General features: G+C 29.0%; 2 protein-coding genes across 2 annotated transcripts; one reads left to right on the top strand and one right to left on the bottom strand.

The window, feature by feature from the left end:
* Positions 1–8,272: 8,272 nt before the first annotated feature.
* Positions 8,273–9,565, bottom strand: LOC113366789. The gene has a single exon (XM_026608444.1). The coding sequence runs from the start codon at positions 9,563–9,565 to the stop codon at positions 8,273–8,275; it is 1,293 nt and encodes a 430-aa protein (XP_026464229.1).
* A 34,448-nt stretch (positions 9,566–44,013) lies between these two features.
* On the top strand, positions 44,014–69,754 carry LOC113366788 (vesicular glutamate transporter 1-like). Its single transcript, XM_026608443.1, is given in 15 exon segments — positions 44,014–44,195; positions 52,653–52,681; positions 52,752–52,971; positions 57,782–57,857; positions 59,186–59,437; positions 64,122–64,200; positions 64,203–64,226; positions 64,229–64,368; positions 66,498–66,691; positions 67,996–68,162; positions 68,165–68,265; positions 68,328–68,513; positions 68,585–68,764; positions 68,937–69,186; positions 69,573–69,754. Coding segments are annotated over 15 exon segments (2,262 nt in total).
* The last annotated feature ends 2,335 nt before the right edge of the window (positions 69,755–72,089 follow it).

The raw sequence follows: 72,089 nt of genomic DNA, 5'->3' as shown, positions 1-72,089 counted from the left end.
TCACAGCGCCAAGTCGAACGATGAAAGCGCGCTCACGGCGCGCTCACAGCGCGTAAGCGTCCAAGTCGAATGCACCCTCAGTTAATCTAAAATGAGGTGTGAAGTTTGCTGCATTATATGTCAGAAGTGTTTCACTTTTGCTGCATGCTCAATGGGGTTTTAGCGTTATTATGTTTTATTCGTGGTTATTTGTTCCCTCTCCTCCAGTTCATCCATTTTTTTTGCGGCGTGTTTTTGGTTGTTTCTTCTTTTACTATTTTGTTTTTATTATTTTGTGAACTATTCATATTTTTTTAGTATAATTTTTAGTTAATCGTGTGTTCGCCGTAATTATCATATAAAATATTTATTTGTTTAGATTATGTTTTCATTACTTTTTACTTGCTTTATAGGTTAAGGTATTTTTCAATAGCAATGATTTTAATACGTTTTTAGTTACTTTGCTCCTCCTATAACTCGTTTGTTAATAATAGTTTTTTATTATTTTACACAAAGTTAGTGTTTATATCAATTTTCACATCATAATTAATGTTTTTTGTTTTTTCTGGTTTGGTATGTATAATTTCCTCCTTTTATATATTATATTTATCATCACTTGTGCATTTATGTTAAATGTTTTTTAGATTACTGTATGATGACACACATCAAGTGTCGAAACGTATAATGGAATAAATAATTTTGTTATTTAATCTTTTTTAATTCGACTGTTGGGCTGCTAAAAAATTTACAAATATATATATATATATATATATATATATATCAGGGTAGAAGGGTATCGTTATGCAGGGTATCGTAATATACAACTGTTTTATTCGAAAAATGTCTTGTCCTATCAAAATTTGAACAATTATATATATATATATATATATATATATATATATAAAACAGTTGTATATTACGATACCCTGCATAAATAAAACTTTTGATACTATATTTAAGCAGTTTCAGACTAAATATGATTATTACTATATACTGTGACAGCATTAATTCCTTTACGTAATATTATGATCCTAGAGAAAAATTAATTATAATATACATTACTTGATATATTGATGTGCATATGCATAAATATATTGATTCCACATGAATATGGTAACTTGTCAAAATAAAAATGTGAGCTAAAATATAATTGTAACTGTCATAATGAACTGTCATTATGTACCAGTGTTTTTTACATTTTTATGTTGGTATACATGAATTTTTTATGCATCTTTATGAGTTAACTCGAAATACCAACAAAATGGCCGACATGTCAAAAAAAATGGCCGCCATTACTACACGAAGCGACACGGCTCTAAACACCGGATTAACAAAGTGCTGAAACGAATAAATCACGGTACCAACATTCAACTCATAAATGTGTCATCCGCCATATTTGTTGGGCACCAATTTGCACTTAAAATCCGCTAGAGGAGAGCAAGCTTGCACTTTGGTTCTCGCGTAGTGTTGCCAACATGATGAGCCAAAGATAATGTTTAACTGTCAAATTGAGGTGCGATGTGGGTTGCCAGGTCGCTACAAGTTGAATTTGCTGTCAACTAATATTTGTTTTGATGTAAAACGTGCATTTTTAGGTTAGACATTTGCTGTAATTCATATTTCTTACATATTCTCATCATTTATCTTTTATGATTTTACAATAACAGAGGTAAGAATAATGAAATTCAAAATATGAATTTTGTTTGTTACTACCAATATGCATACTATTTACATTCAGGAAGGATATTCAATCAGAAAAATATGAAGAAAGTTCAAAGTTTGAAGAGGCTTTAGTAAATTAAATCAATATTTGCTTAAATGATCATATTTACATGCATAAAAACATTATTAAAAATCATTTATGAGTTTGATTCTTAGAAAATACTAATTATGAAAGTTAGAAATTAGTTATATTGCTTTAGGTTTTACTTTTCAGATTCATTCGTTGGTAGTTTCCAGGGTATTTGAAAGTAGGTTCTTATTTATTTGCACTCCAGATGGCTTTATTTCATTTGTTAATAATGTGGGCTTAGGCAGAATCACTCCAACCCAAATTAATGTACTCTCGGGCGTAATAAAAAAAAGTAAAATCAGGATGTGCTGTATTAACTGACAAAGGTAAATTCATGAGTAAAAAAGACAAAGTTTTTAATTGCACTTCATAGTCAGGATTTTCATCAATATGGACTGAGTTAGACAAATTAATAAATATAGCAGTACTTGTGCATACGCTATTTGTTTAAAATTAAATTTAAAATGGATTTACTTTCATCAGGAGATATTAATTAAACTCACTTTGAAGCTAGTGTGCGTATACATGTAGAATGAGTCATACACAGAATGAAAATTTTAAAACTTCTATGTAATATACCAAAGACTATGACTATCAATTTTCTGGTGAAAATATTGTTTTTTTATGTCCTATTTTGGTGAACCTTCAAACTTTCATTATTGGATAAGATGGGGATGGTAAATGAAAGAAATGTTAGTTTATATTAGATTAAATATATATGTATCGTGACTGTTAGCTTGTATAATAATATTAACTGTACATAAATGTTATATGTAATACATAAATTGAAAGCTTTTGGAAATCAATGATGAATACTTCTTATATGTACCTAAATTAATCTGAAAGAAAAAACATTGAGAGCATATAATTTAAAGTATAAAACTTTAACAGCTATGTAATATTAAATTCACACAAATAATTACCAATCTATGGCGGAAACCCTCTTCTATCAATATTAGCAAATACTGCTCATCGGTATAAAATTTTGGAGAAATTCTTCAACCTTGCATATACTGATACAATAGCTTCCTAAAATTTTTAAAAGTAATATCTTTTTATGCAATAAAACAAAACATACCTGCAGGTAACAAAACAATTAAATCAAATCAAATTGCAGTGTAGAAATCCTGTAAGTCTTGACATCCTATCAAATACGAGATTCATTCTGCAACAAACTGCTAATAGAAAGATCTAAACTTTGTTCAGCTGATAACACAACATGCAAATCATAAAATATCTTATGGCCTTGTCTGAAAATTTTATCATACCTTTAAGGAACACATGTTTGTTTTAATATGGTGGCCAATAGCAAATACATTTTAATTATGAGTACATACCTCAATGAATCTATCCAACAAAGCAATTTATTTCTTCTAACGTTAATTATAACAAAATTAACTTTCTTATTCATGCGCTTTCTTCACTTAATATACGCACATGATTGGTGACTCAGATATGCCGCATTATTATTAGAAATAGATAAAAACTGCGATTATAAGAAGCAATAACCATCTTTAACAAGCACATAAGTTTGAATAAAACCTGTCAAAATACGAAATAAAACCTGTCAAACGCCATCTTGTTTGGGCACCGTGTTTGCACTTTTTCGCCACCCAGAGAAGTCATGGCGTTTTCACTGACATTTTTATGAGCTTGCCCGTTCCCTACTGCTAGATAAAAACACACTTCTAATATAAAATTTCTTGTAATTCGCTTTAAAGGCTCGTATTATGCCTTGGTCAAGAAGCTGAATAATGGATGTTGTATTAGGAGAAAGAAAACATATTTTAATGTTGCTAAAGGTTTCCAAGTTTTTGTGTGCCGGACAATTGTCCATTATAATTAAAATTTTTCTCTTTTCTAAAAGTAACTTTTCATTTATAAGTCTTAGATATTCAGTTAATAGAGTTAACTATAAATAATATTTATGGAATTTAAGTTGAAATTTTTGAAACATCTGGGATTGGCTCTTTTGCCTAGAACCAAAGGCGGAAAGCTCTCACCTTGTTCATTGACACAAAAACAAACAGTTATTCTTTCTTTATTTTGTTTGAGTCCCTTTATTTTCTATCCTTTAGATTTAATGGTTTTATTTGGTAAGAGTTTGTAAAACAAGCTAGTTTCGTCTAGATTGAAAATGTCTTTCTTTAAAAATTCTTCTACAAGCTTAGGAAAAACACCATTTTTAAACTCCGCAGCTGCTTTAGTATCCGCAGATCCGCTTTCTCCTACTATGCAAACTGATGATAGATTCGCTTATTTTCTAAGGCTCTTAATCCACCCATTTGAAGCTGTAAAATCTTCAATTTTATTTTCTTTAGCAAAATCAAGCGCATCAGTTTTGACAAGATTATAATTTATAGTATGTATTCTTCATTGCATTCACGAACAAGCTTTTCAATAAAATTATTTATTTTTTCAAATTTGCTTTTACGAAGTCTTTTCGTCTCTTTGTTTTTAGGGTTGTTAAATTTTTTTAGTTTTGCTGCGTTCTTTTTAATCCTGAATGCTGTGCGTTTACATATCTGGAATTCTTTGCAGATGTCTGATACAGATTTTTTTTTTTTTTCAAACATTGAAACTATTTTATTTTTTGTTTCTAAAGTTATGCAATTTCTTTTAGGTGGCATATATAAAATCAAGGATATGACTTTATATAATTTAAAATTAAATTTTTTATTTTAGTGACTTATATATTTCAATTTTAACCTGAATTATTATTATTTTTTTTTAATTATTGACTTATATAAAAACTGATAAAAAAATTAGTGACTTATATAGAGGTCTTACTGACAGCAGATTGGCCGAGTGGATATCGTCGTGGAATTCTAATATAGAGGTCTTACTGTACTAACTCTTCCTATTTTAAATAAATGATATTTCTTTTTTTACCCTTATTTCAAAAATTTATGGAATGATAAAAGTGCATTAAAAGACACTATTAAAAATATAGAAAGCCACATAAAAATATTTTTACTAGAGTCAAAGTGTTAGTAAAAAATAAATCATAACAATTTTAAGAAATACTTTCTGAACCCTAAAGGAATTCGCATATTTAATTTTTAAAAAAGATATTTTCTAGACAAAAATGTATTATTACCTTTATAATAATGGATAATGCTCCAGCCCATCTACCTTGTATAAAAGAGCAAATTAGTCCCGAATTTAAATTTATTGAATTTAAGTTTCTTCCTCCAAACAAAACTCCATTGTTACAACCTATGGATCAGCAAATTATCAGCAATTTTAAAAAACTGTATACAAAATATTTATTTGAAAGTTGTTTTTTATCTACGTCTAATGATGGAATAACATTAAAAGAATTTTGGAAACATCATTTTAATATTCTTCTATCTGTTAAACTTATTGTTTTTTTTTTGTTGCTTAGAGATAGGAAATTTATACGAAGATCTTTTCGCTACACCTTCAGTTGGATACTACAAGTATCCTTTCTCTTTGATTGGCCATTTCCATATTAGGAAATGATCATCATTAAAAAGGGGAAAAATATTTATTGGTTTTATTTAAGGAGTAAAAATATATAAACCAATTTTTAAATAAATTATGCCTTTTCCTAAAAATACTTTTAATTATAAAAAGAAACAAGTTGGTAAGAACATATCCATCCATGAAGAAAAGTCTTCATATGATAAAAAACAAAAACATAATAAGCGAGAAGAAAGTATTGCAACAAAATTTGCAATCAAAAAAGCTTATACAAATACCAAGAATGTTTCAAACGAAATATTTAAAAGGAATATGAACGAGAGGCAAGTTAAACTGGAGTTATTTTTTTAGAAGGAAGCAGCGGGTTTGAAGATAAATCGATGCGAAGCAAGATGACCGACATGACAGTAAATAGTAGTCTGGAATTAAAAAATTATTTCTATGAAAAAAGAGTCGATGATGATTTGCCGAAAGACTGGCAAAGCTTTAAACACTTTATAATTGAATTTTGTACAGCACAGAACATCGAATCTGTCAAGAAATTCAAAGAAGAAAAGTGGTCGGAATTTTTAATTAGGTTAAAAGAGTGGGCAGAACATCGGGGATATTTTGAGGAAATCATTATAAATAAATTAAAAAAAGATTATGTGCCTAAGCACTTGCAGCTTTTATTATATGCTCAAGAAGTAAATTTTAACGTAGTAATACAACGAGTTAAAGAGTTTGAAAACTTCAGTGGAGAACTTGGTCGAAAAAAATCAGAAAAGAAGAAAGGTAAGTTTAATGCTAACTTAAAGAGCATGGAGAGAAATTCAAGTCAAGAGGTGACTTATTGTTTTAATTGTAAAATTAAAGGACATTATGCAAACAAGTGTCCAAGAAAGAAAAACGAAATAAATAACGTTGACAAAAATAAAAGTAGAAAAAATGAAATAGAAACCAAAATGATAAAAATTAATGGTGAAAAGTTTTTAGTGACTTTTAATAGTGATTCATGCGAAAACATAATTACCAACAGAATGGCAAAATACATCGGTAACTTAGAATTTTACCAAACCAAAGATATTCTGACTCTGATAAATGGTGATGAGATAAAGATTAAAAGAAAAGTGAGAATAACTTTGAATACAAGAGTAAGAAATATTCGGAAATGTTTTATGTCGTCGAAAAGAACATTGATGCTAATATTCTATTTAGCAATGCTTTGTGCAAAAAACTAGAAGGAGATAAAAGTTTTCCAATAGGTTGTACAATAAATACAAAGTGTGTAGCTCCGATTAGTTGGACACGCCCAATTAGAAACCAAAAAAACAAACAAGATTTTGAGAAATTAGTTACAGATCTTTAGAAAAGAGGGATAATAGAGGAAAGCCAATCTATCTGGCTGAATCCCGTTGTTTTGGTTAGAAAAAAAAGCGGAGACTTACGCTTTTGTGTCGACTTTAGAAAGTTAAATGAAGTTGTCGACTTAGATGGATTTGAGATGCCAAAGATATTTGAAATTATTAGTACATTAAAGGACAAAAAATATTTTTCTAAAATTGACTTGAAAGATGGTTTCTTTCAAGTACCGATCCGAGAGTGTGACCGAGAATAAACGACATTTTTTACAGGGAGCAGATTGATGCAATTCTGCAGAATGCCCCGAGGTTACAAGAATAGTCCTGCATTCTTCCAGCGGGCGATGACTTTGATCCTAAAAGACTTATTAGGTAAAATATGTCTGGTATACATAGATGATATTTTCATCTTTAGAGAAAACAAAGAAACACATAATAATATACTGAATTTAGTAGTGAATAGATTGTAAGAATATGGCTTAGAGGAAAACTCATCGAAGCGAGTCGAGTGTGTGGAAGAGGTAAAATTCCTTGGTTATCTGATAATTCTTACAACACCGTAAGACCATGTTTAGATCGTGCTAATGGAATCGTCAATTATGAAGAACCAAAGACAAAGAAGCAATTGCAGCGATTCTTGGGATTAATTAATTATGATAGAACTTTTATTGAGAATTTATCGGACAAGTTAAAAGATTTATATACATTGTTAAACAAAGACAAGAAATTTACATGGACGTCAAAAGAGAGGGAAATATTCAATTCTGTAAAAAAAATTTGGAAAGGAAAATTATAGATTACGATTCCTGATGATAATGTTCGTTACGTATTAGAAGCCGATGCTTCTAACACTGGGTTGGGTGCCGTTTTAAGTCAAAATAGCAAACCGGTCGCATTTATATCTAGGTTGTTGACAAAGGAAGAGAGGAACTACTCTATAACCGAAAGAAAAGTTCTAGCCTCACTTTGGGCTATGGAAAAATCCCAATATTATTTAGTTGGAAAGGAATTCACTCTTAAGAGTGATCATAAAGCAATGAAGGAACTGAAAACAAGAAAGAATTTGGATCTGCTCGAGTGATTAGATGGTTTGAGCGTTTAGAAAGATTTCAGTTTAAAGTAGAATACAAACCTGGAAAACAGATGATACAATCTGACGCATTAAGTCGAGCCGCAACAACATACATACATACATACAAATAAATATCATAGTGGTAATAAATAAAATAAATAATAACATTAACCAAAACACAATTTAAAATATAATAAGATTTATTTGCTGGATGTGGTCTCCTTGAAGTACAAAATGGAACAGGACGTATATAAACACAACAAGCCTAATCGCATAGTAACATAGCACATTTCACTCTGTATTACAAAGATAAGACCCGCGCGAAATTTGAATACACAAATACATTTGTCCATATTCCCGGGCGATGCAAAGCATCCAAAATTTTACATTAATAATATTAATTAGGAATATTACATTAACATTTATCAAAATGGTAACTTAACCTAAAATACATAAATGAATAACAATCATAATCTCAATTTGCTACACATATTTTCGAAAAGTGGACTGTATAAAAATAAAATAGTAATTAATAATAATTCATTTTAAATTATTATATTCTAATTGAGTAAAAATCTATTCTAACATTCTAAAACAATACATTATTTAAATTTAACTTATAAGATATGATATTTCATATATTTATTCTATCGGAAGAGGTACAATTTTAGTTATTGGTCTGGTATAAATTCCTTTATTAGTTTTAATATTAACGACTCTAACTTTACCATCTGCACCTGGTTTTATGTCAACAATTCTGGCAAGTTGCCAGTACAATGGTGGTGCATTGTCTTCCTTAATTAATACAACACTATCAATTTTTAAATTTGAACAACTGTCTGACCATTTATGTCGGGTCTGTAATTGGTTTAAATATTGATTTGACCATGTTTTCCAAAATTGATCACGCATGGTCGTAATCTGTTTATAAATTTTTAATTTATTTGCACTCAAATTTGGATTATATGGTTCTGGTACAGGAGTCATTATATCACCTATTAAAAAATGACTGGGGGATAAATATGACGCATCTGTGCTGTCATCCGACATACTTAATAAAGGACGTGAATTTAGTACTGCCTCGACCTGTGTAAGCAATGTAACATATTCCTCGTAAGTTAAACAATGCGACCCAATCACTCTACGCAAATGTGATTTCATTATTTTTATCGACCCTTCCCATAAATCGCCAAAGTGTGGAGCATACGTAGGTGTAAACTGCCAAGTAATACCTAATTGTGTAACGGCTGAAATTAAAGGTCGCTTATTTTCTTCTGCTTTAAAAAATTTAAATAAGTCAGATAATTCTTTATTAGCACCTACAAAGTTTTTGCCATTATCGCTATGAATGATCGAACACTTACCGCGCCGTGAAACAAATCTTTTCAAAGTAGCTATAAAGGCTTCTGTCGATAATTCCGTAACTAAATCTAAATGAACTGCCTTAGTGGACATGCACACAAATAAAACAATGTACGCTTTAATTTGAGGAGCCTTACGTTGCCGGCTCGCTCGCAGCATAACTGGACCTGCATAATCTACCCCTACAGCTAAAAACGGACGTTTCACATTAACACGATCGACTGGTAAACTGCCCATAAGTTGTTCTGCAGCCGCCGCCTTAAATCTAGCGCACTTAACGCACTTATGAATTAATTTTTTAATTGTATTGCGGCCATCAATTGGCCAATATTTTTGTCTCACAACCGAAAGTGTGGTTTGAGTGCCGGCGTGCAGAAGTCTTTCGTGTTCTCCGCGTAAAAATAATTCTGTAACATAATGAGACTTGGGAAGTATTATAGGATGCTTTTGTTCATACGATATGTTAGCATATTCGAGCCTTCCACCAACTCTCAGCAAGCCTTCGCCATCAATAAAAGGATTCAAAGGTTTTAATTTAGAATATAAGTTCTGATCAGTTCCGAAGCCATCCATAATACTTCCGAAGCTCTCTTGTTGTACGCGTAAAATAATATATTTTGAAGAATTATGAATTTCATTCGTAGTTAAATATTTTAAATATTCTCTATTAGACTTGGACTTTGGCAACCATCTTAAAATAAAGGCAGCTACTCTAACTAGCGTGGAAAATTTGGAAAAACGCGTGTAAAATAAACTAAAATCATTTTCGTTAGTAATGGTAAAAACTTTAATATCTGGTATATTTTCAGTATTTTCTATGAATTTATTTGGCCAACAATTGGAATTTAGCGATAACCAACTTGGTCCGTTCCACCACAAACTACAATTTTGCAACTCACTTGCTGATATACCTCGTGAGACAATATCAGCCGGGTTGTCTTCGCTAGATACGTGTCTCCAAATACATTTTGGAGAGTTTTCAATAATTTCGGCTACACGGTTACTTACAAACATTTTTAATTGACTTGGGTCAGTTTTGATCCAAGCCAACACGATAGTAGAATCGCTCCATAAAAAGGAATTATTAAATTTGATGTCAACATTAGTACATACATATTTATATAATTTAGATAACAAAAGCGCAGCACACAGTTCAAGACGCGGTAATGTAATATTCTTTACTGGTGCTACCCTAGATTTAGCGCATAATAAATTGGTAGATGTAGTTTTGTTGGAATAAAAAATTTTAATATATATACATGCGCCATATGCAGATAGAGATGCGTCTGCAAACCCGTGGCATTCTATCTCAGAAATAGATAAATGTTTCAGAATGCATCGCGGTATAGAAATATTTTTTAAATTTGGTAAATCGTTTTTAAATTTGATCCATTTTTTCTGTAACTGAGGTGTAATGGACTCATCCCAATCACATTTCTCCTTCCACAATTCCTGCACTAACATTTTCCCCACAATTGTAATAGGAGCTATTAACCCCAATGGATCAAATATTTGTGCAATTGTGGCCAACATTACTCCTTTGTAATGTTGGTTTCCGATAAGTTGGACGGAGAGGAAATTTTAAAAATATCGTTCATGGGATCCGAAATCAAGCCTAAAGTTTTAATTAAACTTTTGTCATCAGTGAAAAATGAATTTAAGGTTTCCCGTTTTGAAACTGGTATCTTATCTTATATATAAAAATGGATCGCAAAATGTGTTGGTAAGCGCATAACTCAACAACGCCTGGACCAATTTGGCCAATTCTTTTTTTAAAATGTTCGTTGAAGTCCAAGGATGGTTGTTACGGCAAGAAAAAAACGAATAATTGCCGGGAAAACCCTAAAAACAGCCCTTTTCTTCTTTAATCGAGTAGGCAACGCAATTTGTAAAAAAAAAACAATGATAGATCATTGTCATGACATTTTGTGTAGTTTTTTATAATCTAATTTTGAATATTTTTATATAAACATAGAAATATCTTTCTATTAATCAAGCTATATAGACAGCCAAAAACATTGATGTAAATTAATTAAATTTCAAAATTCAAGAACAAATTACAGGCGAATCAGTTGATTCGGCAACTAACCAAGACGATCCACCGGAGTTTTTAAACTCGCTGGATTTGCTAGGATTGTCACCTCACAATCTTCAATTAAAGGTTGGATCGGCAATTATAATGTTGTGAAATATCGACCAACTATATTCAAAGGATAGTATAAAGCATAAGATGCTCTCGCACCATGCATCCCAATGCGTTTCCAGTGCGTTTATGGTATCATTAAGTGTTTGTGGTATTAATTTAGAAAATCCATGTTTCTCACATGGAAAATTGTATGTTGTTTGTTCCCGTATTGGAAAACCATCAGATTTGTTTGTCTATGCGCCAGTAGGTAATCAAACAAAAAACATCGTTTATCACAAAGCACTACAATAAAAATTGAACTGATTTTTGAATTATGATTACATTATTAAAATTACTTACTTTTAAATGCTTATAGTGTTTTATTTATAATTATTTTTAATTCACACCGAAATATTACCAGGGTGACGGTTCTGTTCAGGATAATTTTTGGCAAAGAATAGAAAAGAGGTAGGCACAAAACACCGCCACATTACAATTTTTTTTGACAGGACGAAGTCTGTCGGGCCGGCTAGTATAGAATAATTTTATTCATTTATTAGGCAATCAGTAAATACAATAATTTTCTATAAGCCTTTGTGAAGTGTTGATGTCTATTTATGATTTGTTTATAAACTAAATACACTATACTAAGTACTAATTCATATCGACTAATCATGTACTCGTATTATTTCTTTATGACAATTGTGCCGACAAGTGTAGCATGATGAAAGGGTTTTCGGCTTGTTATATTTGTACTAAAATTCGGCCCTCAAAGATTAAGCAATTGATTGTTTATAGTTTTTAGAAACATATTTTAATAAACAAAGTATAAGTTATTAAGTATGTAATTCCATACGAACCTATTATATGTAAAGTGTAACATATAAGTTAATACATAATTGTTTACTTGCACGTTTTCTTTGTATTCATCTACTCTATGTGATAAAATAATTAATATGTACTCATTTTAAAACAATAATAATGTTAATATGTCAATATAAGAACTGCAGTAACTAAAAATATGACTGAAAATATAAATTTTTATTGATAATACCGGTATTAATACCGGGATCCCGGTATTACAAATTTCAAATATCGAATACCGGTATTCAGATTTTAGTACGGTATTGAAAGCCCTATTTGTATGTATGTTTGTATACAATTTATTAATTTCAAATCCTAATATAATAATATCATCATCGTCATTTTAATCTAACAATGTGTATCATTGTATAATGCAAACAAAATGAATCATGTTTATATAAAATCGAATGATACATCTATGTGTATATGTTATAATGTAAACATTCAACATCTGTTCGCGGTTTATAAATTATTTCATGTGTGAGAAAATATAAATATAATAATATGGAACTGTTTATTCAAATTGTTTATATGATACTTGGTTTCGGTATTTGTTTATATAAGCATTTGATTTTATTGCCCTTCGGCACCTCATGCCCAAATATAGACCATGAGAAATTCATTGTATAGTATCGACTTTGTTTATTATATATAGTAAATTATTATTACTTTGAATTTTCCGAAGGAGTAGTTTATGATTTAGCTAGAAAATCCAAATTGTCAAATTTATTTCGAAATTTATTTAGTGTTGAATAGATTTTTTTTATTTTATTTTTTTAATAGCAATCAGATGGCATATGTCATTCACTCGCTCACATACACAAACACTTTCAAACGTACATATAAATTAATCTGATAAATAATATATTGATAGTTCTTATGAATAGAATGAGACCCAAATTGCTATAACTCACGTATGTGTGTTCCTAAGCCGAAATTTCACTTTCTATCGACGTTTTCTTGAAAACGGCTAATCCGATTTTAAAAATTTAAAAACCGTTCGATAGAACTCTCTGATAAGTTTTCTGGGACGATCGGCAGAGGCATTTCTTCATAATTAGCTGATAACTGCGACATTTTCCATCAACGTTTTAGTTGATAAAGTTCATAATTTAGCTAGAAAATTCAAATAGTCAAATTTATTTTGAAGTTTCGACTCGTTATGAGACCCAAATTGCTTTAACTCACGTATGTGTGTTTTCAAGCCGAAATTTAACTTTCTGTCGACGTTTTCTCAAAAACGGCTGAACCGATTTTAAAAATTTAAAAACCATTCGATTCGGCTCTGTGATAAGTTTTCTGTGCTGATCGGCAGAGACGTTTCTTCATAATTATCTGATAAGTGCAACATTTTACATCGACGTTTTAGTCGAAAATTTGGAACTATTATGATTCTGAATTTCCTGAAGGAGAAGTTTATGATTTACTTAGAAAATTCAAATCGTCAAATTTATTTTGAAATTTCAAGTCGTTATGAATAGGATGAGACCCAAATTGCTATAACTCACGTATGTGTGTGTCGAAGCCAAAATTTTAGTTTCTGTCGATGTTTTCTTAAAAACGGCTGAACCGATTTTAAAAATTCAAAAACCATTTGATAGAACTCTCTGATAAGTTTTCTGAGACGATCGGCAGAGACATTTCTTTATAATTATCTGATAAGTGTAACATTTTTCATCAACCAAAAATTCGGGACTGATTTTGGAAGTAAAGTTGCGAATGATGCTGAATAGTTATTGTAAATAGTTAATGGATTTTTTTTTGACGACTTTAATAAAACTAAACTTTATATGTAATAAACTACATAATACCATACACGACTAGTTCCAAGAATAAACTTGAATAAAATTATTTTTGAAGTGTCGTCGAATGGCTTCCGAAACATCTTGTATGGCTAATGATGTATTCTAAATGCTCTTTTGGGATTTTAAAATTTATTTAGTAGCCGGTTCAATAATATATACATGTATATATTGAAGAGACGTTAGTAATGAATTTACTAATTAATGATTAAATGTAACCAATTTTTAATAACTTCTTGAGTAGATTAGAGTTTTATTTGAAATACTTAACGACGAGAATTAGAACATTTGTAGCTCTTCTGGAAGTGTGTGAAATCAAAGAATTTATTTAGATACAAAAATTTATTTAGCGCTTTATTATAATATTTTAGTTGTTACTTGTTCAAGAGTTCAGGACTAACTAACCTATATTTTTACATTTTTAAAATATTTCCAATATTTCTAGTTTTATGATAGCTCGCCGAAGGTACATGAGCTATCATGTAAACTTTTATTAAGGGTTGTCTTGCAGATGTACAAGATATTCGCAACATTTACCGTTACTTGGGATTATACATCGTTCGAATGAATTTACTTACGACTAATATTTATAATTATAAAGAACACAATTCTCAACATATATATATATATATATATATATATATATATATATATATATATATTGAATGGTAGAAAAATATATATATATATATATATATATATATATATATATATATATATATATACTTCTAATCTATTCAGAATATTAAATGAGGCGTAACCAAAACGATTTTGTCAACATATTTCAAACACTTCTGGTGTTTGAATAGACATACAACAATTTTATTTATTTTGTTCTTGAAAAAAAATTATTTAAACTAGTGTAGTGCATGGCATCGTGCTTTAAGACAAATTGCTGGAACTTCCCGTACCGTAACAAAATGTTCGAGGATTACTGAATGTTTTCAAATAGATTATTATAAATATTGTAACATTGTCTAATATTTATAAGAATTATATAAAATGAATTGCAGAGTTGAAATTATTTGTAAAGTATATTAAAACTATAGTCAGAATTAAAAATAAATATTTTCGATATACAAAAAACTAAAAAACTAAAAAAAAAAAAAAAAATTGTACAAATTTTTTTTTCCAAAATCGATTATTTTGTTAAGACAAGCAGAAAGTTCTTTGAATCATTTAAATCGGACGCTTAGTTCTCTCAAAAACTGCCATTTTTACATATTTAGCTCCGTATCTTTGAAATGGCTGGGCCTGTCTTTGCCAAAAAGTAATAAACACTTCTCCCAATCATTACTAATTGAATGTTTTTTAGATCATTCAAATCGGATACTCCGTTCGCTCAAAAATTCGATTTATATTTTCTGCACTCTTTGCTCCGTATCTCCGAAACGGCTAGACCTGCCTTTGCCAAAAACTAATCAGCTCTTTTCCCAATCAATAGGAATCGAATGTTTTTTGAACCATTTAAATCGGATGATCCGTGCGCCCTAAAACGTGACTGGAAATTTGTATCCACACATACATACACACACACACACACACACACACATCCATTTTTTCTGAGGTATGCCAAAACGTTCAGAAACCTTCAAAACGTCGAGAAATGTAAAAATTTTCAATTCCGATTTTCGGCCCATTACAATAACTTACTTAACTAGTGGTGTATGGCATCGTGCCTTAAGGCAAATTGCTGGAACTTCCCGTACCGTAATTAAACATTCGAGAAACGAAAATTTTCTGTAAATTATTTATTATAAATATACATACTGTAAATTGCTTATGTGTATGTTCACAAGATTTTTTTTTCTTTTTTAAATTTGATTTTTTTGATAATTTTGAATCTTGTTCATAATTTTGAGACTTTTTTAAAGGTTCGAAATTTTTGGCATTTTTGAAAAGAATCGATTTTTTGATTTTTTTGAGAATTTGGAACATTTTGAAAATATTTGATTTTTCTTAAAAATTTCGAAATGATCTCAAATTTTTGTAAGAAATAGATTTTTTTTTAATTCTGATATTTTTCAAAATTTAGATTTTTTTGAAAATGATGAAAAATTTCGAAAATTTGAATGTTGAACTTTAAATTTTTTTGAATTTTTTTTTTTAATTTTCAAAATTACTAAACTATCTGTAAAAGCATTTTTTGCACGCCGTCTACACAAGCAAAATGTTTTTTGAATCACACAAATCGGATGATCCGTTCTCTCAAAAACTGCGTAACTGCTTTTATACCCTTTGCGCTCCATACCTCCGATACGGCAAGATGTGCCTTTTGCAAAAACGCCTCGCGATCGAGTACGAACCGAATGATTTTTCAATCACATAAATCGGTTATTCCATACTGGCGAAAACATTTGTTTCAACTATACGTAAATTTTAAAATAAAAATCTTGGTACGGAACCCAAAAAAACTGACACAGCATGTGTACACATTATTAAAATCTTTATAAAATATCTGTTAATTGGATGTGCATATGTCTAATGAGCATTTTTGACCGCCAAATGGCATTTTTTAACTTTTTTTTATTAGAGTCCATAACCGCTGGACCTGCCTTCCCAAAAATTTAATCAGTTCTTCATTTCGCCAATACAAAATAAATATATTAGAACAGAATTATTTGTGTTTTCAAATAATAATTTTAAAAAAGACAAATCTTTTAGTAATTTTGATTTACAAAATTTAATTATTCGGCGGAAAATTAACTCACAAATTCATTTTTGTTAAAAAAGCTTGTTTAGTGAAAAAGTGCTAACAAATATTCAAACATACAGGTAATTAATTCAACTTTGTCATTAACCTTTTCTTAAAAAAATTTCCATAACTTTCAAAAAATTTTCTATTATGTTTAATATCCTGTTCTGATAATCCACTCATTTATTTTTATCATTTTTATCATTTTCATTTTGAACATATTATCATATTTCTGTACATTATTATATTTTTTTTACAATTAATTCATTATTTAAGAAAAATCTATTTTCTTTTCCTAAACATATTGTTTGCTAAAATCTCATCAAGATCATGTTTCTTGACAGATGTCCTGAAGATGGAACGTACCTAGTTCCGAAACGTCGACAATAAACAAATAATTAAATAAAGAAATTGTTTTTTTAAAAACTTTTCTTGTTTTTTATTTTGTATTATTTTTGGATTCTTGTTCGAAACTCTACAAAATATACACAAATCCAAGACTCTACCATTCAATATATATATATATATATATATATATATATATATATATATATATATATATATATATATGAGTAAGTTCTTCAAGGGCATACATCAAATAAAAGGCAAAGATTTAGAAGTTAATCTTTAATTTTTCCAAACGTTTCGACATAGTATTTTATGTCATCATCAGTGGATCTACAGAATGAATATTGAAAAATTAATATAATCTAGGAAAAAATGACAGAAATTGGAAAAAGAACTATAGATATAAGTAATATAATTATAACAATAACAATTATACTTAACAGATAGATAAACAAGAGCAGTGGCGTACCTAGAACTTTTGCCGCCCGGGGCGGTCTCCAGATTGCCGCCCTTTCAATTATAAGTCAGTCAAATAGTAGTTTTCATAAATTAATACAAATAAACTAGTGGTGCATGGCATCGTGCCTTAAGGCAAATTGTTGGCACTTCTCGTACCGAAACATAAAATTTTTAAAAAAGATTAAAAAATTTTTGAAATCTGAAAAAATATACTTTTGAGAATTTCGAAAATTTTGAAAAAAATGGCTTTTTTGAATTTTTTTTTTATATTTTGAAATTTTTTGAAAATTTGTAACTTTTTTTCAAATCAATCGCGCTGCGCAGCTGTTTTGGAGACGAAATATCGAAGCGAAACGGCTAGACATTGATACGGAACCCATAGAAATGTAAATATAATTTGTTCTTATTATTAAAATCTCTAGAAATTATCAGATAATTTGACTATTGATTAATATCTAATGATCATTTTGGACCGCCGAATATGTCATTTTTTTACTTTTTCTTATTGATTCTCCGTAATCGCTAGACCTCTAGACCTGTCATCCCAAAAACAGTTCTTTGTTTAGTCAATACAAATGAAATGTTTTTTGAATTACTTAAAACGGACGCTTCGTTCTCTCAAGAACTAAATTACAATTTTTGGCTTTTTTGCCCCGTATCTTTGGAACGGCTGGACCCGTTTTGCCAAAAACTAATTAGCACGTTTTATCAGTACGAATCGAATGTTTTGTTCAAATAGGTTGATGCGTGTTCCTACAATCATCGACAAAAGTTTGTATCTAAACACACACACACATCCATTTTTTCTAAGATATGCCAAAATTCAGTAACCTCTGAAACGTAAAGATATATAAAAGTTTTCACTTTCGACATTTTTGCGATTACTATATATAACTTACCCTACGAAAGTTAAAAAATTATTAAGTTATTTAATTAATATTAATTAGTACACAGAGTATTTTTTTTCAGACATATTTATATGCACTCGTCAACATATTTATATAATGCCCTAAGGCATTTGCAGACCTAGCAGACCCCGCCTTCCGCCAGCCCTGATTTTCATAAGAAAAATTGATGATTTAAAAAAATATTGATAAATCACTTCAAAGTAATCATATAAACTTTTCAAAACAAATGACATTTATAAGCTGATATAAAAAATAGGAAAAATCGCTTATACGAATTCAACAAATTTTAATAAATACAATAAAATAAAATTATTAACCTGTTCTTAAATTAGAATTCAAAATTTACACAAATATACAATTATATACACCGAGGAATAAAATTCTAAACCATATGGTTAATCATAATTTATATAAATTAAATATTGACAATAATAAAAATCATAATGATCATTTATAATTCAAGAAAGAAAACTAGTTGGTACTGGTATTTTGCCTTGAGGCAAGTTACATGAACTTCCCGAAATGTGTAAATAATCGACTTAATCAATGAAAAATAAATTAATTTATGAGTGATTAAAAGTATTCCGAGTGGATTTATTACACATCATTGCAAACGAACGAACAAACACGTTAACTCGAAGTATTTTCTAAAAGCAAATTTTCAAAAATCAATCATTTTAATTGATCAATAATTATAATTGAACCAGTTTCCGTAGGACTTTAATGGTTTACTATGTTCAAGACCAAGTACACTATCGTTATACCAACTAAATCATCTAATTTTATTTTAACAAACGTCAAAAAAACATTTTCTCTAACTTTGATAAATTTTTAAAGTTATTTGTCGTAAGCCGCCGTAACAATTCAGTAAGTTCTATAAGGCAATGACATACATCGCCAAAGAAAGTTTCATAAAATCGGCTTAAATTTTTTTTCAACAGTTAATTACAAGAAAACGGCTCGGTAGATTTTCATCTAAAACTGATTAGTATCAATCCCAACTAATATCTTTCGAACAGTTTTTAATTTTTTAAAATCGGTTCGGTAATATGAGCTTAAATGTGGACGAAAGGTTTAACACTTTTTTCCAAATTACAAAGAAACGGCTCGGAGGATCGTCGCACAAAACTGAGAAACGATATGCCTCATCGAGATACATCAAATGGTTTTTAAATTTCTGAAATCGGTTTAGGCGTTTTTGAGAAAACGTCGATCAAAGGTCTAATTTTGATAAATGCCAAAAAGACCATACTAATTTTTGCAAACTTTGACGAATTTTTAAAGCTAAACCAGTTGTCGTTGGACCATAATATTTTAGTAGAAGACTATGGTATCTACCGTCAAAAAAATAATCATGAAAATCGTCGAATTTTTTTTTTAAAAAAACTTTATTAAGAAACGGCCCGGCCGATCTCTACCAAAAACTAATCAGCACGATTCCTAACTAATATCTTTCGAACGGTTTTTGAATTTTCAAAATCAATTCAGAATTGCAGGCTAAAACGTAGACGAAAAATTTTTCACTTTTCTGCGATTTATAAAGAAACAGCTTCGCCGATCGTCGCACAAAACTGACAAATAATAGTCCTCATCATGATACATCGAGTGGCTTTAAAATTTTTGAAATCGGTCTAGCCGTTTTTGAAAAAACGACAATTTACGACAAAAAATCTGTTCACATACACACACATACTTTTTCCAAATTTGGGCTCATTCGATTCAGAATGAGCCCAGCTTGAAACGTCGAAAAAACATAAAATTAGCGATTCGGATTTTTTTATGAAAACATAAACTTCTCCTTGGGGAAGTTAACTAGTGGTGTATGGCATTGTAAGTTTAGGCAAATTGCTGGAACTTTCCGTACTGTAATGATATATTCGAGGAAAATTAAATGTTTTCAAATATATAATTATAAATACTGTAACTTATATATGTTTACAGAAAAGTAAATAAACAAAATTCAATCAATCAAATTTAAAATAAAGGGCATTGTCTAATATTTATAAGAAATATATAAACTGAATTACAAAGTTAAAATTATTTATTTCAAGTATATAAGTGAGCATTTGAACTTTAGGTAGAATTCAAAATAAAATCTACGTAGAAAGTTTTATGAATCATTCAAATCGGATGCTTATATCTCTCTAAAACAGATATTTTTTGCACATTTTGCTTGGTATCTCTGCCTTTGCGAAAAATTAATCACCACTTCTCCTCATCATTACAAATTGAAGTTTTTTGCATCAATCAAATCGGATGTTTTATTCTCTCAAAAACTCGATTTCTATTTTCTGTATCATCAAATCGGTTGATCAGGGCGCCCGAAAACGTGAACGAAAAAATGCGGACACACAAAACACACACACTTCCATTTTTTCTGAGGTATGCCAAAATGTTCAGAAACCTTCAAAACGTGAAGAAATGTAAAAAATTTCATTTTCGATTGTCGGTTCATCACTATAACTTACCCTACGGAAGTTAATAAATATAAAATGAATAAGTTGCTTTTAACAACTATGTATAAATAAACTAAAAAATGCCGCCCCAAAATAAGTGCCGCCCGGGGCGGACCGCCCCCACCGCCCCCCCCTAGGTACGCCACTGAACAAGAGAAATGAAAAGTAAAAAGAAATATATATAAACATACAAAAACGTAATATATATACATAAATATACACACAAACAAACATGTATATATGATATGCATGTAAAAATACGTACATATGCATATATACACACGAATAATACGTATATATAAACATATACATACGGACATGTACATATGTATATATACACATATATACATACATACACATACACATATACACATATACATACATACACACATATATATATATATATATATATATATATACACATATATATATATATATATATATACATATATATATACACATACATACATATGCAGTACAGACACATACACATATATAGACAATGAAGGTAACTTACATAAATATGGTCTTACATCAGTAGCTAGCGCAAGGAACACAATTTTGCACTAACATATATACATTAACTTGTTTTTTTTAATATATTAATTTGTTGAAACAGAGTATAGCAAAATATTTGTGAAATATATAATATATTTTGCACAGAGAACGTAGTTTATGTGACAGAGCCCGAGGCTGTAGTAACATGTGTTTAAAAATTATTTGAAGAGACCGTTTGAGGGAATAGTTGGCGGGTTTTTTTACAATCAGTGTTTCTAAGTATGGGTGAGAGGCTAAGAATCAAAGTTCGGGATCGGACCGCGTAAGGGTAGGTTTACAGGTTCGGAATTACGTAGGTTAAGAGGAAACAAATTTGGAAATATTATTAAGTATCACCTGATAATTTTCACAGAGTAAGGAGGCATCATGGCGTTTATTAATACAAAATTTCGAGGTGCTGATCAGACAAGATTCAGCAAATCTTCTCTGAATAATGTTCCGTTCGTGATAAAGTATACTAGCGTTGTAAAAGTCAAAAGAATGTTTAAAATTTTTTATATGTTCTGTTATCATAGTTTGATTTTGTCGTGGGTTTTTAGAGTTATTATCATGTTGTTTTAGTCGTTTTATTAAATTTTGTCCAGTTTCACCTATGTAAATGGAGTCACAATCATTGCATTTTAATTTATAAACAATATTTGATGTGCGTTCCAAACTAGTGGGTGATTTGAGGTTGGAAAAAAGGGAGCTAAGGGTTAAGTCTATGTTACAAATTAATCTTAAGTCGACCTTGTGGAACAGTTTTTTCCAAATGGGAAAGAGTTCTTTAATAAACGGGAGACAAACATTACCAATAAAGTTATTGTCTTTGGAGATTTTGGTGGAAGAAGAAGAGGTATTATTGTTATTATTGAGAAATTTGAGTCTATTGTACGTGACAGAGTTTATGAGATTAGGAGGATAAGAGTTATTAATAAGTGTTGTGTGGATTAACGATAAATTAGCAGACCAAAATTGTTTGTCCGAGAGAAGTATGGCGTGGTCAACTAAGTTAATTATAGTACCTATTTTCATGCTAGATGGGTGATAGGAATGAAAATTTAAATATCTGCCCGACCAAGTGTGTATATTTATGTATATATATTACGTTTTTGTATGTTTATATATATTTCTTTTTACTTTTCATTTCTCTTGTTTATCTATCTGTTAAGTATAATTGTTATTGTTATAATTATATTACTTATATCTATAGTTCTTTTTCCAATTTCTGTCATTTTTTCCTAGATTATATTAATTTTTCAATATTCATTCTGTAGATCCACTGATGATGACATAAAATACTATGTCGAAACGTTTGGAAAAATTAAAGATTAACTTCTAAATCTTTGCCTTTTATTTGATGTATGCCCTTGAAGAACTTACTCATATTTCTCAACATCAAAATTAACTACTTTAACATATATATATATATATATATATATATATATATATATATATATATCTTTTAAACCTGATGAATATATTAACAATTGTACTATTAATTGTATTATTAATAAATATATAAAAACAGATAAAACATTACGTTGTTTTAATACATTGCATTGTAAAAATTGCTGTAGGTAAAATATGTATTTATAAATACATACTTTATAGAATAATACGGTAACTTTCATGGGTACACATTATTATTCGCTAAATAAAGTAATTACTTTTATATTCACAATATTATTTAAATTATATTATTAAATTATGTCAATAATTCCCTCAATAATGCAGTAATTCCTTTTTGTAAAAGCTAACATTTCATTTAATGGATTAATCCTAAAACCAGGTATATTCGAACCAAAAATCCCCAAATGAATTTAATCTGATTTTTCCAAAACCCGAAATTCTATAAATTAACCGTTAATACCTTAGATCGCAAAATCCATTTTTTGCGCTTATTTCAATGATATAAGAAAAATATTTTTTTTTCTTTAATTAATTAACCAAATTTCTTTATATATTATAAATAAAATCTTAGAAATGAATATAGTAAGAACGGCAATGCGATGTGTTATCTATTAAAAAACTTTTTATATACTACAAAAAATTGATTATACTGGGGAAATGCATACATAAAGTTTTCCACATTTTATTCATATGAATAAAAAATTGATTTTTAATTCGTGTTTTTTCCTTCAAAAATAAATATAATATTGAATTTGTTTTAAAAGTTGTCCGTTTTTAATTGCACCTCAAAAAATATGAGTCATTGGTTTGGAATTTAATTTCACTTATGAAATTCACATTGCACGACCCTTTCTCGTATCTGCATTATTGTAAATGTAGACGTATATTCCAAGATTAAAGGCCAAGTTTCAGGTTAAAATTAGGTTCTAATATAATATAAATCGTGAATAATTTGTTATAACGGCTGTTGGTCTACGTTTGAACCAGTGGCGTAACTAGGCCACCCGGGGCCCGTGGCAAATTTTTTTGATGGGGCCCCCCCATCAGTAAAATCAAGTGGTTTTAATTTTATTAAAAAAAACTCGAAATTTTTCAACGTGTTGATTTAAATGTTATATATATATATATATATATATATATATTTCAACATCAAAATTAACTACTAAATCATATATATTTTATATATATATATATATATATATATATATATATATATATATCCACGATTTGTAATGAATTGTATAAAAAATGAGTAAATCTACTTCGATTTATTCATATTTTATGGTTTTAAATTGAGAAATTATTTAAAATGTATGTATACAAAAATTAAAAAAAAAATTAAAATGTATAAGTACAAGAAAACATAAAAATAAAAATAATTATAAGTCAAAATTAATAATTTAAAAGTACAATTACTACTTTGTTTTGAAAATCAAACATATTTTTTTTGTGTTTAAACATTGTAATACATGAACTATAGAAAGGATTTTTTTATGACTGAATTCAACAGAGAAAGAACATAGTACTTTGGGGTTAAAAATAATTATTACATAACCTAACATTAACAATCAATTTTTCACGTGTTTTCTCAACAATCAAATCTTTTTTAATACTTTTTGAAAACTTCATATTCGTCATATACTCGCTGGCCCTTTTTGGTGAAGAAACCTATTTAAAATATGCATAAATTTGGAATGAAACAAAAACAACAATTCAATTTAAATAAGGTATTTATTAATTAAAATCTTTTCTTCGTGCTTTCTGTTCTGCAAAAGTGTCTATGACATCATCAAAATTTAATTAACGAGCCATAGTATTTTCAATAGTATTTTCAAAACTTAATAAAAAGTTAGTTTTCTATTAGTCATTATTTGCATATTATAGAGCTTCATAAATAATATTAAAGAAAATATTAAAAAAAAATCACAACACTCTAAAATTATATTTTTACATTCTTACACGCTCATGTTTTTTTTTCGAAATTAAATTTATTCAGAAGAAAATTTTCATGTTTATTCTAACTTTTGTTATTAGTAAAATAAAACCAAAATTTGTTAGATTTTACTCATTTTTACGCGTATTCGGGGCCCCCATGGCCTGGACAAAATAAAACTCTTTAAAATAATAATCTTACATTCCTCGCGTACTTTTTTACGCGTATTTGGGGCCCCCGTGGCCTGTACAAAATAAAACTCTTTAAAATAATAATCTTACATTCCTCGCGTACTTTTTTAACATTAAATTTGGTTGAACGAAGTTTTCATGATTAATTCGTTTTTCATGATTTTTTTATATTATTAATGTTTCTTACGGACATTGGGGACTAAAAATATTTCTGAGCATGCGTCCTTTTAGGCCGGGGCCCCCTTGGGCCGGGGGCCCGTGGCATTTTGCCACCCACGCCACCCTATAGTTACGCCACTGGTTTGAACAATATTTTGAGCTATATATTTGAGACAAAATTCATTCCAAATTCATCTGTTGCAAATGTACAACATTAATTTAATATCAATAAGTTTAATATAATTTTTATATAAAAATCAATATTTAAATAAAATGAAAGCGAACTAAAATTTGCAACAAAAGTCGATTTTATCTCATTTCACGTTCGAAATATACATACTTTTTTCACTAATGTTCAAGAAATATGAATGAAACTTTGTTCGATCTCCCGAGACACCGAAAATTTTTACAACTGGACATTTATTGGTCATTTGGTCATAAATTGCTCGGTCGCCTGGTTGCCTAGTGGATGGGTAGCATTAGAGAAATTTTATGCAGAGTTAAAGCAAGAATTTTATCAGCAAGTGTAAATTTTCTTCCTTTTCGCTTCTTTGTATGTTCTCTTAGTTGACTTAATATAAAATTACGAGCCCTCTTATTTAATGTTGCTGGGAGATAAGCAAAATTGTCAGCACATTTGACACTTTCTTGTCACTTCTGCCTCAATATTTTTTTGTATATTTATCCTTCTGACTTCTTTTCTCAACACATTTGTTATATGGTATAAATTTTGTTTTTTGCATATCTGGTCTCTGGTCTCTGCAGTGCTTATATCTTGAGTTAAGAACCTCTGCTGAAAAAAAATATCTAGAATCATTTGCTACGAACTTAATTTGTAGTATGAAAAATTTTAAATAACTCACCTTTCAGGGACGGTTTTCCATCTTCAGTTTTGCCAGAACAATACAAAAAAGTGTTATAAAAAGAATAATTTTTCAATAACATACCTTCCAGAAAGGGATTTAGTAAGACGGGTGTCTTGTATTTATAACCTTAAAATTCCTAGCATTGATACTGTTAAATGTCTCAGTTATTGAGCTACAATAAAAAATTATATCAGAAGTTCTAGTAATAGATGCGAGTATTTTGTTGTGTACATATTGATAAAACTTATTCACCTAGTTCTCACCATCAGTGCTCAGCCCGGGCTCCAGTTATTTTACTAATCATTTTACATATTACGTCATTTTCTGCAGGAAATACACCATTTTTGCATATTTGTTGGTGTTCCGCATTATTGTACACCGCACTTTCACATGATATTTGTTATAAACTTTTAATAAACATTTGACACTTTGACACTAAAATATTATTCCGCCATATTAGATTCTCGAATATTTTCTTTAGCCCGTTTTGTAGCGCTACCAGCGCTCCAAACGAGGGAGAGGGAACTAAAAACGAGATTACAGATGTTTGTTCCGAGATTACCGGCCATGACTAAGGGCTTCGCGAGGTTCCTCATCGGATCTCAAACAGTTAGTCTGTAGATGTCGAGGTGCAAGGTGTGATGTTAAGTGACCGCGAAAATTTGAATATATTTTGTTGATGATAATTATAATTTTGATTTTGGGTTTTAAAATTATATATATAAATAAATAAATATAAAACGAAATTATATATAATCAATTGTTATGGTGTTTGATATTGGTTGTGTACTTTAAATGCACTGAAAATAATTGTGAGTGTGCTTAAAAACTTAATAAAAAATTACACTGTGACTTTTTGGATACCGATGTCTGAAGAATTTCAGAGATGTAAGTTTACTATTATGTATTTTATTAGTACATAGTCAAGAGATTTCTATTAATAAATCTTTTTTGATGTGAAAATGCAACCAATTTTGTACTAATTTTAAAATTAAACTAGTGGGGAGCATGGCATTGTGCCTTAAGGCAAATTTCTGGAACTTTCCGAACCAAAAATTATTTTTTTTAAAAAGATTAACATATTTGGAAAAAATTACTCTGAAAAAAATTAGATCTTTGAGAAACTATAAATTTTTGACAAAAATTTACTTTTTTTTGAAAAAGACTTTTTGAAGAAAAATTTATTTTGAAATATTTTGGAAATTCTGAACATGTTTTCAAAGCAATCGTACTGCTTTAACTGCATAGAGACAAAATATCAAAGCGCGTAAGCGCCGCGTCGCCGTCTAACGCGTAAACATTGGTACGGAACCCATAGGAATGTAAACAAAATTCATACTTATTGTTAAAATCTCTATAAAATATCTAATAATTTGATGTGCATATGTCTAATGATCATTTTTGTCCGCCAAATGGCTCATTTTTTTACTTTGTTTACTAGATCTCCGAAACCGTTAGACCTGCCTTCATGAAAATTTGATTAGTTCTTCACCTTGTTAATACAAGTAAATTGTTTTCTGAATTCTTAAAATCGGACGCTCAGATCTCTTAAAAACCGTGTTACAGTTTATTATACGGCTAGACCTGCCTCCGCCAAAAACTAATCAGCACGTTTCCTTATCAGTACGAATCGAATGTTTTTTGAATTATTTAAATCGGTTGGTCGGTGTTCCCGAAATCGTCGACGAAAATTTGTATCCGAGGAGGATCGATAGTATGTTTCGCGGGACGATCGGCCAAGCCACTTCTCTGTGATTAGTGGAAAAGTGTAATGTTTTTAAAATCGGTTTAACAATTCAAAAACCGTTTAAAAATATTAATTGATTCGTTCGAAAAAAATCGCGTTGATTAGAATTTGGTAAAGATCGTTTTGTAATTAAATATTGATATTTTTAACTTCCCGTAGGGCAAGTTATAGTAATCGCAAAAAAATCGAAAATGAAAATTTTTATATATCTTTACGTTTCAAAGGTTTCTGAATATTTTGGCATACCTTAGAAAAAATGGATGTATGTGTGTGTGTGTGTGTGTATGCATGTATGTGCGTGTGTGTATGTATGTGCGGATACAAATTTTCGTCGACGATTTCGGGAACACGGATCAACCGATTTGAATAATTCAAAAAACATTCGATTCGTATTGATAAGGAGACGTGCTGATTAGTTTTTGGCGAAGGCAGGTCCAGCCGTTCCGAAGATACGGGGCAAAGAGAGCCAAAAACGGTACCTCCGTTTTTAAGAGAACGAAGCGTCCGATTTGAATAATTCAAAAACATTTCACTTGTATTGACAAGATGAAGAATCGATAAATTTTCATGAAGGTAGGTCTAGCGGTTTCGGAGATATGGAGGAAAAAGTAAAAAAATGAGCCATTTGGCGGTCAAAAATGATCATTAGACATATGCACATCAAATTATCAGATATTTTATAGAGATTTTAACAATAAGTATACATTTGTTAACATTTCTATGGGTTCCGTACCAATGCTTATGCGTTAGACAGCGACGACTTTATATTTTGTCCCTATGCAGTTAAAGCAGTACGATTGCTTTGAAAAAAGTTCAGATCTTCTACAATATGTCAAAATAAAGAAAAAAAAAATTTTTTTCAAAAAAAAAAAAATTAAAAAAAAATGTTTTTAAAAAAATTTTTTTTTTCAAAAAAAAATTTTTTGTCCAATTTATAGTTTCTCAAAAATCTTATTCTTTCAAAGTAATTTTTTTTCAAAAATGTTAATTGTTTTTAAAAAAATTATAATTGTTTTTAAAAAAATTATAATTTTTGGTACGGGAAGTTCCAGCAATTTGCCTTAAGGCACGATGCCTTAATTGCCTTAAGACAGAATTCCACTTACTGCTAGTTTTATTTTCAATCATTACTAAATACATACATACAACAAATGACATGCATTGCTTATATCATATTGTAGATATAAATGTTATTTTTTTGACAATAAAAACTTTATTAAAGTTTTATAATACAAAATTGTTGAGGTTTATAAATATTGTTAATGGCAACAATAATTTTTGTGGTATAAATTATCTAAATAATGTTAAATTTTACTGTCTTCTTTATTTTAAGAAATTTCTTTATGTGTCTACAAATATAACTGGTCGAATATTGAATTTTGCTTTAAGGCAATTTGCAATAACCAATCTAATCAATAAGAATTGATATTAAGCTATTTATGTAAAATGTTCAACAATTTATTTCGATAATAAAATTTTCGTTTTCACAAAAAATAATCAACACGATTACCAATTAATGCTTTTCAAACTCACGACATCTTTAATTGTACAAATTAAATTAATTTGTTTCATTTCACGTTTCATTTCATTTCGTGTTTTAAAAATGTATTTTATTTAAGTGTCGACATCAACGGTAATCAGATGCTACATACGAAACACGGAACAGTATATGCTTGGCATAGATTCTGATTTGAAACGCACAAGCGCATGGAGCAATTCCAAACTTTGATGAATTTTCAAAATTCAACTGTTTATCGTAGGCCTATAATATTTTAGTATGTTATTTGAACGCCCAATATTTAAACGTAACTAAAATACATACATATATATTGTTATCCTTAATATGGTGGTCCTTAATATGGATATTTTCGATTTTTTTTTTGTTTTCAGGGGCTCAAATGCTCCCTAAATGATAGAAATAAATTCTCTGAAAGTTTTAGCTCTTAATATTAACTTTTAAGATAGTCCGCATTCCAACCAAAGTTTCTTACGAAAATAGCATGTGTAGAATTTCATTTGAATTTCAAGTGAATCAAAATTTTCAGAATAACCTTGTATTCATAGACAATATTAGAATACGATGTGTTCATATGTGCTTGTATTTGCTAGTTGGATCATAAATAAAAAAAATTACAACAAAAATTTGATATGTTTTATAAAATATGTATTTACTTAGGAAGAAGAACCAAGAAACTTTGCTTGAAATGCGGACTGTCTTAAAGTTAATATTGAGATCTAAAACATTCACAGATTTTTTTTATATAATTTGCAAACATTTGAGCCTCTGGGAGCTTGAAGAATTAGAAAATATCCATATTAAGGACCACCCTAATATATATATATATATATATATATATATATATATATATATATATATTAACAAAGTCTAATAATCGGGCATAACATCAATAAAAAACATGAATTTCTTTCAAAAATTTATTTTAAATCCATACGTTTCGGCTATAATCCTAGCCTTCATTCAGTGGAAACTAAAATTAAAATTAAAAACTAAAACAATTGAATTGGAGTGAAAAGAAAAATAAAATAGTAATTAGTACTTACAATTAGTTGATCTTAGTGTTAATTTGGAAAACTTTAATAATCCATGGTATTAGGATATGGTATTATCTATTAGGCTATTAGGATATGGTTAGTTTAGATTTTCCTAATGATTAGTTTAGATTTTCTGTTTCAAATATAATTAGGCACTAATATGACATCATTGCTGAGTAAAACTTGTTATGAGTAGCATGCATTTGAAGATGGAAAACACTAAATAATAAATATATAAGTCAAATATAAATACTTTTCTCCAAAAAATTACAATTACCCTTTATTTATTTTAGATAAATATTTTTCATACATGCCTTTATTTATTTTTATTATTGGTTTAGGTAAAAGAAGTCTACTGACAAGCAAATTAATTATTTTCTTATTAATTAATTTGCTCGTTCTATTTATTAATTAATTATATCTACCATACAAATATTTTTAACAGGAGTTTATTGTAAAAAATGAACTCTACTGACGAGCATCCTAAAATTTGAAGACAAGTTGATCATCAACATAGAAGATAGAATAAAGGACTCTACTAACGTGCAAACTAATTATCAACCTAAATGACAAAAAGAAAATTCTACTTTTGAGCTAATTAATTAACTAATACCTTCGAGATAAAAAGGACTCTACTGACGAGCAATGTAATATTATATCAACAAGATTAGTTTATCGTAAAAAAGTGAATTTTGCATTTCTCGACGTTTTGAAGGTTTCTGAACATTTTACTGGCATACCTCAGAAAAAATGGATGTTTGTATATGTATATATGTATGGATTCAATTTTTCGGTCACGTTTTCGGGCGCACGGATCAACCGATTTGAATGGTTTAAAAACATTCGATCCCTATTAATAGGGAGATGTGCTGATTAGTTTTTGGCAAAGGCAGGTCCAGCCGTTACGGAGATATGTAGCAAAGAGTGCAGAAAATAGAAATCGAGTTTTTGAGAGAACGGAGCAACCGATTTGTATGATCTAAAAAACTTTCTGCCTGTATTGACAAAACATTTGTTTTGAGGATAAAAAATTATTACACTTTTTTTATTTTCCATAAAATATTGAAAATTGAAAAAAATACCCAGGTCGGAGCACTTTTCCAATTTTGTAAAAAAACGAAAAAACTATTGAAAAATGCGAAAATGCCACCAAGCTAAGCACAGTATAAATGAAAATGTCGCACAAAATTATTTGCAAATGCGTTTAGACTGTGACTATATGTGAGCACTTTTTCGATTTTGTGTGAATTAGGCAACTATTTTTTTTTTGAAATTGAATTCGAAATGAAATGACGATTGTTAATGTTGTAGAGATCTGAAAATTGATTTATGATTTACATTTGATTTGCTCACTCAGATATAACAAACAAGTTAGCAAAAATAATGAAAGTTACAGTATTTTGTAATAATATATTTGAAAAAGTTTAAAATTTTCTCGAATATTCATTACGGTACGGAAAGTTCCAGCAATTTGCCTTAAGGCACGATGCCATACACCACTAGTTTTGTTTTTGTTCGGATTAATAATTATCAAACATGCATATTTATCTTTATTATTATATTGATTTGAAAAATAATCCGATAAATAGTACGCAGATTTCCCAAAAGCATTAATATCAGAAAAATAAGATTTGACGAGCTCTTCAGGACGTACCAGTGGCATTTAAGGACTCAAATTTAGATACGTGATGTATTGTTATATGTATTTTGGTAACATGTACTAAAATTGATACATCTTCTCACAAAATTTTTAGATATCGGAGATAATCTAAGAAAGTCTCTCAAAATAGTCGAAGAAAATGCTATATTTGGTGTATTGATCCGCATGGATCAGAGACATGGTAAAAAAAAATGATATGAACAAGACAATGTTAATAATATAATTTTACAACATTTTACTATATAATATCACTTTCAATTACAATATTTTACTTTAGACAATTAATACAAACTTTTAAAACAAATTTGAACGAGCTGTCAACTGTTGAAACTGTCAAACATGGACGCCAAAAATTTAAATATAGAAAAATCGAGAGAGAGAGAGAAAACATAGGATATTCAGTATGTGCGAGAGGGATGCAAACACAAGAATTATAATTAAAATAAAATTAGTATTTTTTAAATATTCTGTTCAAAGTTTATATTTATATTTATGAATGAAGAAGACAATGTCAAAAATATTATTTTACAACATTTTACTATAATAATAATATTTTACTAAACTTAAATTGTTATTGTTTTTGGTATTAATACAACAATATAACATTTTTTTGAATTTATTATAATATTTTTCAAACTGTCAAACAAGGATGCCAAATATTTTAAATAAATATAATATTATATATAAGGAACAACAATAATAATATAATTAGAATATCAAATTTTGAATTAATACATACTATTAACATTAAATTATTTGTTTTATTAGTTTAATTCTGAAACTATTATATTATTTACAATTGAAATTAAAAAATGTCAAAGAGTGAAAACTGTCAAACATGGACGCCATTGGATGTAAAATTATACAAATATAATTGTTTTGGAATTAATACAACAATATAACAGTTTTGGAATTTATTATAATATTGTTGTAAATTAAATACATAATATTGATATATAATATTTAACTTAAGTATATTTAATTATTATCATCAATATTATTTACAAACTGTCAAGCATGGACGCCATTAATAATCATATTACATTTGTTGAATTAGCATAATATTATATTATTTGGAACAACTATAATATTATTATACGCCATTACAATACTTTATTTTTAAATATAATATAATATAAAACATTTAAAATTAAACATTTGCGTTTAAGTAATTTTTCCGTTAAATATTTTACATCGTTTATTAGCAATTGGCTACACTGAAAACTGTCAAAGATGGCGGAAGCCATTTTTGACATTTGCAGTCGCAATAAATTTGCAATAATTGTAAGAAATTAAATATTTGTGTGTGAAATGTTTGTTGAGTGATATAAAATAATTATTTAAATAATTTTAGAGTCCATAAATAATAAATTAGTGTTTTATTACAAGTTTTAGTGCAAGTATGAGGGTTTAAAATTAAATACCAAGGAGTTTCGGAAGGTTTTTGAGGTTAGTCGAATTTATTTGACATTGGTAAATTAATTTTTTCTCCTGGGTTTTCAATTCCTTGGATTTATTTTCCTGTATAATTTTATTCTGCAATCGTTCGCCTATTAAATCGCTACTTTCTAAATAGTAGAATTTTCTCAATAATAATTTCCTCAGCCCAGTTCTATATGTGTCTTGTTTTTTTTTGCAAATCTTGATTTGTTGTAATATAATGACCTGTTAGCAAGTTGCTGATCATTATTATGTAAAATGTAAAATGTAAAATAATTATCTTGTCGGCTTGAATAATAATATATACATATGAAGTAATGTATGTTAGAAACATTAATTATACGATTGTTTCAATTAACCTCAATGTTTCGCCTGAAAGTAATACACATATATATGATTATACAATATAATAATAATGCTCGTATACTTATCAAAACTCTATTTAATCGTCAGGATATTATATAGTTATATTTACAGTAGGTCTTACTCCTTCGACGGTTCCATTAGAAAAAGGACTTAATCCTAGGCATTTACAAGCTAAGCTACGCAATTCCCGCGCTTAAAAGTGCGGGAATTCGACGACCATAGAGTTGTTCTTCGTTACGCAAGTTGAACGCGCGAACATTCAAAATGCCGCTAACATGTGTATTATATATATATATATATATATATATTTTGTATGATTCTGAATTTGATGTTGACATATGTATTAACAAAGTCTAATAATCGGGCATAACATCAATAAAAAACATGAATTTTTTTCAAAAATTTATTTTAAATCCATACGTTTCGGCTATAATCCTAGCCTTCATTCAGTGGAAACTAAAAATAAAATTAAAAACTAAAACAATTGAATTGGAGTGAAAAGAAAAAATAAAATAGTAATTAGTACTTACAATTAGTTGATCTTAGTGTTAATTTGGAAAACTTTAGTAATCCATGGTATTAGGATATGGTAATGCACTACACTATGTATTATAAACATTAACTTGAAATTACACAATATTTTCACAAAATACTGATTTGAAAAAATCACAAATGGATAGTGTGTTATTCGTATACTGGTTGAAGATGTAATGGAGAAAGACATTTTTCTAAAAAATACTTTTACCAAGATTCTGCACATGTGTGGAACGAATTGTAAAACCTTTGCGCGAACGCTTTTATTGTTTTGTAAGAAATTTGGAAATGTTATCCAAATAGAAGAGATTTGTGTCGCACAGCGTGTTGAGTTCATTCCGTTTATTTATTGTCTTATTGTTATAAATAGTTAAAAAAGATCCCTCTATAATTCTTCGTTTAAATAAATTTTCTTAGATCAGTTTCTTAGACATAAAACTTATACGTACTACAGATAACAAACTAATAACAAATTGGTAGCAAGTTGACTAGTGGTACATGGCATCATGCCTAAAGGCAAATTGCTGAAACTTTTCGTGCCGTAATTTAAATTTTTGAAAAGCTTTTAAAAAATTTGAAAAGTGAAAGAAATTGACTTTTTTTAATTTGAAATATTTTGTTGAAAATTTCGAACTTTTTTTCAAAGCAATTGCGTTAGCTGCTTAGAGACGAAATATCGAAGCGCGTAAACGGCGCGTTGCAGTCTAACTTAACTCACTATTAATTAAAATCTTTATAAAATATCTGATAATTTGATGCACATATGCCAAATGGCTTTTGTTGTGCTTTTTCACTGGATTTCCAAAACCGCTAGACCTGCCTTCCTAAAAATGTAATCAGTTTGGCATTTTTTGTCCCGTATATTCGAAACGGCTTATCCTGCCTTTGCCAAAAACTAATCAGCACGTCTTCTTACCTTCAATACATGACAAATGTTTTCTGAATTTTTCAAATTGGTTGATCCATGTTCGCGAAATCGTCGACGAAAATTTGCCAAAATGTTCAGAAATCTTTGAAGATATATAAAATTTTTTGTTTTAGATTTTTTTGCGATTACTATAACTGTATATGAGATTTATTTTTATTCAGATAAATACACCAATTGAAATAGACAAAAATTACACAAGTTAAAATAAACAAATTCTTCGGCAAAAATGGTTAGTTCTCCAACTATTAAAAAAGCACTAAAATTAAATAATTATCGCAAAAAAGTTTCCCTTTGCCCAACCATTTTATTAGTAAATTTTATGCTTTCTCGATCATTATGAATAAAAAATGGTTGGAAATCACCGACTTAATAACTAATTAGACAAAATTTTGCAATCTGCAAGTGATTAATTAGATTTAAAAAATCTATGCTCGTACTAATTTGAGTGCACAAATCCGCCCATCACATAGTAGGTACACATGGTCTAAAAGCTCGTCCCATTATTCTAAAAGTTAATGAGTTTTTATAATTAATCATTTATCGTAGTTCCATAAAATTTATGTTAGATGATACTAACAAGTTTTTGAAAAAAGTTTTTTACAATAAATTACGAAGAAACTGTGCGGTCGATCTTGACGAAAAACAATTCAGGACGATCGCCAACTGAAAACTTTCGATTAGTTTTTGAATTTTTGAAATTGGTTCAATTTTTTGTCGACGACATCAGAGCCGCTCAACCGGTTTTAAAGGATTTAAAAAAATTCGATTTGTGTTGATAAATTGTCAAAGGCAGGTTTAGCGGTTTTGGAGATACAAAAAAAGTTTAAAATGTTATCAATTTTATTTGAAAGAACTGATCATCCCAATAGAATGTTTAAAAAAATATATTGCTTGTGTTGACGGTGTGTGAAACAATGATTAGTTTCAAATTAACAGTTTTTGCTATTATCTCATTGTTATTTCTCACTGATAATTTTTATTGAACATTGATTACTTTTATTCCTCGAATATTTAATTACTGTTTTGATGATTTACATAGTGCTCACATAAGAAATACACAAATATAAACAACCAGAGAATTAGCTTGCGCAAAGTTGTTTAGATTTATAATCTACAGTGTTGACAGACGATATTAGATAATGTCCATAAAAGATAAAAGAGTAAAATGATAGTGCCTGTAAACCACTAATCACCTTTTTTACTCGCACATCCGTATGAAAATTAACTAAATTTTAAATAATTAAAATTTTTTCCGGAGCCTCTTGCGAGGCCCCCCCCAGGCGCGAGGCCGTCGGCGGCCGCCGACACCGCCGACGCCTCGCGCGCTACTGATCTTATTTGTTGTTATAATAATAACTAGCGTACTTAAGAATTATATTAAGGTCTCGTAAACTAAACAACAGTGCTCACAACCAAAAAACTAACAACGAAAGAAAATGCTTTTCTTATAAATTTTGAAATATTGCCGTTTATCTCCCGATAGCAATGTAGTAAGAATCAAGATGATGGCTGGTTATACATGTTTTTTACCCTACTTTCAAATATTGTTGTTGCAAAATTCTTAACTTCACTTGTTCTGGAGATATCGAAGATAGACTTTCTAACATGGGGACCCTTAAACCTCGCTCTACCCTACCTTATTATAAAAAAATCTACTTGCGTTACTTTACTTTTTATTTTTTTTAATTATTTTTTTTTATTAAGAACCCTGAAGAGCAGAGGATCATATTAGGTTGTCAAATATCTCCCTTCCGCTTTTTTGCTCTTGGTTTATAATACAAAAAGGCGGAAGGGAGATATTTGACAACCTAATAATTAGTTTATTAATATATAAATTTTATATATTAGTAATTATATATCATCAACATCCTATCTACTCACAGCTATCATATTATAAATTTTATAAACACAAATGAAAGCATTATAATGTGTGAATTTTACGATGATTTTTTTGTGCTCTATCAATAACTAAATATCAAACTACGACTGTAATATAAATATGAATATATGAACATAATATCAATAAAAGAGTAATACGAATATATTGCTATTGATACTGATACGGTCAATAAATTTAAATCGAAAAATAGTGTTTTACTTTCGACGTGTGTTCGTTTGTCGCCAAACCCTATTCATGTTTTTCCTTTTGGCTATGTATTCCTATGTAATATATCACATAGAGCCCTTTCAATCCCTTCCCTGTTTTCTGTAGAAACATTCAGACTTCAGTTTGTGCCATCAAAAGGGTTTTTAGATTGCATATACTCGTTTTATACTTTTTTCAAAAAGGTTTTTCATCTACGAATGATTTTCAGATAGACATGATTGCGGAATTGCTTTTATGTAATATAGTAACAATATAAACTAGTTATTTTGTAACACAAAAAACACTGGTTATTAAAACTTCAATACTAGTTATGTTTTATGTCAAATATACCTAAATACAAATACGAATCATTTTAATTTAAGAGCTATGAGTAGATAGGATGTTGATGCTATATAATTACTAATATTTAACATTTATATATTAATAAACTAATTATGATCCTCTGCTTCCTGTATTTAATTTTTAGTACAATCCTAATCCCTCTTTATTACATGCGTTTCCATGTTTCCGAGCGTGATCTGCAATATATTAAATTGAAACTTGAAACGTGACGATCCGCTCTTTAAGTGCTAATATCGCCAATAAAACAATTTACGCTTAAGAAGATATTACAGCATCTTGTCGAAATGCAATAACTCTAATTCCAAACAAGGTTATCGTAATACCGAATTTCAAAAGAATTCGTCAGCATAACAAGATGCAAAGTAGAATTGAAAAGAAAATACAAAATAGGTTTACGATTACAATTTGCAACGGGGACGTGATCGAACTCGAGAATAAGAAACTTATACTATACAAGAAAGTAGAAAGTTGAATTTTTATTTAATTTATTATAAATTAAATAAATTATAAAATTTGCAACGTTTTTATACTTGCACATATTGTCGGAATATGTGTGATTGTGCTACTTAGATTTATTATTTTTCAAATAATTATAATCGTACTCGATGAGTTACTTATACTATACGAGAAAGTATAACGTTGCATTTTTTATTAAATTTATTTTTAATTAAATTAATTATAAAATTTGCAACATTTCTTTAATAACAAATATGATCTGAGTGATTTTGCTACTTAGATTCAATATTTTTCAAATATTATAATCGTACTCGACTAGTAACTTATACTATATAAGAAAGTAGAAAGTTGCATTTTGTATTGAATTTATTTTTAATTAAATTTATTATTTATTAAATTTATTTTCAATTAAAAATTTACATTTTTATATTAACAATTATTATCTGTAACGACAATCTGAGTATGATTGTGCTACTTTTTTTTAATATTTTTCAAATAATTATAATTACTATTATTTCATGTTCTATTTATACAAGCATTTGGAGCATAATTTTTCTTATGTGTATTTAATTATTGTACCGGAAACCTTTAACAAGTTTCATTAAATTTTGCGAACTGGATCTAACTTGTATATACTATTCTATGTAGATATAATTAATAAAAATTCAATTAATACAATATTTAATTAAAATTGTATAATACAGAATTAATTAAAATTATGTTAAGCGAGTTTATCAGCGCAGATATAATTTAATTTTGTACATAGTTTCATAATGCTCTCTCGATTCGATCAAAGGTATTTTCACTTAATTAATATAAATACTTTTATTATTATTTATCAATTAATAATAAACAAATGATAATTAAAAAAATCTTTGAATTCAACAAATAGTTTTCTAATATAAATAATTGTTTTACTGAAGTAAAAATATAAAAATAATGGATTTTGAAAATTATTTCCAGTATTTCAGTTTGAATATCACAGTATGATATTTTAATATTCATTTATTGCATTTTAAGAATGCAAGTGAACAGTATATAATTAGACACAACAATCTGATATGAAACACATCAATAAAAAGTTTGAATATTTAAAAATATTGAACAATTGATATGCTGTGTTATACATAAAAATTATAATTTGAACAAAAATTGCAATTTTGTTATTTTTATAAATTGTCGATACGTCAATCTGTTTTTGTATGCATTTTGTTGAATAGTAGTGTCTTCTCAATGGGTTCTCGGTGTGTTTAGTACTAGTCTCAGTGCCTTGTTCTGTATAGTCTGTAGTCTTCGTAGGTTTGTCTTTTTTGTTCTGTAATCAAGATGAAAAATAGTGAACGTATCTTTCGTTATTGATTGTTGAACAGCATTAGATGCATCATCGAGTAAAATATCCCATTCAGCATCATATATAAGCTGTTAAGTATTTTAGTATTATTTGACTTTCAGTAAATATACTGTGAATGCCAAAAAACATACATTACAGCACATAACACATTTTAAACAACCTAGTATCAAAATATGATCAGATAATTTCGCATTTGTTACTTAAATGAAACTGTATCATTAGTTGAAAATATGGAGCGTCCATTAATAACGTGATTTATTAATGGACTCCCCCTACCCCTTGGTGATAGATCGTGATATTTAAAATCACCGCCCTCTACCACCAAACGTAACATGTATTTTCTTTCAGTTAAGTAAAATTTTTCGAATTGACGAAAAAATCTTTTTTTTGAAAATTTAGGTGAAAAATAAATACGCGCGATATCTCTTGTAACCTTTAGGTAAAAAATAAATATACGCTCTGCACCCTTGGATGAAAACAAATGTTCTGAAGTGTCAAAGTAAAACAGTGTAGGCTTACTATTCAAATGTTATTACAACCTGTTAAAAAAATAAAACATTCCATCGAAGCAAAATAACTCTATTCAACGGCAAGTTTCTAAAGTTCATCCACTCGATTGATCATTAAATGTAAACTGCATAACGGCGTATTCTATGGATCCGTCGAGAGGATCTTAGATTAACAGGAAATTGTTTAAGTCGTCCGAATGACAAAAGGCTAGCGCTACGGAAAAGAAACAATGAGTAAATTATTCAGTGAATGCGAACCGAGGGAAGATTTTCATTTGAGATAATGCCATCACGACGGACGGAGCGATTCCAGCGGAATTGCTGGATGTTGCGAAACAAAAGCGAATCTTTTTTAGTTGTACTCGTATATAATTTTATCACTTACGCTCCAGTTGAGATGATAAATGTAATTGATTTAGATAAAATTGAAAAAAAGTATTGTTCATATTCCGTGATTAAAAATAGCAATTTTTTAAATCCATTCTGAACTACGTGTACAGTTTCAATGCTATTACCATTGAATTGAACTTGTTGCACTTTTTATGTTATAATTTTTCACTTATTGAAGTACTTAAATTACCATCTTTCGAGTCTATATCAATTTAGTTATGTACATAAGCAGTACTATAGATAAGGTGATGCTTGGTTACACATCTTTTGCCTTTTACTTTAAAATAGTATTTAAAAATTTCATACTCTGCTTTGAGATGATAATGGTAAACTTTCCCACCTTTATGTCCTGCGTTCTACCCTACATTCTTTGTCATTTTTTAGTTATTTTCTTATTTTAGTTTTCCAAACAATTATAAAAATTAAATATTAATTAAACGTATACAATCACGCAGTTCTTCTTGTTCATAACTCCTATTTAAAATTTTAAATTTCTTATTTAACCAGTATTTTCCTTACAACAAAAGTTTTTAATTTCTACAAATCTGTCTTATTATACAAATATGTTTTATCAAATTATTCTTCTAACACAATTTCGTTACTATAAGTCCGGTTCGCGCCAAGCAGCGCCGGCTTTAATTTATTTAATTCGAAGATGTAATCACATTACATGACTATAGGCGGTGTCTTTTTCAATCCGGGAAAACGCTTCTTTGTTGTAGCGTCGCCCCACGCCGCCTGTGCCGCCCCCCGAACAATGCGCGGAGCCCCCACGACGACGGGCGCTTGTGAAACAAACACTCTTTTAAATTAATAGTTACGAATAACAAGCGCGTTGAAATGTGGATACAAAATCCCCTGGTACGCAAGGCGTAACTTAATTATTAACATCCGTCTCGGCTCATTTTCATTTATAAATCACTCGTGAAATTTGTGGCCGATGAGGAAGTCGTAAATATAATCCATGGTGATTCTTCAAATTATTGCTGAGACATATGTTTATAATATTTTTTGAAATATTGTACGACATAATGCCAATTCACCATATTAGCAATTCATTTATTCAATTTTTTCTATAAAACAGTAAATAGTGCTAGGCATTGTTCCTTAAGGCAAATTGCTGGTACTTTCGATACCGAAACTAAACATTCAGATGATAAAAATAATCAATAATTAACAATAATTGATCAATGATTAGCAGCGATGTTTTTAATATTTTCAAATAGATTATTATAAAAGGGCTTAATTGTTTTTGATTTAACACATATCAAACAAACAACTATCTGACAATATTCAATAAAACTAATTCATCATTGTAGAAATGTGTTTTTTATTGCTGTTTTTCAAAAAAATTGACATCTTGTCCTTTTTGGAGTAAAATGGGCCACACAAGAGGCAAACAGGTCCAATAACTTATTTTCAATTCTAACGGGATTTTACGAATTAATATCTAAATTATTGCTTCCATAAAAATAAAATATTATAGGCACATTTTTACAAAGGTTACACTGAATATAACCTGGATTTAGTATTTCGTCGGAAATAATCATCAGCTGACTTAGAATAACTATTAGTTTAATTCAGCTTTTCTATAATTGCTGTGCTGAACTTAACTCACTTTTTTATTCACTATATTCTCATTGTTTACATTTTTGGCAGGGTTTAGTTGGTGCTCTTTACCTTATCCACATTTAAGCTATTATAGAGGTTATGTAAAAAAATGATTGAATTTAACTTGAAAATAAAACTAATTGTGCATAGCATTATGCTATAATTTAATCTTTTGAAAATCTTCAATTTTTTTTGAAAATTTTGTTTTTTTTTTTTTTGAAGCAATTGCACTGCGTAGCCATTTTAGAGACGAAATATCAAAGCGCGTACCACAGTTTAACGATTAAACATTACAAACTTTGGTACGGAACCCATAGAAATGTAAAAAAAATGTACTGAGCAACATATCTCCTTATCAACAACAATCGAATGTTTTTTTAATCATTCAAATTGGACGCTCAGTTCTCTCAAAATCATACTCAGGTATTATAGTCTAAATAAAACAGCACAAATCCAAAAAACTACCAATAAAACAAAATATGTTCCCTATGAATAATGATACATGGCCATTTATCTTCTGATAATGTCGTCATGAGAATTAAGATGAGGGCTGGTCTTACATATTTTGCCTTATACTTAAAAATAGTATCGTTAAACACTTCTATACTTTACCTTGGTGACGTGGAGGACCTGCGGAAATGTAAGCTCCGATATAATTTGAATTCATAATTAATTCTCTATGTCATTTACTATCTATGCTATAATTTCTGAGTAATACAAAATATTTATTACTTCATCAAAACCGCTTTATTTCTCTCCCAGGCTTCGTGTCGCGGTCTGAGTCGAGTAAGTCGTCCGCGGCGGCGGCATGGCTTTTAGGCTTCGTCGCGTGGAACTTTTAACGGGGTGGTTTATGAGCGAATGCGGGGTGCACATGGGTGGCTTTAAAATGTGTCCTCCACATATATTTTTGCCTCACACCGATCGAGTTTTTCGCACACGACGCGATTGTCACGAGGATTTATGTGTCTATTGTCGACAAAACGCCGGCGTGTTGATTTTTTATTGGGTTGTAAAAGCTACGACAAGTTTAGAATGATCCGTATGCAAAGTAGAAACGGATAGAGACGTCTTGTTGGAAATGAAGGATGATAGAAAATTGAGTTAAGGATAAAAAATGTTTTTATATTAATAGAGCTTTGAAGTCGATAAAAAATCATTTGCCAAGAAGACCACAATTTTTTTATATTCTATAGAATAATTCAGAATAAAAAAAACGTTTAATTTTGTTAACTTGTTTTAAAAACTATTGCTGAATTAACATATAATTAGTTTTTAAATAATCTTAAAATTGTTTTTATAGTTGCAAAGCTATTTTTGACAAAATTAGAAAGTCAGCGTCATGTTGGCATCCACCTGTAGTAATTTTTATAACAAATTATTAAAAATAATTCAATCAATATAATAATCCATTACAATTGGAATGCATTACCATTACATACATATATATTTTACTTTATAAGAAATGTTTCCATGATATGATATTTTTCAAACTCTGGCACAATAAGCCGAAACTATTCTATCAGTCGTGAATGTGTGTTTTCTCGCCACACATCGCATTAATCTCGATCCATCAGCTAAATCAACAATAGTCGGCTTTCTTTTGATTTCCTTTCAGTTTCCTTCAGAGTATTTTAGAGAAATTTATAAAGGAAATAGGACCCTATCGTTCACATGTGATCAGTTCCCCCACTGAGAGAAAGTTTTTCATGATTTATAGAATGATTTAACTAGCTTAACGTAACTAATATTTATTAATAATAATAAGTAGATACAAATAAAGTCATCAATGTTAATAGCTATATTATTCCAAGCTATATTATAGGCAATATTGCCAATCAAATTTATAGATACAAAATACTATTGAAAATTATATTATTTGAAATTTCGACCAAGAAAAAATTAGTTTAGCATTCATAAATTTAGTGCATATTGGATATATAAAATTGACATTTACTATTTTTAAATTGAATGCAAAAGTAACTACTCCACACATCCGTATTATAAACAAAATCAGTTATTATTACCCAAAAAGCAAGCAATAATTTACAACCTGTAAGTATCCCCAACAATATATTATATCTATTACATCCTCGTGGTCTGACTATAAATGCAATATCATTCATATCTGTTTCAAAATCTGTTTACGGAGCAATTCTGCAACACGGAACACACAGAGCGCGTTAGGGGAATCACATCAAATAAATTTTAATCAAAAACTCCCATTCAACATTTAAACTGTGCAAGCCAGAGGCTTCTGTGAAATTAAACATGATGCTTCATCGGTCTACCGTCTCCTCGGTATTCAATGAAGTCTTCGCTTTGTTCAACCCTGCCGATAAGATCAGAGTAAACAGAGACGAGGTTATATTAAATACAGGACCAGTACTGAATATTCATGACTTTGGAAACTGGCTGGATAATGCACTGGTGCAATCCATGGATTTGGTCGAGTATTTAGAGAATATTTCGATAGGCCATTATTGAGGAGAATACTTGGAATTGATTATTGGCATTTGATAAATAATCAAATAAAAATTGTCCAGATACAAAAAAAACATTAAGTTTCTGTTGATGTGTAGTTTTTGGCAAAGGCAAGTCCTACCGTTTGCAATACAGATTTTGAGAGAACGAAGCAACAGATTAGAATGATTCATTTTACGCGTATCGATGAAAGGGAGGTTCAACGGTTTTGGAGATAAAAGTAAATTATATAAAGATATATATGTATATATATAATATATAAATATATATATATATATATATATATATATTATATATGTGTGTGTATAATATCGAATTGTCGCAAAAAGTCTTGAAGGTATTAGAACAATAATTTTATTAACCCAGAATGCTGATAGTTTCAGCATTACTTGCAAGTATATTATTCATATATTTTATGCTCGTTTTAAAAAATTGTTTATTCCGCTGACCAACTAGATTTGTTAAATACATATTTTCGATTGATTATTTGTGGTTACTTTCAACGAAAGGTATTAAACTTTTATTATTTTCCCCTGATACTCTCTCGTGTTCATTATATTATATTATATTTTCATATAATAACCCTTTGTAGATTTAAATCTCGGACATGCAGTGTTTCAGTTATGTCTATTAGCAAAAGCGAATAGGGTTTAGATTATTATCTGTTTATTCATAGCAAACAAACTCTTCATAAAGCCCTAAGAAGGGTCTAAGGGATGGAAAAAATGATTTGTATAAACAGGAACTCAAATTTAATATCTTCCATGAGCTATTAATAATTTGGTTAAAATAAATTCCCTAATCAAACTAGTTAGATAATCAAAATAGATAATTAAATATTCGTAAAATACGTTAAATTCGTTAAAAGAAGTGCATAAAACTAAAAGTGTATGTATTCATTTCTATATCATTGCAATATTAACTCATTTGCGTTATATAGACTTTATACGAACTTATTCATATTTTCCAATATCAGTTAAATTTAATTATATAAATATTATTTAATATTTAACTAATCTATTATTAAATATTTAATTAATCTATTATGCTTCACGTGAATTAAAATTTAATATTTTTTTTTAACATAAATAATAATATGAAATATTATGTGAATCTGAGTTATTATTAGCATAATAACATTTTCAAAAACAAGTTTAAGAAATTAATTATATTGGCTCATTTTTTATTTAATTTAAATAATAGTATTGAATATCATGTAGTCCTGAACTATTCTACTATAATCACTTTCAAAATATTTTTAACTTATTTTTAAATTTCTCACTTTTTATTTATTTACTAATAAATTTATTTATGTTTGAACATACAATTTTTAACCATAAAGTGAGGGAATATCTATATAAATTAAAGAACCAGTTAGGAAAATATTGTATTTTCTATATTTCTAAAACTTTTTGATGTAGAATGTAAACACTTACAGCTCAAAGTATTTACAATTTTAATTTTTATTGATTTACAACTGACCTAAATTAGAAAAATTGATTTCAATGATTGAAAAGTAAGAAATATTACTTTTAAATTATAAAACAGAGCATATAAATAAATCTTAGTGAAGATTAAAAAAAAGAGTTAATTTAAGATAATAAAAATCCAACAACGTATGAACTATTTTGAGATAAATTTAATGTTCACAGTGTATTATGAAGAAACAATTTATACACTCACTCTTTTTCGAAGAACAAAATATTTAATCCTTGCAACAATTAAGAAAATTTTGAAATATATAACTGAAATATATTTTGAAATTATTTTGCTGATCAAAGTTATAGTTTGGCTTCATAAAAACTAGTACTTTCGCATAATTATATCTCTATGTCACGTTATTTACAATAATTTCAAATTATATTACCTTGATACAATATCAATTCACCTTGAGCGCACGCGTAGACGTACCCCTACCTTGAATTAATGTCTGAGGCCCAACCCTCATTGACAGCTACGCATCGTAGCTCTACGTCAGTATCTTACAAGAGGGCAGCACAATGGCACAATGCCCTGTGTACTTATCAAGAAATTGATTTTTATTGTGAATGAAACTAATAATAAGTAAAAGTTAAAAAATATTGGAAATAATTATTAAAAAAATGTAGAGAAAACTTCGAAGTTCAAGTTCAAGTTCAAAATGTAGTTTTGATAAATAATAGTTTATTGATCAAAGTTGTCGTATGACTTAAAGTGTTGAAAAATAACAGTACATGAAGTTAAAGATAAAATGCTAAATATATAGCAAGTGCAAAATGAGGTCGAACTCTAAAGTTATCAATTTTATGAAAATGAAGCTCTTCAAGTAAGTTTTTTTTGTAATTATTCTAGTTTATAATAAGCTTCGTTTAGTTGACGAAGTGTCGTCAAAATTATTCAATTATAATAAAAATGTAGTATTATGCAATTGCCTTTGTAACCTCTCCATCCCTTATGTGATAAGATGTAATTAAATGATTACCTGTTGACTGTATTGTTTAAAACCATGCAGCACGCAACATAAACTAATTCAAAATTTGTTTATATATAAAATAGAATCATTATAAATTATTCTTCATCATTTTGTACATCCAGTCTTGGTGTTTTATTAAATTTCATTTGAACAAAATTAGTCAAAAACTTGATATTTTTCAATTATTTTTTACTTATTTGATATGCTTATATTTACAATAATTTGTTTAATTTTGTCTATAAATAATAAAAGATAACATAAAAATTTTAGGTTATTTTCTTTTTCCATACTGTGGATAGCAACAGGTGAAAATGCGCCGGTAAAACATGTCTGACGGAGCTTTCATTTAGTTCTTACTACTATACTATAGAATAAATCAATGAAACTTAATTTATTACACGAAAAGTACATTAAACTGCTCAATTTCAATGAAACTGAGAATTTATCAACACATTCTGTCATAATAAATTGTAGATATTGTCATTTGTAGAAAAGAACCACTTTTTAATCGGGATAGATTAAATTAATGCATGAAAATATATTTCTAATAATAGTATTCATGTACTCAGATTTTACAATTGAAGGAAGCAGTAATATTTTTTTAGAAATAATAATGTTGGAATGATATTTTACTCACTAGCATCTGTGCAAATTATTCAATATTTCAATATATGCCATATATTGCTCATAGTTGCTTTTTTGCCATTTTTACTTCAGATTTTTCTTACTTTGAATTTAACAAATATAGATATTTAAGTACAACTTTCAAATAAACTGATATTTATTGAACTGTCTGAATTAATTGTATCGATTATATTTAATCTTTTAATCTTGAATACTATATAGCAGTAATAATTTCTAAGAGTTTTACATTATTCTTACACATAATTAATCATGTTATATATCATTATTTAGGATCAAATTTTAAGTGAATTGACATTTTCACAGTTCTTATCTCACCTGTATAGCAATGATTCAATTTCCTTTCAGATTACTATATTGTTTTAGTTTATCGCCCCCATTTTATTTTCTTTGGCAAACTCTGAAAAGATTTATCAGAATTCGAATAGCCGTTTGGGAGTAGTTGTGTGACAACACACGTACCAAAGATTTATATATATATATATATATATATATATATATATATGTGTGTGTGTGTGTGTGTGCATGTATGCATGTATTTATGTATGTATGTATACATATTTCTCGGCCGCCTCACATTAATGCATTGGTGTTCGTATAAAAATCAAATGGGCTAGCGTAAGGCTATTTTCATGTTGTAAAATAAAAAATAAAACTCTAGTACATATAAATCGCATGGTAATAAATAAAAACGATCTAAAAAGCTAATATCACTCTTTTTTACCCCTAAAGTAAAGTCTGCACTTTTGGTATTGGGGTGTGCGAAGAGAATCCCGAATTCGTCTGCGAAAATAAGATTAAAAAATTTGTAATGTTAGCACGTTTCTGGGATTCTTTTTTTAGCATTCAAAAATGCGTGGGATTTCATGTAATTTGAAAATAATAGAGTTAAAAGTATTGCCTATATTTAAATAATTTAACTCTAATTGTTTAAATAAAAATTTAGAAATTCAAAATCCTATTAAAATATAATTCTATTTATTTGACTAACATAAGACATACTCTTGAACATTATTATAAAATTGCCATTCAATTTTGTTGATGAATTTAATTCTTGAATTTTATTAAAAATAATTGTAATTGGCATTTACATATTGAACAAATATTTAATGTCGATGTCTATATTCTTTAAGGTTATTATTAATAATTATTCATTATTAATAATATAAGTAGTACTTAGTTTATTGATATTTATGTAGTTTTAGTTATATTTCTATACAGCACTTTCACATATTATACATGCACACATCCGCATATATACTCGTACATGAATTTTAAACAATGCTTATACAAATAATTTTTTTATTTACACTTTTAGTGTTGATATAAGCAAATGAATGTTAGTTTTAAAAATAAAAAATAAATTGGACTAATGGATTTGTATGATCGATGAAATACCAGCGTACTTATTTCTATCTGTGGTATATGAATAGATAGAATTAGCTACGTTGATGTGTCATTGATAATTGCAAGCAAAGGTAAAATATGTATAGAAGCAGATTCTGTATTAATATATAAGTGTTTGTGTGTATATATTTGATGTGGTGTATTTAATAAGGTCAGTAATCATAAGGTCTACCATGTTTTAGTATTTTAATTTATACTATTTTATTGTACCATTCTTTTTATTTCATTAGTTATTTAATCTGCCTAGATATACAATAGGGTAGGGGGGTGCCAAAAAGTCCAATATAACCACGAACACACAAATTATGTCACAACAATTAACACGTATGAAGCAAACAACTATCTGACTATGTTCAGTAAAACTCCCATCATTTCAGAATTGTTTTTTTTTTTTTTGCTGTTTTTCAAAAATGTCTTCTGGTCCTTTTTACCCTATAGGCGATTAAAATGGAATGAACAAGGGTGCAAGCAGGTCCAGAGTCTTTGTTTTAATTTTACGAAATAATAGTTACATTAATTAACCAATGCAAAATATAAATTTTATTGGTACATTTTATGCTGAGACCACAACTTATATAACTTTGATCTAGTATTTTGTCAGAAATAATCATCTATCAGTGAACTTTTATAGGGGTTATATTAAAAATGGTTGAACCTAACTTGAAAGTAACAGTTTATAAAAGAATTATTTATAGTATACTTAAAAATTATATTAAGGTCTCGTAAATTAAACAACAGTGCTCACGACCAAAAAAACTAACAACGAAAAAAAGCTTTAGTTACAGATTTTCAACGTTGCCATTTATTTCCTGATACCAACATCATAAAAATCAAGCTAATGGCTGGTTATACATCTTTTGCCCTCTACTTTCAAATATTGTTGTTATAAACCTCCTAACTTCAATTGTTTTTGAGATATCAGTGGTGGATCTTTTGAATTTTGAACCACTCTGTTATATGAATCCAAAAATCAATATGAATTATGATAAAATTTCTCCGATGATTAATTTTTATTACCCGACTTGAGTAAAACGCATCATGCGTGGCTTCAATCTTTCACTCTACTCTGTCCATAAGTTAAGAGGGTGATTTCTAGATGGACATAAAAACTGCATTTGTGAGATTAGGGGATGATGTCTTACCAGATGATGACTGATGATGCTCGGACATTTGAAATAGTGTTTACTTAAGATAAAGCTTAGATGAAGTGCTATTAGTATTAATTCCACTTTTCGGTTTGGTACAAAATAAGCCTTTGTCCTTCCTAAAGTTCAGTCTAAATTTGTTCATAAACTGTATACGTATATTCACTGTTGGTAAAAAATTCATCATGAATTAATTTAAAAACTGAATAAATTTATTTCTATAATGAAATAATAATTTACCATTGTCGTATCTACAAAACCAAAATCGATTCAATGCAATTTCATTACATCTCAATAAACCTGCTGATCTGCATATTTTCTCGTAGACAAATAGAGAAACGCAATTTAGACGACAAAAAAGCCCCGATACTCGAAATCTTCGTATCGTATTTAATCTGAACCCAAATTCGTTTGGCTGATTGATATTTACAACCCTAAACTGGATCCCGGGGGCGTCGCGCGATGCAAACGTGTAAATTTCAAAGCGATCCATGATAAAGCTGTGAATAAAATAAATATCTATTTACAGAGTCCGGGATTTAATAGCACATTGACGTAGGAAGAATATTCTAAATTTGTCGGTAAAGGACATGTAAAAAACGTAGTTAAAGTATAGTGAAAATAATAAAGGATAATCCATTATTGCTGTTACATGATGAAAGCACACTCTTGTTTTTATAATAAATCAGCTATACCCAATAACAAATTGCTGTTTTATACCTATAAATAAAAATCAATCAAAAATGCGATTCTGTTACACCTAGTTATTAAAATTAAATAGAATGCATCATCGAGTAAAATATCCCACTCAGCATCTTGATGTATAATATGAACTTATTAGCATATCAGTATTTTGACTTTCAGTGAATATTTGCATCTTATTTTTGTAAATTTTGCATTTATTCCATTCGATTGATAATGTTCACAAGATGAATGCATCATCGAGTGAAATATCCCACTTAGCATCTCAATATATAATATGAGCTTATAAGTACATCATAATATTTTTGACTTTCAGCAAATATTCTGAAGTCAGTATTTGCATTTCCTTTATGTACATTTTGCATTTATTTTAAGCATATATACTGATAAACTAAAAAAAAAAAAAAATTTACTGTGTTTTCATAATACTTTCCAATATATCGATAACTGATTTGAATAGTGTTCTAAACGACCTAAAATATGAGTTAATATTTGCATTTTGTTTATAAAATCCTATGGAATAGGTGAAAGTGAAATTTGAATTTTACAGCATTTTTCAAAATATATCATATATATAGATATCAATTTTCAGTATTTTTTATTACTTTGCAATTATTTAGCTATTTTATATCTTTGGAAATTTTAAATTTCTTCTGTAAATTATTCATTTGTGTTTCTGATAGTTCTATTGTCGATCATCTTAGTAATCAAATAAGTAATTATTACTACATAAATAATGAAAATCACTTCTCTCTATGAGTTTATTTGCGGTCTATTAAGAGCAAATAATATCAAGTAGAGATTAGCAATGGCTTTATTTACAGTAGCAAAGAAATAAATATTGTCAGAGCGCGGCATCACTGTTTCGCGCAGATACGAAGATTTCAATCTTGTATTTGCTCCGGCAAGGTGATTTAACATCGGGCGGTGCAAATCCGGGATAATCCGGAACCCTCGTTTTAGGACACGTTGCAATGATTGTCGGCTTTATTTCTTGGAAAGATTCCAAAACTCTAATGTTTTTGGAGGACAACTCTGAGAAGCTTAGGACTATTAAATAATTTATATGGTTATCATCTAATATTGAACTTATAGCAAATGTTTTTGTATATATTGTATTCAAGACAGCACATATTTTATTTAAATGGATTGCATCATCAAGTGAAATATCCCACTTAGCATCTCCCAGCATATGATATATATCTCATAAGAATATCAAAAATTTTTTACTCTCAGTAAATACACTGAAGTGAGTATTAGCATTTTATTTATGTAAATTTTGCATATATTTTAAGCATATATACCGATATAATTCTGCACTGGATGAGAACTCTAATACCAGAAAAGGATAAGAATAAGATATATAGGTTAGGGTGGGGCACAAAGGTTCAATTTGGTTTTCAGTGATTTACTGTATAAACTAAGTGAACTACAAGACGACCCATAACATGTTTCAATCAAGTCTGAAACTATGAAAAGTAAAATTTCTAGTTGACTTCAAATGATAGAGATATTTTTTCACTATTTTTCTAAAAATCTTCATATGTTTTTTTTTGCCCCATGTGAGTCGTAAGAAGTTCATTCTTGCCCAGTCCGAGTCGTCGTCTCATCCAGAAGGCAAACGTCTTTTCAGATCAAACTTTTATTTAATTTTGAAGAGATTTCAAGAAACAATAGCTGCATTATTGAACCAATGTAAAATACGAATTTTATAAAAACATTTTTTACAAAGATATCATTCATATTGTGAAAAAAATGCTCATCGGCAGAGGTTGAATAACTATTAACTTAGTTCATCTCTTGTAAAGTTGTTTTTTCAACTTTCTCTAGTTTTTTTTTAGTATTTCTTATTGTTTATACTTGTACCAATGTAAAGGTTTAATTGGTCGTTCTAACTCCACCAACATGTAAGCTTTCAAGAACAATGTCGAATCTAACTTAATAATGACTCTACATCTTACAAAACACTCATGTTCAGGCATCATAAACCAACTACAACAGCTCAAAACTAAAAAAAAACTACCAAGAAAAAGGCTTCTAGTATGAATATTGATACTTTCCCATATACTCCCTGATAGCGATTACTTAGGAATTAAAGTGTTTACTGGTAACACACATTTGGCCTTCCACTTTAAAATAGCCTCATTAAATATTTCTATACTTTTCTCGTTTTTTAGATAATGCTGGTGGACCTTCTTACCCGCAGACTTTTATGCCTCTATACTTAAATTTTCTTCAATCTATGATGACTCAATATCTTGCCAATGATTCACAGATCAAGCTTGGCTCTATTACCAAGCTAGCTTTCCGCCTCAGCCATCCCATCATTGTTCGTCTTTTTCCCATTGACCTTCCTAGAAAAGCATCTCCGGCGATGACTCTCATATCTATTATAACGTGAGTTATTTATCGACGTATAAATAACTCTACGGTGTGTCCTCATGTTTTATACATGAGATTGTTGAGGTGGAGATGAAATGGCCGCTATCGTATAGTTGGATTCTTATTGGGGTTGTCGCCTTATTGTTAACGCTTGCCCGGCGACTCGGGACGTGAGGATTTGATTCTCCGCGGTCGCCTCTAGTTGGTGACATAGGAGAATGTCTGTTATAGTGATGTATCACTGGCAACACTAACAGGGGCAATAAAAAATAATAATAGTGCTGCTCTTGGGGTAGAAGTTTGGTGGGTAGTCATTTTGGAGGAAGAATCACAATTGGATGTTGCCCGAAATAGAGCATCGTGGGGTAGCTATTTTGCATAGAAAAATGCAGTAGCTTCGTGTACGATGTAAGAATTGTGCAATTGCATAGGATTATTCCAATTAAAAAGTGATTGCATAATGGCTCCATTAACCTACTCACACAAAATAAAAAATCGGTATTTCTTACGCATATACTTCAACCCTTTCCACTCGGATGCCGACGGCACGGTGTGAAAATAAATATCAATCTCGCAATTCGCGTGTGGAAAGGTTTAAGGATGATTAATTTATAAGACAATGTAATTTCTCCTCATGTAGAATTTCTCTAAATATAAATTTACTACAACCAAAAATATAATTCACATTGCCATATACGTCATTTCTGCTTATAATAGAACTCGGTCTCTAGTGAAGGTTTTGCTCTCAATGTCGTTTACAGAGTTCATGAACATCTTATAAACCCAGTACCGTACCGAAATCATGATTTAGGAACAGATGAACCTTAACATATTTGTTTAAACAAAGCTTTTACTTAATGAAAGCACAAGGACAAAAATAAGCATAGTGGAAAAAATAGTATTTGAAGTAAATTATTATTTGGTAAAGAAAAAAATCATTTTTGTCAATTGATATCGCTAAACGTTACTAAACATATATTCTTCTCAGTAGATTTTGATTCACGATTCAGAATTAACAATTTGTCAATTGCTCAAAATAATTGGAGTCAATTGCTCCCAATGATTGCTCCATATTATCTATTATATTGTTGAAAATAATAGAGATATTCATTTTCTCAATAAATAAAATCATAGCAGTTTTGAACTGATCACATATTCAGGAAAATTTATGGCAGTCGCCTAAGTTACTGTCAAACACTGGTAAATAAAATTATTGATTTTTATTCATGTTTATTCATAATTTTAGATAAGAATATCAAATACTAAACGATCTGTCCCTGACATGTCTTAGAATCATCCCGATGGTGTCTGCAGCACGCACCACTTGAATTCCATTCATACTGATGTTTCACACCCTTACATGACTACCCTCGTTTCTTGCCCTTGAAACAGACTTCCACTCTTAACTCATCACATACTAAATTAATTTTCTCACCAAATCATTATATGATACTAATTATAATTATTTAAAATCGATTTTTTGAATCATTTCTCCAAACTAGTTAATAAATTAATTTATATTTTTAAAATATTTTTTCTTCAAATTTAACATATTATTGTACCTATTTTTCTTCTTAGCCAGACCCAGCCCATGATATTGGAGTGGATACTATTATGATTTCTAAACTTCAGCCGATTTATTTATTTTGTAATTTTTGATTGCTGTTAAAGAAAGTATAATATTTTTTTTAAAGGCATGCTCAAATGTTTTTATTGTGACATCTACTACATTGTAACTTTAAGAGAGTGTCATGCAATTTCCTGTTCGATATCATCAATCATTTTTATGCATAACTTTGCAAGGAAACATGTTCATTCACTCTATTACAGTATGAATATTTCCCACAAATATATATATATATATATATATATATATATATATATATATATATATATATAAAAGTGTGTGTATGTATATCTCCAAAATTTATAATTTATTACTAATATATCTGTAAAATAGTTGATGCATGTTTATGACCATGAAGTGATTCGTACTCTGTTGAAAAGCGAAGAAAATATTATTTGCAAGATTTTTCTGAGTAATACATTCTATTTGATTTATATGACTCCAGGGAAGTTGTTAAGGAAGAGAGAAATATATTTTTATTGTTAAGAATAAAGTATCATATAATTCAAGTAAATTTGTCAAAATTTCAATAGACATGTTGCATTTAATGATTTGAAAACTGTATTACAAGTATTTTCAAAACCGCATTAGAAAACGTATTAGTATTCTTATAATATTAACACATTTTTATGGACCGATTCTGTCTAAAGGCTATGTTATGAAGAACTTTCCATACTAAATCGTTCTAAATATTGGCAAAAGCCATGTGATTGCTATGCAGTGAGGCGGTTTCCCAGGCTTGAGAACCTGCTCAGGTTGAAACCTAAGCGTGAAACCGCACAAATGCCAAAACTGGGCCAGACAAGCAACATGGTCTTTCTGACCCAGCTTCATAACATACAAGAGACGTTGCAGTTTATGTGTAAAACGTATGAATGACATTTTGGCCAATGCATGACATTTTGACAGTATTCAGTATAATTCGGTAGCACAATGCATGCAAATTGGAGCGTAACATGGCCTTGCCATAACATTGGCCTGTTGTGCGGCAGAATCGATCTATTAATATATTCATATGCATACGTGAAAATTGAAAGCAATGAACAAGGTGACATTGAATAAAAAATATATTATTTCTTATATGTAATTTATACTTTTTTATTGATAAAATATAAAATCATTTAATTTATCAAGCCAAGCTTAAAATTATTGAATCTAGAGACTTGGAAGATTTACACTACACCATTTTTTTTTCTATTCCTGTACTAAAAGCAGTGATTTAATTTTAATGTACACAAAAACATGCTTCCATATCAAAATACACATTTTGGTGCATTATATTTAAAAGGGGGTTGTACTTTTGTAATATTCGTCAAACCGTCACGACATGGTTATTAATGAACAAGTCATTTATATCGGCCGGCGATCACCCCGTCGCAAGCGGCTGAACGGCGTTACGTTCACAGTTCGCCCACTGATGCACACTTTGATGCCCCGATGAAATACATACATCAATAAAACATGACATTATGTAAAAATCGTACTGAAGTCATGATTTTGGATAGTAATGAATGTTGGGTTGAAGGTTACATAAAATGGTTCATATGAAAACTGAAAATCTTTACGATACAGTTTCCTAACCAAAAGGGTTGCACTCACACTAAAATCATTATTTTCTAATTTAGAATTGAAATTAAATTTTTCCAAATTGGGTAAATTTTATATCTTTCAAAAACTGGGTATCGCATATGATAAATAAAATACAGATAAAAAGAGCTATATTGATTTTGCATTGATCATGAAATACCATCACAACATACTTATTAACTACCCGAAGGAGAAGTTTATGTTTTTATCAAAAAATCCGATTCGCTAATTTTATGTTTTCTCGACGTTTCAAGCCATTCTAAATCAAATGAGACAAAATTTGGAAAAAGTATGTGTGTGTGTGCGTGTGCACGCACAAGTTTTTTGCCGTAAATCGACGTTTTCTCAAAAACAGCTGGACCGATTTCAAAAATATGAATGCCATTCGATGTATCTCGTTAAGGACTAGCGTTTATCAACTTTGCGCGACGATCATCCAAGCTGTTTTTCTTTGTAAATCTCAGAAAAGTGAACAAAATTTCGTCCACGTTTCAGCTCGCAATTCTGAATCGATTTTGAAAATTCAAAAACTGTTCGAAAGATATTGGTTGGGAATCGTTCTGATTAGTTTTTGGTAAAGATCGGCCGAGCCGTTTTCTTGTAATAAAGTTTTTTTTTTTAAAAATCGACGATTTTGATGATTTTTTTTGACGGTGGATATCATAGTCTTCTAGATCATACTAAAATATTACGGCCCTGCGACAACTCGTTTAGCTTTAAAAAATCGTCAAAGTTTGCGAAAATTGGTATCGTTTTTTGGCATTTGTCAAAATTAGACTTTTCATCGACGTTTGCTCAAAAACGCCTGAACCGATTTCAGATATTTAAAAGTCATTCGATGTATCTCAATGAGCACTATAGTTTGTCAGTGTTGTGAGACGATTTGCCGAGGCGTTTCTTTGTAATTTGAAAAAGAGTGTTAAACTTTTCGTCCACATTTAAGCTCATTCTACCGAATCGATTTTAAAAAATCAAAAACTATTCGAAGGATATTAGTTGGGAATGATACTGTTATAGAGAATGAATCTTAAAATTCATTTCTGCTCTTGGAATACGTTTGTATGTAAGTGTATTTGAACAATATATCGAACAAGAAAAGAAACTAAACTGTGTCAATTGAAGATTGTACTTTTATTATATTTATCCTATCGACAACTCACTTCTGTTCTAATTGAAAATATGAAACGCGAGCCACCGGATCGTTTGCAAATACTGTTTGCGAGTCGCTACGTGCTTCTTCATAAATATGTCTACTTACTATTCGCTAGAGTGCAATGTAAATACGTAGCAGTGTGACATAAGTGTGCTCTTGAATGTATTGTCGTATTTTTATACAATAAATGTACAAGTATTAGTAAATATATTTTATATGATATATATTGAGATATATTCAAGATAGCTTGCTTTATTACATGGAAAGCACGTTCTTTGACATCACCGGGTTTGGAACTCCCCATTCGCATTTTTTGCGATATTAAACTGTGCTTATCATGAATGTGGGACCAAAAATTGTTTTTGTAAATGATGCTAACCTGTAACAATATTACATAACAATGCATTGCATTCTCAAATGTTTATTTTAGTTTAATTAAATTATATTTTTATTTGCAGCAATGTCCGATATGAAGAGTTTCAAGAAATGCCGAAGCATGGCTATGATCGGATGGATGGTGGCAGCGGTAGACAGGCATGTTAATTTTTTTTATATTTTTTAATATTCCATGAATTTTAATAATTAGATAGTTAAGAATTAATAGAACCTTTGTTAATTTGTTAACTAAATTAATACAAGCGTCCCTAAATATTATTACATATAAATTATAAATTATAATTTCTCCTAGATATAGGAGTAAAGTAATTTAAATTAATAACTCTAAAGTAATTTATAAACGGATACAGGATTTTATAATATTAAATTAAATTAAACTGTTCAAACATAACATATATAATAAGGAAAATTGATAATTATGACTTCATTTTGAGGATCTTTAAACTTTTGAGTCCTGTATTTCAATTAATGGGTATCGTTTCTCTGTAAATTAAAAATCTTTTTTGTAAAATAAAGCAGTTTCGAAGATCAAGCAACTATTGTATCACTACACACTTATATTTAGCCAAAAAAGATAATAAAACGTAACAAGTAGTAAAAAACCCTTATTTATAGAGAAGATAGTAACAAAGTATTGGTTGAAGTCAAAATTTAAATATTCAGAGACATCAAAAAGCTATAGACATTTAATTATTTTTATCATAAGTAACAAGGTGTTGGTTGAAGTCGAAATTTACATATTCAGATACATCATAAGAGCTATTGATTTTAATAATTTTATTAGAACACTGTAAAATTTATGATTATTAAAAGGGTGATATAAAGTCAGAATTTACGTTACTTGGTATATTTTTAAATTATGGAGTTCTGTATCTCAATTGATGCAGATCGTTTTTAAAAAAAAAATTGATATCTTTTCTGGAATACATAGCTGTATTAAAGACAAAAACATGTTGTACAGTTTAGATAATTATCCAAGATAGCTAAAATTAGCTATGTTAGTGAAACGTAGTAAAAAATCCTAAATTTTAATGGGATAGTAACAAAGTATTGCTTGAATTCAAAAATTGAATCTTTAGAAATATCATATTTCTAACTCTTATTAATTTTATCATAGTACTGTAAAATTTATAATTATTTAGAAGACTTGGTTAAAAGATTAGTAAATTAAGTAGTTAAATACAAATCAATCGATTGAATTAAAACAAGTTGTAAGCATGGCTGGTAATTTCGTAAACTTGTTTCTTGCAGCGTAGTGCCAAGCACTAAAAATTATTTTTATAAATAATCGTGTAATAATAAGTTTGAAGTGGTAAGAATATTATACTGTTTAAAAATATTTATACAACTTGTCAGTGTTAGGATAAAACATGATCCTTAACATGATCGTTATACTTGCAACTATATGTCAGATAAGTATGATTATTATTATGAAACACTAATCAACTATCTATTTCTATTACCAGGCAGCCGACATGGACTTCGGCTGGGCCGGCGATGCGGCTGAACGCCTGGATGCCGGATCGCCGGAATCCTTCGAGGAGATCGAGCGACCTCCGCTCCGGCATATCGACAAATACGTGCGAGCGGAGTGCCCCTGTCTTAGCCAGCGATACACCGTGGCGGTCATGACCTGCCTAGGGTTTATGATAAGTTTCGGAATTAAGTGCAATCTTGGAATGGCTAAATTGAGACTGGAAGCTCTGATGCATAACAGGGTAAGTGATAATTTATAGACATCGATTGGTAATATTGAATTTAATTACTGTTATTTATGTCTAATGTAATTGTTTGAAATTCTATAGTTCATTATGGTGGTATATAGCAAATTGCTAATTGTAAGATAAAATTTTAAGAACTGCTGTAGAGAACCCTTGCAATCTTTATTGTAGAAAGTAATAGTTACACTGAACACTCTTTATATGGAAGGTCCGATTCGAAGGACCGTTTTAAGGACTAATTACTTCTTTTGATTTTTATTGACTTTAAAAATGTATTTGAAATTTATTAGTTCGGTTTATAATGGTGTTTACTTGTAAAATAGCTATTGGTTAAGATTGAGGAATCGACGTTGTACGTTAACAGAATAAGAAATTTCTTATAATAACTTAGTATGTACGGTTGTAAATTTATTCTATTGATGCTGGTAGAAAAGGTTAGATCATAATATTTGTGAAGCAGGCGCGAATAACGATATCATTTTCTTTAACAACTTATATATAACATCAAATTTATAATCATATAGTAAGAGTTCTGATTGCTGTTGTAACAATAATTAAAAAAATATATAATCATGATAACTTTAATTTAAATAAATATGATTATTATATTTAAAATTTAATCTTTTAGTCATATTTATTATAATTGATTATATAATTTGTTGCAAGCTATAAAATATCTAAACATTCCTAAACTCTTATATTAAGTTGAAAAAAAACAACTGCCTTATGTATATGTATATTAGGGTGGTCCTTAAAATGGTCATTTTTGAATTTCCTTGCTCCCAGGGGCTCAAATGGTTCCAAAGAGATAAAAAACAATTCTCTGAAAGTTTTAGCTCTTAATATTAACGTTTAGATAGAGCGCAATTCAATCAAAGTTTTGTATGGAAATAGCATGGAAAAATTTTGAATAAAACTCATTTATTTCTCGCTAAGTTATACCTATAACATTTTTTTTAAATGTTCTTTCCATACAAATCAATTGATTGAATTGCGCTCTACCTAAAAGACAATATCAAGAGCTAAAATTTTCAGAGAATTGTTTTTTATCAATTTGGAACCATTTGAGCCCCTGGGAGCAAGGAAATTCGAAAATGACCATTTAAAGGACCACCCTAATGTATATATACATTTATATATGAGTAGATAATCTAGACAATATATCAAATGATACAACGCAGTTGTAAATGCGTCGACTAATGGAAATATTGAGTAATTTCATAACATAAATTACGCTGCAATCATGATTTTTAGAAAGGAGTTACATACATGACAATGCCTTCCAACATTAAGGTAATGCTTTTCACGTAGCTTTCATTCAACGTAAAAAACTACACTGAATGAAACATAAATATATTTTTAGCCTATTTTGAAGGTTTTTGCCTATATATAAAGGTTTACATATAAAGCTTATACTAGGTATAAAAACAAATTTAAATTTAAATTTACTAAATTCAACAGTATATTTTTAGTTAATAATATTTTAAAATAGCAATAAACACTATATAATAAAAAGTTAAAATTATAACAATGATGATAATATTTATAAGAATACTAATAATTAATATAATGATAAAAATAAAACTTATGATGAATTACTTCCGATCACTATCCACTCCAGAACGCGACAGTGTTAAAAGCAGAGTTATATATAATATATATATATATATATATATATATATATGATATTCAGTTTTCAGGGCAATACATCAATTAAAAAAAAATTATTTTTTCCATACGTTTCGACACATAGTTTTGTGTCATCTTCACATATTTCAACATCAAAATTATACAAAAATTTAATATATATATATATATATTATATATATTAAATATTAAATATTATTATATTGTTTTTTATTGATGTTATGCCCGATTATTAGACTTTGTTAATATATATATATATATATATATATATATATATATATATATATATAACTATTCAAATATCTGTTTCCCTTTATCACCTTGAATCTTGCAGTTAAATAGAGCAATAGGAAACATAAAATTAGCCTATTCATACTTCAATATTTACTACATTACAAAGTCTTCGGTGATAAAAAGGGCTCCAAGGGCTTCGAAACGGAGGGTCCCTGGACTCAGGTTTCATATCTGAGTATATTTTCGCATCTTTTGTCAAAAAGCAAAAGCCCTAACGGAGCGTTATTATTCAACAATGTCGTCTCGTTTTGAAGCGGAGTCGGCGCTAATGGAGTTGCATTGTTGTGACCCCTTAACTTCGATCGACCCTCGACGAAGGCAAAGATTCCTTCCTCGTCAAACAGTTTTCCCTACATCCAAACGACGCATTCCATTCCACTTAGGTTTTTCTTTTTTTCACATCGCATCTCGAAGATGAAGAATCAGGCTTCTTCCTGTTTGAACGTCTCTGCTCTAGAGAGGTCGTATCGATTGATACCGTTGATGTTTTCAAGTGGCCAAGATGAACTTTTATTAAAAGGGAATTGTTTAATTTGAATGTGATATGCAGATATTTACACAGAAAGCAAAATGATTGCAGATACTACAACAACAAATAGAATGTAATAGAAGTAGTAGAATAAAAATTTTAGTCAATAATCAAGGAATAGAAATTATATCATTAATGACTTAATTACGACCCTTATTGCATAATTTCTGCAATTCTCATCAAATTTGAAATTTAAAAATTCTTTAAAAAATGTTTGCTCTAAATCTAAAATCCTTTTCCCTTCCCAATCAGTTATGATTCCAATTTAAAAATAATTTTATTTTGAGCCAATAAACTTATGCGTATAAAACGTTTGCATAATAATTGTATTAATAATGGTAAAAGCTCAAACACAAAAGCCCCAGAACTCGAAATTCATTACGCATATGCTTGATGCGCATTTGCATATTCGGCCGGTCCGCATCGGAGCGTGCGATGCGTTCGTTGTGATTTTATGGCGCGTGATGGACCCGAATTTCCTGCACAGTTTTTGAGGAAATGTTTTTATATTTTGGCATTTGTTGAATTGAAGTTTGATTTTGTGTAGTCATTTGGATAGCAAAAAAGTAAATCCACATTTTGTTCTTATATTAATTAATCATTCTTCATGCACTCGTTGCATATGTGTCACTTTTAATGTTAACCATTATTAGTCTAATAAGGGTACTAATTAATAATCCAAAAATGATAATGCGCTTTTCACTATTTTGAATCTAATTTATAATTAAACACGGCCCGAATTTTTATTTTGCAAACAATTGCTGTTATTGACAACAGTCACAACTACGTATTTTGCTTTTGTTTGATGTCGTAAATTTTTTCTAAGTATTTTCCATGACAATGTAGGATGATTATGAACAGATATGTATATCTGATAGTGTTAGCATATATATATATATATATATATATATATATATATATATATATATATATATATATATGGGTGTGTGTAGGTATGTATGTATGTATAGATAATAAGTTGCAGCAATGCCCCCTAAAGGCAAGTTTTACTTGAGATTAATTATTGATATATATAATCTCAAGTTGAAATTTATTATCGTACTGCTTGATATCAATCTGGCCAAGGTTGGAACATTGAAAATTGAAATATCTTAATTCTTACGTAGTATCCAAGAAGAACTGTTCACAGCAATGTAATGCAGTAGTTAAAATGGTTACTTTTGATAAAAAACATAAATTTCGTATTATTATAATCGTAAAGTCTGTAATAATGATAATATATTAAAGCCTTGTAACTTCATTATTTTTGTTATATGTGGTTAATAAATAGTCAAAAACACAGTTCACTTGTACATCAAAGTACTGTGAAAGTAAGATAGTTCATAATATGCAAATAATTCTAAATAGTTTGATTTCATTTTTTTGCTAACTCTATTTCAAAGTTCCTTATAGCAAAGCTTAAGGACAAATTTATTTAAACTTCAAAGTAGGAGTTGTAATTTACCTATTTTGATCCAATCGATTAATTAACACTGCCAAATCGATTTGAAAAGAAGTAATAGATTATATACTACTCTATGTCACTGATTGCCATCTTATCAAATAAATGAGTTATCAACTATATTATTATTAAGAACCATTTTAAGGTTTATTATTTGTAATTAATAGCTGTGACTTACTTTATTAAAGATGATTATTTTATTATTTTAATGTGAGGATCATATCGATTATATTAAGGTGACCATAATTTTTTAAGTCAAAACTGGGATGGCTATTTTTAGTAATGAGAAGGGGTAGGTCTGGCTTTAAAATAACAAATGGTATTTAAGGATACACTAAAATATCTGTTTTAATCGGAATTGCGGACTTTTAATATAATATTTAATTAAATATAATATATTTTATCTATGTTTTACTTCTGTATTTCTCGCTTTTGAGCCTTGTATAAAACTATACTCAATTTTCTTAATAATTAATTTAAAAAAAATAGCTGGCTTGTTTATGTTTATAATTTTTGTTAATTTATCTATTATTTTCAATAAACCTGGATAATCCGCAACAAAAAAAATTAAATCCGGGACAAAGACTGCTTTTAGATAAACCCGAAACACTGGTGGAAATGCGGGACTGTCCCGGCCAAACCCGGACGTATCACATTAATTATATACAATAATTCCTCAATACTATTATTTTATATGTCTCTATCTAAATGTTTTTTATTATTTCAAATGTCTCAATTTTCTCTTACAGACGGAGTCATCACACGGTATAATTTTCAACTGGACAGTAGGCATGGAGAGCGCCGTCGATTCCTCGTTCTTCTGGGGTTTTTCTTTACGCAAATTCCGGGCGGATTTTGGCTTCTATGTATCCCGCCAACCGGATATTTGGAACAGCCATCGTCGGAACATCCTTTCTGAATCTGTTGATGCCCGGAGCGATGGATCTACATCCTACGGTCGTTATCATAGTTAGGATCATGCAGGGACTAGTCGAGGTAAATTATATGTATATATATTTATATTATATATATATATATATATATATTTTATATATATATATATATATATATATATATATATAATCTTCCACGTGCTTCAATAATTTCCTGATAATGATTTCTAGTGTGCTCCATAAATTCCTGTTCCTTATGAGCGATGTTATCAAAACCTTACGGTCTTGATGTATGTCGTACAATATCTTATTTTGCGGATGATGCCCATAATCGCATATGGGAGTCGTAATGCTCGAATCAAAAGCAATGACAATACAGAATATGATTCTCCTGCCGTTAAATCCTTCGCTCAGATCCTTCCGCCCGGCTGATCCTTTTCATTGAACAGACATGAACAGCAGCGGCAAAATCCCGCCGACGCGCGATTATCATTTCTTTTATATACACGTGATACATGTATAACAACAACGCACGATATGCTCACATCAAAATAACGGATTTGGATTTATTATTGATGCGTAAATCTTATAAATTAGCCACTAGATGATAAAATGAAATAGCCAGAATTTAAGGAATTCGTGAAATAGCTGGAACTTTCCTTTAAAATTTTTGAACGCCTTAATTTTTTTTTTAATCTTGAAATATTGGGCTTTTTTACCCCGTATCTTTAAATCGGAGCTGCCCCTGTCGGAACTAATCAGCACGTCTCCCCATCAATAGCAATATAATGTTTTTTTAATCAGAACGGTTGGCCCGTGCTCTCAAAATTGTATCCGCACATACACACAAACATGCTACATACACACATACACAATATTTTCTGTTGTTTCTTCAACGTAAAAAATTATATATCATTTTTTACTAAATAGCTTTGAAAAATATTATAGTTTTTATATCTATTTAGGTCTATTTAATATTTAATTTTTTTGTTTTAGGGTGTTTATCCAAAGTTGCGTATTTGAACACTTTTTTGGTTTAAAATCAATAGGATTGGTGATTCTTGAATAATTCAAATCTGGTGACCCGTGCTCTAGAATTTTTGGACAAAAAAATGTATCCAAACATACACACAAACTTACCACATACACACACATTTCTCGTGGGTTCTTCACCGTATAAAATTATATATCATTTACAGAGTCTATAAATTACCTTCAGATAATAATATATATGTTGAATATTTTCTTTTAGTGTGCTTATCCCAAGTTGCGTATTTGAGCACATTTCTCGTTAAAATTTTTGTAAAAATAATTTCATTTGAATCCAAAACAAATATTGCTTCTTGAAAAATCCATTAAGTGGAAATCTAGAATGATTACTTTAGGTTAATAGGTATAATGCACGCTGTATCACACTTTTTTCATATAAATTACAATCTCTCTATAAAGAAAAACATTGAGTAATTAATTTGATAAATAAAATTAAATTCTAAAAGGAAACCTCAGTGGTTCACCTTTTACTAATGTACTAAATTAGGTCGAAATTTAGTTTTGGTATTAAAAAGACAAAAAAAGAATCTTTATTATATACTAACAATTATAAACACATTATATTACACAGACTATACATACACACATACATATAGAACAATATATTATTGACTAAAGTGAAAGTAAAAACCTATCAAATGTAAGGTGACCATACGTCCCGGATTTTCCGGGACAGTCCCGATTTTCCGCCTTGCGTCCCGATTTTTTCTAAAAGCAATATTTTGTCCCGGATTGTCCCGGATTTTTAAAAATAGTTTGATTGCTATTTTTTAAATGTATTTCAACTAGAAAATTTAAACCGAAAAAATGTACATATAAGTTTTTAGCTCACCAACACCCCCTCCGCTCGCACACACATTCTGGTCTGTCCCGGATTTCATGCAAAAAAATATGGTCACCTTAATTAAATGCGTTATTTCTTATAGTATACATGGTGTTGTAAAGACTCGCTATCAGTTCCTTTGAACATTATATCACAAAAATATTAATAACTAAATTTAAAAAAAATATTATTTAAAAGTGGAGGATATTTGTGTTTGTGTTAAATTCTAGAATTAGAATTCTATAATTTTGATATTTTTGATTGTATGACAAATATGTTATTTTGATTTAATAAATTTATTTTCATTTTTTATTTAAATATGAGTAAGTATATCTACCTTTATTTCAATTACATCCTAGGGTGTAACATACCCGGCTTGCCACGGTATCTGGCGATTCTGGGCCCCGCCTCTGGAGCGCTCACGTTTGGCTACAATTGCGTTCTGCGGCTCCTACGCCGGCGTAGTCGTCGGAATGCCGCTATCAGGTATACTAGCCGGCAAAATAGGTTGGCAGGCCCCATTCTACTTCTATGGTGTCTTCGGGCTTATATGGTGAGCTATGTAATGCATTGTGAATGGTAGAAATTTTAATATATGTAACACAGATATTGCTATCAAAAGATGTTATTTTTGTAAACTTCATAACTTTAGATTATTTCATAATATGATGAAATATAATATTATATATCTGTCATCCCAAGTGTTCAATTTAATTTTCACTATTTTTCAAAGCTTGATTTCAAAGTTCTATTACTCGTGTAATATCGCGTATTTGAAATTATTGGTTTAAATTTTATATAAAGTGCTTCATTAACTTTTGTTCCTAACCATATGACTATTTTCAGAGAAAAAGTTAATACCGCGATTTAAAACAGTTTTGCCAAAATTCGACTTAACCAGTTATTCACTGGGATGGCAGATATAAATGAAAAATAAACATAGTAGATTTCTTATTAAATCATTTAATTTTAATAAACTTAGGAATAGTAATCGATATTCGAAGAAATGAATAAATAGTTTGTTTTATTTTTCATTCAGAGCAAAATCATACCAGTAAATTCCCGTTAAGACGATTTTCAGAATGGAGTTTCGGAACAGTTTAGAGACAATATGTTACAATGTGCAGGCATCGAATTATTCAAAAAGTCATATTAAGCCTGACAGTCGTAACTAGTTTTTACTATAGCTCAGTACTATATATTTTCCTCTAAATTCATATACGACATAAACCTGTCCCAGAGATTTTTCTTACCCCTGACCTTCTACAATACATTTTATGGAATCATTGGATTCATTTGCGAAGTTTGCGAAGTTTGACACTATTCTCACGATTCTAATTTGACGTCATATCCTCTCCTCGCTTACTCTCCTCGTAGTAATATCTAAATTATCACATGCGACCGTTTTTCTGATAGAGGGTGGAAACGTCTTATTTTAATATATTTTTCTGAAATAAAACGTGTTTTTCTCATAAAAGTTGTATCTTGTCTTCATTATGCCAGAGTTGTGAAAAATATTATATGTCATCACTTTTATAACCCTTAATTGACAGTTGAAGTTTGAAAAGGGACGTGATGTATCATTTTGCTTACTTGAGATAAAATGTGATACAGTGGAAAAATTTATTGTAGTGAATAATTTAGGCTCGTCATTAAGATGACGAAACCTATGACCTCAATTTTACATAATATATTATATTCTTTGTTGTAATTAAAATATATGCTAATTGAACAAATATTTGATAAATAATGCTGTATATATGAAAATATGTACTCTGATGATAAACCAGAGGATAGAAAAGAAGTTATTTACCATATATTACAATGCTTTCAATAAATACTGTGTAACTTTTTTAGGTTTGTGTTTTGGTTATGGTTAACATTTGAAAAACCACGTAACCATCCTGTGATATCAATAAAGGAGCTAAAATACATAGAACAAAGTCTCGGAGAATCGACTCAAATAGCCATGCCGACAATCAGCACGACTCCTTGGAGGAAGTTTGCGACTTCTATGCCAGTCTACGCATTATTGTGGCGAACTTTTGTAGATCCTGGAATTTTTATCTACTAGTTATTTTCCAATCGGCCTATTTGCAGAACACATTTGATTTCAAAATCGAAGAGGTAAAAGAAACAAGAAAAATATATACTGAAAAATATATACTTTATAATTTATAAAATTGCAGACTGGTCTTGTTGGATCATTGCCTCATTTACTGATGGCTACTATAGTTCCATTTGGTGGTTTATTGGCTGATTATCTGCGGAAATCCGGGCTGATGACAACAACAACCGTTCGTAAAGTCTTCAACTGCGGCGGATTTGGTATGGAAGGAATATTCTTCCTTGTCGTAGCCCATGCAAAAACAGCTGTAAGCATACCATATTTCTAAGACTTTGAATTCCTAATCTTTTTTATTGATAAATTATGTTCTTTATTTAGATGGCTGCTACAACTGCACTAACATTTGGAGTGGCATTTAGTGGATTTGCTATATCTGGCTATAATGTAAATCACTTGGATATTGCGCCAAGATACGCCAGTATTCTGATGGGTTTGTCCAATGGAATCGGAACTATAGCTGGCCTGATATGTCCCATAGCTGTAGACCATATAACTAGAGCAGGGTTAATTATAAAATTCAATTAATCTTAGACAAAAATCCTTTGGTAGCTATATGCCAAAATTGTGTTTGATGAAAGCAGGCACCAATAAAAAGCTTTTAATCTTCTATAAATGTTTTTAATAAAGTGTAGATTTTTCCTTTTTCTTATTCATTATTTTTTTCTTATAGGGTAAAGAAAGTTGGAAAACAGTGTTCATTTTGGCAGCTACGATACATTTCATAGGCATCACTTTCTATGGACTTTTCGCTTCAGGAGAGTTGCAAGAATGGGCTGAACCGACTGCTGAGGAACAACAGTCGTGGAATCCTTCTGTTATTGTTCACAAGCAAATTGTGATGCACAGGGAAACATCATTTGTAAGAAAATATAAGATTTACCTACTACTACAACTAATTAGTATATTAATAGTTATAGGTGGTATTAAGTATTCACTTTTTCGATATCCGATGAGGGCATGAACTTTGGCATCATACAAAACTAATCAAAATTGGCTTAGAAATTTTGGATTTTTGGTGGACAATATATAGACATTGTAGAGCACTTCATAGAGAAGTGGTTCGGTTGATCAACGCTCATGACCAATAAATTGAAGACTTTATCGAATTTATTGACTGATAGTTTCCAAACTAATCGCATGATTATCAACACATTTTTCGAATAGTTTTATAATTTTCAAAATTTCTACTCATTCTAAATATTCCGATTCGGTTCAGCCATTTTTGAGTAAATGTCAAATTTTGGCATAAAACGATTTATGATTCACTATGTTAAAATTTATATGTAATTTTTGTTTTTTATCTCAGGGTCTCCTGTGGATCCAAATTCCAAGCTAAACATCGGTGCCGGTCCTGGTTACGGAGCAGTAGAACCCATTCACCCCACGAACCCATTTGCCTACGCAAATCCTGTCACTGAAGAACACGTGCAGCCTGAAGCCACTGATTCCTATATGCACGGCGGTGACGACCTCGGAAAATATCAATAAAAAAATGATTATTGTTGTTGAAAATCGCAGGTTAGATTATATATATATATTTCTGTTTATGTATGTTAAAAATAAAATAGCTAGTAAGCTTTTGAGATATATGAAGCGCTGATTATTTAGAAAAGTCGTCAAATCGAGGATTACTTTAAATACCCTTCTATTAAAAAATATTGCTGAAGTTAAATTAATCGATTTGTTATAAATTTTGTTGAAAAGCTTGGTTTATTTTTTGAACGTAAATAAATATATAGCTTTTATTTATGAGAAAAAAAATTAAAATTAATATTTTTGTCAATAATAATCTATTTAATATAATTATAAAAATCTATCTGATGTTAAGCCCGGATATTAAAGTAACGTAACAGCTCATATTTGATTAATAAAAAAATAATTTTGAAGAAAAGAAAAGTATATGTATATTCAAATAGTAAAGACAAAACAATTATATACTTATGGCTTAGCTTGGCCTGCATTAATTGTTTAAATTGGTTTGTAGTTACATATTTCATTTAAAATTACCTTTATTGAAATTATTCCAGCAAAAAATCATTTATTTATTAATTAATTAATTTATTTATTAATCATTAATTCATTTATTAATCATTAATTTTAAATTTATATATTATATTTATAATCAGTTTTTTAATTTAGTTACTAAATAAAATTCAATATAAATTGCGACAACTAATACCTAATTTTTAATACAATAAACAAAGTCCTTTAAATTTGATTTAATTTTATATCAGAAATAATAATTAAATATATGGCAATTTTTTATGAACTTTCTATATAAAATATAATCGTAATTTTAATAACTGTTCAAATTATAGATCTTTAGGTATTGTTCCAGCATTCGTTAAATAAATGCACAGTGTTAAATAATATAGTATTAATAAAACTACTTGGCAATATATTGTTCAAAAATATTTAATACTAAAATGTCAATTTATTATAAATTCAATATAAAATATAGGTAGAGTATAATTATATATCGTAGTAAAGTTTCAAATTTTTAATAAATTTTGCAATTATTTTAAAATAGCTGATATAATCATTTTTAATTGTGATAGTAAATAATTGTAAATATGTAAATTAAATATTTGGAAATGGAGATTTTGAGAGGCGGTATTTAATTTGATTTTTGTGTAATAAAAATTTATTTTAAAATTTTAAACATTTTTTAACAAACAAATTTATACAACCGTTACAAACGAACGTTATAAATTATATCTTTGTTAACATTTAAATGATTTTATATAAATTAAGATTTATTACATTTGTTTATTAAATAAATATATAAAGGAACTCTCACGATAAATGAAAAACTGGAATTAATATTTATAATTTTATATAATATTTAATTATTCAAATTTATACTAAAAATTTTAGAATCCACAACGTTATAATAATTTAATAAATATCGCATGCTTACGGTTTTTTATATTCAATATATGCTCAATTAATAGTATTCTGTATATATATATATATATATATATATATATATATATATACATATATATACATATATATACACATATATATATATATATATATGTATGTATATATACATATGCATATGTGTATATAAAATGTATATAAATTTAATAAATGTGTGTGTGCTTATGAATATTTTGCGCCTGAGTGTGTGTATGAATTTGATTGTAATTATTTCAAATAAGAAACTTTTTTGAAAAGTTTCACTTAGATTCAAGTTAAAATTGGCAAACAATAAGTCAAAATTTTAAAATTATAAAAGCCATTTTAAGCTTTTATAAGTTGCTTTGCTTCAATTTTTTTAAAATTCTTTCCCCTATTTAATATGTTGAATAAAATTACTTGGGTACTAATTTGTTAAGTACTTACAAGTTATTGTTTAATAATTATGTATGTTAATTTTCTTCAATTAATTTTGGGAAGGATGTTTAAACTTTATCTAAAATATCGTCAATTTATAACATGTAGCTTCAATTCACAAACATTTTACATCGTTACTGAATAAATCAATATTTAAAGAAATAATGTTTTGAAAAAGTAAGCAATATTAAAATTATATTGATGCTTTTTTTAATCAGAAACAATTTTATGCATATATTGGTATGAATAATGCAAATCTTGAAATGTATTAGTAAGTGAAATAAATCGGTGTCATTCAGGATAGATGAACCTATTACAGATTTTTCTAATATATGCCTAAAATTATTTTGAATACTTAACTAATTTTAACGTTACATATTTAATTACCTTTCGATTACTGAGTGTGGATATGGATTAAAAATAATATCTGTGTTAATTTTGTTATTATAATTTATAAATGAGTTGTATTGTTTTTGAGGTG

Source organism: Ctenocephalides felis, unplaced genomic scaffold (genome assembly GCF_003426905.1).
Source record: "Ctenocephalides felis isolate EL2017-DRISC unplaced genomic scaffold, ASM342690v1 CF-g0.4_SCAFFOLD_01170, whole genome shotgun sequence".
Classification (NCBI taxonomy): Eukaryota; Metazoa; Arthropoda; class Insecta; order Siphonaptera; family Pulicidae; genus Ctenocephalides; species Ctenocephalides felis.
Note: the sequence above shows the minus strand (reverse complement) of the source record. Positions and strands in the feature narration are given on the sequence as shown.

Bases quoted from the DNA above. Each gene is read 5' to 3' on its own strand.
- LOC113366789 (XM_026608444.1), bottom strand. From the start codon at position 9,565: ATGGATGGCTTCGGAACTGATCAGAACTTATATTCTAAATTAAAACCT.